Genomic DNA, 69224 nt, shown 5'->3' with positions numbered 1-69224 from the left:
CTGTCATGCCTTTTTGGCCACTTGTTTGATTCATGGCTAATCAGCTAACCAGTTAATAACCTGTTCATACTGGTGGCTACTCGGTAAAAAGAATTTGCATAATTTGGAATGCCAAAATTGGCATCCGTACCCTGTGTTTTTCAGAGATACCAAATGTTTTGGGGTTTGGCCATGACAACTTCTTCTTGGGCCTTAAAAATGTCTGACATCACAATTAAGCACATTTTAGGAAAAGATAAACATTAGCTGTATTATTTTGTACTTATAATTATTATTTGATTTTAATAATACTTAATGGGCGTCAATGCAGGTGAATAGAGTAAAACAATAAAAAAAAAAAACATATTTGTATAAAATATATATTCCTATGAATAAGATTGCTGTTCCATAGTGCTGACAAACACTCATTATAATTGATTACTGATTAAATGCAGGAACTGCTAATTCATATACAGTGCATCCTGAAAGTATTCACAGCGCTTCACTTTTTCCACATTTTGTTATGTTACAGTCTTATTCCAAAATGGATTAAATTCATTATTTTCCTCAAAATTCTACAAACAATACCCCATAATAACAACGTGAAAGAAGTTTGTTTGAAATCTTTGCAAATTTAGAAAAAATAAAAAACGAAAAAAAAAAAAAAAAATCACATGTACATAAGTATTCACAGCCTTTGCCATGACACTCAAAATTGAGCTCAGGTGCATCCTGTTTCCACTGATCATCCTTGAGATGTTTCTACAACTTGATTGGAGTCCACCTGTGGTAAATTCAGTTGATTGGACATGATTTGGAAAGGCACACACCTGTCTATATAAGGTCCCACAGTTAACAGTGCATGTCAGAGCACAAACCAAGCCATGAAGTCCAAGGAATTGTCTGTAGACCTCCGAGACAGGATTGTATCGAGGCACAGATCTGGGGAAGGGTACAGAAAAATTTCTGCAGCATTGAAGGTCCCAATGAGCACAGTGGCCTCCATCATCCGTAAATGGAAGAAGTTTGGAACCACCAGGACTCTTCCTAGAGCTGGCTGCCTGGTCAAACTGAGCGATCGGGGGAGAAGGGCTTTAGTCAGGGAGGTGACCAACAACCCGATGGTCACTCTGACAGAGCTCCAGCATTTCTCTGTGGAGAGAGAAGAACCTTCCAGAAGAACAACCATCTCTGCAGCACTCCACCAATCAGGCCTGTATGGTAGAGTGGCCAGACAGAAGCCACTCCTCAGTAAAAGGCACATGACAGCCCGCCTGGAGTTTGCCAAAAGGCACCTGAAGGACTCTCAGACCATGAGAAACAAAGATTGAACTCTTTGGCTTGAATGGCAAGCATCATGTCTGGAGGAAACCAGGCACCGCTCATCACCTGGCCAATACCATCCCTACAGTGAAGCATGGTGGTGGCAGCATCATGCTGCGGGGATGTTTTTCAGCGGCAGGAACTGGGAGACTAGTCAGGGTCGAGGGAAAGATGAATGCAGCAATGTACAGAGACATCCTTGATGAAAACCTGCTCCAAAGCGCTCTGGACCTCAGACTGGGGTGAAGGTTCATCTTCCAACAGGACAACGACCCTAAGCACACAGCCAAGATAACAAAGGAGTGGCTACGCGACAACTCTGTGAATGTCCTTGAGTGGCCCAGCCAGAGCCCAGACTTGAACCCGATTGAACATCTCTGGAGAATTCTGAAAATGGCTGTGCACCGACGTTCCCCATCCAACCTGATGGAGCTTGAGAGGTCCTGCAAAGAAGAATGGGAGAAACTGCCCAAAAATAGGTGTGCCAAGCTTGTAGCATCATACTCAAAAAGACTTGAGGCTGTAATTGGTGCCAAAGGTGCTTCAACAAAGTATTGAGCAAAGGCTGTGAATACTTATGTGATTTTTTTTTTCATTTTATTTTATTTTTTTAAATTTACAAAGATTTCAAACAAACTTCTTTCACGTTGTCATTATGGGGTATTGTTTGTAGAATTTTGAGGAAAATAATGAATTTAATCCATTTTGGAATAAGGCTGTAACATAACAAAATGTGGAAAAAGTGAAGCGCTGTGAATACTTTTCGGATGCATTGTATATACATGAGTGCATTAAAAACAAACACCATATCAACATATTTTATATACATCATTTTTAACATATTCTTTAAAGCATTGTTGCAGACTGTGTATTTAAGAAGAAAATTTGCTTAAACTTAAAAAATAAATAAATTTGATTTACTTAAATTTTACTAAAACTTGAGTTTTGAATGGAAAAAAAAGACATTCCTTCATTTTCATAGTCACTGGGTTCTTGACAGAGGACATCAAATAAAATAGGAATAAAATATTTTGTATACACTATATTGACATTTATCAAAATGAAATAATAAATAAATAAATAAAGAGAGAGAAAGAGAGAGAGAGAGAGAGAATTTGTCATCATTGTTATAATCACATTTTAGCTTTTAAAAATGTACAAATTCTATATTTTCTTAATTATATTAATATATAATATACATTTCTTAAAGTATTTTGCATTGAGTGTACATAAACTGTTTTGACAAGTGCTAAAATAATCCTCTCTTTGAGAAAAACGGCAGTTCAGACTGAGTGAGCGTCTAATTCAGTTGAGCTCACCTTAACAAGAAATTGCTCAGTTCTTTATTGCATTCGTGTTATGTCTGATTAGAATTAATGATTCTTTTTCATTTTTGATCAAGAACTGACTGTAAAAAACAGAAAGGATATTAAAGGAGACAATGGGCCTCATTCACTAATAATTGCGTACAGCTTTATTAAAAGGAGAGAGTTTGTTTTTGTGAGTAAAAGATGGATCGAAGTGAACAAAAAAGTGAGAGAGGGTAGTTTTCTCCCCATTATACACCGCGACAAAATACGTTTTTGATTTGATTTGGCTATAGCTTTCCAATATAAATATCTAAAACTCCTTTAAAACAACGTACATTTTCTTTAGCAGAAGAAAAAATTGTTATCTGAGAATGTTGAATATAATATTACAAATACAAATATTCACCTGAGAAGCAGCGTATAAGATGTTTAGATGTGCTTTTAGAAAATAGATCTTGAATATAAGCATATTTTGTCTTTACTGCACTCACAGAAGTATAACCAAGTGAAAAAATACACTTATACACAAAATACACTTGTACACAAAATACACATATTTAAGATACATTCTCTTAAAGCAAGTCTAAATATCTCATATGATGCTTCTCAAGTATATGTATCTTGTTTTAAGGATTTTTAGACCATTTTAAATGGAAAACAAGACAAAAACACTTGATAACAAGAGGATTTTTATGCAGTGAATTTCTTTACTGAATTAAACTTAATAAAAAGTATTTTTTTTCCCTTTAATTCAGTGAATGTCATTTAGATGTATTTTTAAAGATGATTATGTCCTTTATTGTTAGTAAGCACGTTTAATACAACCTTTTAACTTGGGGCACAAGCTGAATAATCAGTTAAGAACTAATGATTAATTGTTGCAATAATCGCCCGAATAGTCGAATAATCGTTCTAATAATCATTAGATTAATCGATTATTAAAATAATCATTAGTTGCAGCCCCATCTCCATATATGGGCTTTCAGCACCACCGCACTTGTACAGTTGCAAGTGTGCAGAGAAAGATGCAGCAGAAGCAAAAGGCCACAAAACATCACATTATAAAACTGCGCAGTGCAGCACTCCAATTTAGAATGATTTTATAATATGTACCACTGTAAATGTTGGATGGAATAAAGGCGTGCTTGGAGTGCTGCTTGTGCAGGACCATTTATCTGTGTCTCATCGTTTAGTCCAGGCTGTGCGTGTGGTCCATAATGCAGTGCTGGACGTGGGAAGAACTCAGTGGTGGTCTGCACCTTCGCTTGATTGCGAACAGGACACTGTACCAGCACTTTATAAGAGTTAGAATTAGGGCAGGATATTGCTACAGATTTACTGATTCAATTCCGATTCACAAGCTCTTGATTCGCTTCTATATCGATTCATATGGGTTTATTTCAGTTATAATGTCCCTTTTGCTTATATATGAAATAAATTATTTTCCAGCTAATGCTGTCAATTATACAGGGGACCTTCTACTAATTATACTTTTTTCATCATTTCATATTTTGGCTTTTTAAAAATGAATAAATCCATGTATTCAATCAATAAATACCATATTATATTTCACATATTATTTTTTTGTTACATGTTTATTGTTCAATTGCATAATTTTTATTATGAACAAGTATTTACATTGATTTGTTGACCATGTGCTAAAACTGGTACTGTCTCTTTAACAAAATCAGCATTTCTGTAAAGAGCGTCTGTAAATGAGAGCATGTTAACGAGAAAAACTCAAACTGACAGTAAAGAACAGAAAGGGTATTAAAAGAGACTTTATTCAATGACACATGGGTCGCATGGATCTTGTCTTTGGACATGCATTACACGGAACAACTTTTACTTTCAACAAGCAGTGAAAGGATGTCATCACACATATATACATTTTAGCCATATAGCATGAAAGTTTGTTGCAAATACGAGTGATTTTCTCAATGTAGTGGAGGGTTGTGCGTGGAGTAAAAGATCGATCTTGGGATTTGAAGCCCTGCACACACGTGAAGTGACTTCCAAAGTGGCACGAGCGACAGCGACCTCCGGCAAATAGATGTGGCCATGGCGAGTGACACGACAATCAATTCAGCTGTTCTCAGTATTATGTCCGAAAGAGGCGATTCTCAGTTCAGTGTACTGGTGACTCACGAACAGCTGTGATTGACTAAGTGTACTGTTGAATCGAGAGCTGCTGTGATCGACTCAATGTACTGCTGACTCGAGAACTGCTGTGATCGACTCAATGTACTGTTGACTCGAGAGCTGCTGTGATCGACTCAATGTACTGTTGACTCGAGAACTGCTGTGATCGACTCAATGTACTGTTGACTCGAGAACTGCTGTGATCGACTCAATGTACTGATGACGCGAGAGCTGCTGTGATCGACTCAATGTACTGTTGACTCGAGAACTGCTGTGATCGACTCAATGTACTGTTGACGCGAGAGCTGCTGTGATCGACTCAATGTACTGTTGACTCGAGAACTGCTGTGATCGACTCAATGTACTGTTGACTCGAGAGCTGCTGTGATCAACTCAATGTACTGTTGACACGAGAACTGCTGTGATCGACTCAATGTACTGTTGACACGAGAACTGCTGTGATCGACTCAATGTACTGTTGACGCGAGAGCTGCTGTGATCGACTCAATGTACTGTTGACGCGAGAGCTGCTGTGATCGACTCAATGTACTGTTGACTCGAGAGCTGCTGTGATCGACTCAATGTACTGTTGACTCGAGAACTGCTGTGATCGACTCAATGTACTGTTGACACGAGAACTGCTGTGATCGACTCAATGTACTGTTGACGCGAGAGCTGCTGTGATCGACTCAATGTACTGTTGACACGAGAACTGCTGTGATCGACTCAATGTACTGTTGACTCGAGAGCTGCTGTGATCGACTCAATGTACTGTTGACTCGAGAACTGCTGTGATCGACTCAATGTACTGTTGACACGAGAACTGCTGTGATCGACTCAATGTACTGTTGACGCGAGAGCTGCTGTGATCGACTCAATGTACTGTTGACACGAGAACTGCTGTGATCGACTCAATGTACTGTTGACGCGAGAGCTGCTGTGATCGACTCAATGTACTGTTGACGCGAGAGCTGCTGTGATCGACTCAATGTACTGTTGACACGAGAACTGCTGTGATCGACTCAATGTACTGTTGACGCGAGAGCTGCTGTCCTCGGATCAGTGTACTGTTGAATCGAGAACTGCTGTGATTGACTCAATGTACTGTTGACTCAAGAGCTGCTGTCCTCGGATCAGTGTACTGTTGAATCGAGAACTGCTGTGATCGACTCAATGTACTGTTGACTCAAGAGCTGCTGTCCTCGGATCAGTGTACTGTTGAATTGAGAACTGCTGCGATCGACTCAATGTACTCTTGACGCGAGAGCTGCTGTCCTCGGACCAGTGTACTGTTGAATTGAGAACTGCTGTGATCGACTCAATGTACTGTTGACGCGAGAGCTGCTGTGATCGACTCAATGTACTGTTGACGCAAGAGCTGCTGTGATCGACTCAATGTACTGTTGACGCAAGAGCTGCTGTGATCGACTCAATGTACTGTTGACGCAAGAGCTGCTGTGATCGACTCAATGTACTGTTGACTCGAGAACTGCTGTGATCGACTCAATGTACTGTTGACTCGAGAACTGCTGTGATCGACTCAATGTACTGTTGACGCGAGAGCTGCTGTGATCGACTCAATGTACTGTTGACTCGAGAACTGCTGTGATCGACTCAATGTACTGTTGACGCGAGAGCTGCTGTGATCGACTCAATGTACTGTTGACTCGAGAACTGCTGTGATCGACTCAATGTACTGTTGACGCGAGAGCTGCTGTGATCGACTCAATGTACTGTTGACTCGAGAGCTGCTGTGATCGACTCAATGTACTGTTGACACGAGAACTGCTGTGATCGACTCAATGTACTGTTGACGCGAGAGCTGCTGTGATCGACTCAATGTACTGTTGACGCGAGAGCTGCTGTGATCGACTCAATGTACTGTTGACTCGAGAGCTGCTGTGATCGACTCAATGTACTGTTGACTCGAGAACTGCTGTGATCGACTCAATGTACTGTTGACACGAGAACTGCTGTGATCGACTCAATGTACTGTTGACACGAGAGCTGCTGTCCTCGGATCAGTGTACTGTTGAATCGAGAACTGCTGTGATCGACTCAATGTACTGTTGACGCGAGAGCTGCTGTCCTCGGATCAGTGTACTGTTGAATCGAGAACTGCTGTGATTGACTCAATGTACTGTTGACTCAAGAGCTGCTGTCCTCGGATCAGTGTACTGTTGAACTGAGAACTGCTGTGATCGACTCAATGTACTGTTGACGCGAGAGCTGCTGTGATCGACTCAATGTACTGTTGACTCGAGAGCTGCTGTGATCGACTCAATGTACTGTTGACTCGAGAACTGCTGTGATCGACTCAATGTACTGTTGACGCGAGAGCTGCTGTGATCGACTCAATGTACTGTTGACGCAAGAGCTGCTGTGATCGACTCAATGTACTGTTGACTCGAGAACTGCTGTGATCGACTCAATGTACTGTTGACTCGAGAACTGCTGTGATCGACTCAATGTACTGTTGACGCGAGAGCTGCTGTGATCGACTCAATGTACTGTTGACTCAAGAGCTGCTGTCCTCGGATCAGTGTACTGTTGAACTGAGAACTGCTGTGATCGACTCAATGTACTGTTGACGCGAGAGCTGCTGTCCTCGGATCAGTGTACTGTTGAATTGAGAACTGCTGTGATCGACTCAATGTACTGTTGACTCAAGAGCTGCTGTCCTCGGATCAGTGTACTGTTGAATTGAGAACTGCTGCGATCGACTCAATGTACTCTTGACGCGAGAGCTGCTGTCCTCGGATCAGTGTACTGTTGACTCGAGAGCTGCTGTGATCGACTCAATGTACTGTTGACTCGAGAACTGCTGTGATCGACTCAATGTACTGTTGACACGAGAGCTGCTGTGATCGACTCAATGTACTGTTGACACGAGAGCTGCTGTGATCGACTCAATGTACTGTTGACACGAGAGCTGCTGTGATCGACTCAATGTACTGTTGACACGAGAGCTGCTGTCCTCGGATCAGTGTACTGTTGAATTGAGAACTGCTGTGATCGACTCAATGTACTGTTGACGCGAGAGCTGCTGTCCTCGGATCAGTGTACTGTTGAATTGAGAACTGCTGTGATCGACTCAATGTACTGTTGACTCAAGAGCTGCTGTCCTCGGATCAGTGTACTGTTGAATTGAGAACTGCTGTGATCGACTCAATGTTCTGTTGACGCGAGAGCTGCTGTGATCGACTCAATGTACTGTTGACGCAAGAGCTGCTGTGATCGACTCAATGTACTGTTGACGCGAGAGGTGCTGTCCTCGGATCAGTGTACTGTTGAATCGAGAACTGCTGTGATTGACTCAATGTACTGTTGACTCGAGAACTGCTGTCCTCGGATCAGTGTACTGTTGACTAGAGATCTGCTGTGAACGACTCGGTGTACTTTTGACTTGAGAGTTGTAGACTGGATCATCTTCATACATTGATAAAACGGTAATACAATCAAGTCAAATCAAATCAAATACATATTTCCAGTATGTTTTATTTGTTACACTCTCTGTTGTTCAGCAAAATACACCTGAAACATATATTTCACCCCTTAATCACACACATGCTCAATGTCAGCAGCTCATCGGTTCTCAGTATGTCAGACACCTCCGAAAGAGGCGATTCTCAGTTCAGTGTGCTGTTGACTCGAGAACTGTTATGAGCAACTCATTGTACTGTTGACTCAAGAGCTGTTGCGACCCGAGCGTTCAGTCCGATTTGTGAACTAGTTGGAGCAGTTAATTGCAAAGAAGAGTTGGCAAAAGCAGATATCACAGTTCTAGGATCATATTACTCCTGGTTATCGGTAATTTTGATTCGGAGTGTCAGGCACAACCGAGAGACAGGTTAAGATAGAGTAACTTGTGGATCAGTGTTGACTCGAGACGTGAACTGTTTCAAACTATTCAGTCCGATTTGGTGAACTAGTTCAACTCGTTCACTAAAAAGAACCGGTTCAAAAGAACGATTCATTCACAAACTGGACATCACTACCAGCTGGATCATCAAATGGCTTAGAGTATGTAGTTTCAGTTGTTCTTTAATTTTTTCGTAAGTTTGGAATATATTTTAGTGCAAACTTGATTGATGAATCATGATTTCTTCGTGAAACCGTTCATATTCTGATTTCATGCACAAATACGTGCGTACGCATGCTTAGTGAACGAGGCCCATTACTCATTGAACATGGTGCGTGGATCTCATCTTTGATGGACACACATTACACTGAGCAGGTCAAACCAAATTTTTACACTCATAATGTGTAATGAAATCCAACAGTCATGTTACACTGCTCTGTACAGTCTTATGAGTTAAAAGGGAGAATGTTGTGAAAACTGTGGGGTGTGGTAAAGTTTGACCAAAATCAGAGTTGACCTCATTAAATGCAATGTAAATGTAACTGGCATATCACGGTTCTAAAGTGAACTAAAGTGATGGTCACATTCCATGCAGCCAATCTAAGGTAAATTTGCTTTCGAGTGCATGCTCATGCGACATTACATGCAGTTAAGGGATGTCGGTAGTGGAACTTCTTCACAACTACACAACTCAATCACTGGTGAGTCATTTACTGGCCAGTGGCTAATTAAAAACATTTTTGCACCCAACATCACCATGGATTGTATTACGTTTGCGTATTCAGAATATTTCAGAATGGACTGTATGTGTTTTCAGCATGGATTGCTTGTGAACCAGTTACAATATGATTCAAGCTTTTCAAAGGAACTGTTATTGAAGGAAGGGACAGTTATAACACTATTGGACCCGAATGCAAAACCATTAATTCACGAATATTTCAAATGTCATGATTGTTTGATAGTCAAGGTGCTGTTGTGCTTGAGTAAACAGTTTGATGCATTCAGAAATGTGTTGGGTGTATGTTATGTGTAAACCTTGAAAGTTTGTTTTATAATGTTGTGGAGCTTGTGAGTTTAAAATATGGCTGTGTTGGAAGGGCTGCATGATGTTAGCCAATCATAACAGTGGGCATTTATGTTGAAGTCTTAAAGAGCTATAGAGAGCTTTTCAGACAGAGGGCAAAAGACAAGGTGGAAAATTATTATATATTACTACATTTGCACAGTAAAGTGCAAAACACTTTACTAACATTATAAGTGAGCCTCAGGGAAGATAATACATTTAAAAAAAAAGTTTGTTATGGCCCCTTTAAGGACCTTGTGCAAACCCTTTCTGAGGTACAGTGCTGTGAAAAGTATTTGCCCCCTTTCTGATTTCTTCTATTTTTGTGTATTTTTCATACTAAATTGTTTTAGATCTTCAAACGAGATATAACATAAATCAAAGGCAATCGGAGTAAACACAAAATACAGTTTTCAAATATATATTTATTTTATTGAAGCAAAAATGTTATCCAACACCTCTATTACCCATGTGAAAAATGAACTGCCCCCATAAACTTTATAGTTGGTTGTGCCACCTTTAGCAGCAACAACTGCAACCGAACACTTCCGATAACTGGAGATCAGTCTTTCACAACACTGTGGTGGAATTTAAGTCCACTCTTCTTTGCAGAACTGCTTTAGTTCAGCCACATTGGAGGGTTTTCGAGCATGAACTGCCCATTTAAGGTCCTGCCACAGCATCTCAATCGGGTTTAAGTCAGGACTTTGACTAGGCCACTCCAAAACTTTAATTTAGCTTCTTTTGTGCCATTCAGAGGTGCACTTACTCCTATGCTTTGGATCATTGTCTTGCTGCATAATCCAGTTGCACTTGAGCTTCAACTCACGGACTGATGACCAGACGTTCTCCTTTGCTTGACCGTAGGTATGATGTTCTTTTTGTGGAATTCTGTGTTTGATTTACACCAGATGTAACGGGACCCCTGTCTTCCAAACAGTTCCACTTTTGACTCATCAGTCCACAGAACATTCTCCTGAAAGGTTTGAGGATCATCAAGGTGTGTTGTGGCAAAATTCAGATGATCCTTAATGTTCTTCAGGGTTAGCAGTGTTTGCCTCGCCACTCTTCCATGGATGGCATTTTTGGCCAGTGTCTTTCTGATAGTGGAGTCATGAACAGTGACCTTTATTGATGAGAGAGAGGCCTGCAGTTCCTTGGATGTTGTCTTTGGCTTTTTTGTGACTTCCTGGATGAATTATCGCTGTGCTCTTGGAGGAATTTTGGAAGGTCGGCCACTTCTGGGAAGGTTCACTACTGTGCCAAGTTTTCTCCATTTGGAGATAACGGCTCTCATGTGGTTCTTTGGAATCCCAGAGCTTTTGAAATAGCTTTGTAACCCTTCCCAGACTGATGTATTTCAAACACCTTTTTCCTCATCATTTCTGGTATTTCTTTCGACCTTGGCATAGTGTGCTACTGGCTGACACCTTTTAGCCAACTTCATGCTGCTGAAAAAGTTCTATTTAGGTGTTGATGTTATTGAACAGGGCTGGCAGTAATCAGGTCTGTGTGTGTCTAGTCCAGCTGAACCCCATTATGAATGCAGTTTCATAGATTTGGGGATTTATTAACTAAGGGCAAATACTTTTTCACACATGCCCAGTTGGTATTGGATAACTTTTTGCTTCAATAAATAACATTATCATTTCAAAACTGCATTTTACTCAGATTGCCTTTGTTTTATGTTAGATTTTTTATTAGAATTTTTTAAACAATTTAGTATGAGATATACACAAAAACAACACTGTACTATGTATTAATTAACTTTAAATTGCCTATTAGCAACATAATTCCACAATATGATTGACTGTATCATTAGTTCTGTTTTAAGTCACCATTTAAAATTCATTAGAGGATCATTCGAGTGTCCTACACAAAGCTCCTAGGCAATAAATATCAGGAGTACCATGGAATGTTTGGTGTTATCTAATTAAAAAGTAATGAAATACTGTAATCTAACTATTTTAGTACAAAAAGTAGTGTAGGGCATTACATTTCAAATTCTTGTAATCAGATTACATGTACTGACTTTCAATTAAGTTAATTACTTTTAAGCACATTACTTGGGTTACTCATATTTTTGAAATAATAAGCATTAATTATGTTAATATGTACATCTGTTTGCATTTTGTGACAACTTGGGTTACACATACAATATTTATAAAATAAGATTATTTATGTAAAATGCATTTAAAGCGTGAATTATGTTGATTTGTAAATCAGTTTTCGTTTTGTGACAGCTGAAGGGAATAGGAAGGAAATATAGACATTATTTTTAATTTGTAAAGAACAACAGAAGCTTTTGTGTAAAGTTTTTTAGAAAGTAACATTAAAGTAATTAGTAACGTGCGTACTTTTTCAATGAAGTAATCAAATCAGTAATCTGATTACAATTTTAGAGAAGTTATTATTGGTTGTAATTTGCAGTGAATGACTATTTTTTGATAACAACCAACTTGACTTCACTGTCTGAGGCGCTGAAGGCAATTCATTACACCTTCTTAACACTTCCTCATTCATGCCGGGGTTGTAACTGAACGTGTGACTAATGCTCTCATAGCAACATGTCATCCTGCACCTACAATCATTTTACACATTGCCATTTAGTTTACTTAGTTAATATAGAGATGGAATACAGTTTTAGTGGTGTTGAAATGATGGATCTGCTAATTCTAAATTAGTTATTTACATTATGTGGGTGCAGGACATTCCTTTTTGAATGAGCAGGCACTTAACAATTATCAATGAAATAACCATGGTAAAAGATAAATGTAATGTACAGCAGCAAACTCTGAAAACATGCTAATGATTTCTGCCAAATGAGGTTTCAGTGTTGTGAGGACAACACAAATAAGCCAAATAAGCAGTGATCTGGTTTTCAACACCCAACAAAAGCATCTATAAATCACACCCAGCTGGAGAACAGAAATAAGTTCCAGTTTAAAAGCCAGATTAAGATGAATTGAGGAAAACTTGAATCTGATGGGTCCAGTTTGGGAACTATGTGAAAAAAGGCTAAGTTCCATAACCTTAATGGACGAACAAAGCTCATTGTTGTGCTCTGTGATGGCATGCATTTCATAGGGTTACCACAGGCTGAAATTTACTGGTCTGATTGAGTTGGATGAGTCGAGTCCCTCTTTCTGTTGTCAACACTACCTGTTGTAGGCTCAGGCATTTGTAGCAAAAGGGGACACGTCACAGAGGTTTACCATTACATCAATAATCTGTGTTATTTAAAAAAAGCAGAAGTTTTGGAGAATGTTGTTAGATTAATAACAAAAATGGACTGCAAGAAAGCAGGCTAACTGAAAGCTGATATCTTTGGAAAGAACAATTCTAAAAGTTTAGACAATGCCTAGAAACCGCCCTTTACCTCCCCTTACCCTTCTAAAAGAACATTACAGGTAGGGGTAAAGGACATTTAGATATATTTGATGGGGGTTAGAGCAACAAAAAATCCCTGCGGGCCAATTCTGGGTCAGCTTTTGAATGTTCTGCTTGGTGCTAGTATTCAGGCTTGAAGATGAAAACCAATTACAGGAAAATTGCTTTTCTGTTCTCCTCCGAGCCCCGGTGAGCCCAACCAGCACAAAGAGCAAAAAAAGACCACCAAGAATAATTTTCTATTTTACCAGCTGACAAGCTTCTCAAGCACTGACAGCTCAAAACAAAATAGGAACAATGGGGGAATAACCTCAGAACAGAGGAAGAGCCTTGATAACATGTTCTAATAACTCTTCTACTTTCTCAGAGTATTACACTGCTGAGCAGAACTGTCTGTGGAAATTAGAGCTACTTGTAAAGACAGTCATAGATTAATGTCATCAAACAAGCTCTGAAATAAATTAATATCATTCACAAGATCAGAAGGATGACTGTCGTAGGTGTTGCAGAAGAACTCGCAAGATAATGGGAGAGTCTGTAAAATTAGCCTGTAGTGATCGAATGATGAAGTACTCTTGCAGGTTGAGTTACTCCGCCAACTGCATATGCATGTGAGCTTTCATTTAAAATCGAACAATTTCCTCTCTAAAAATGTCGCCGTCCTCAACACACACACACACACACTGAGCACTTTATTAGGAACACCTACTTATTCATGTGATTATCAAATCAGCCAATCATGTGGCAGCAGTGCAATGCATAAAATCATACAGATGTGAGTCATTAGCTTCAGTTAATGTTCACATCAACCATCAGAATGTGGGAAAAAATGTGATCTCAGTGATTTGGACCGTGGCATGATTGTTGGTGCCAGACGGGCTGGTTTGAGTATTCCTTTAGTACAGTTCTGTGGACGGAAACACCTTGTTGATGAGAGAGGTCAACAGAGAATGGCCAGATTGGCTCGAACTGACAAAGTCTACTGCAACTCAGATAACCATTCTGTACAATTGTGGTGAGAAGAATATAATCTCAGAACGTATTTCAGAATATATATAGTATATCCCTCTGAAGGTGTCTCATCAGCATCATGTGAATATAACAGAGCCTAATGATACATTATTATCCTTAACACCAACTTGATGACTAGTCGATTAAACAACCGACCGACTAGACGATTATGAAAATGATTAGTTTTGCCAAACCCAATATATATATACATATATACATACAGTATATATACACCGATCAGCCACAACATTAAAACCACATGTCTAATATTGTGTAGGTCCCCCTTGTGCCACCAAAACAGTGCCAACCCACATCTCAGAGTAGCATTCAGTGATGATATTTTTCTCACCACTTTGTACAGAGTGTTTATCTGAGTTACGGTAGACTTTGTCAGTTCGAACCAGTCTTGCCATTCTCTGTTGACCTCTCTCATCAACAAAGTGTTTCCGTCCATGTGGGACTGAAATATTTAATCTTGTCCTAAAATGTCAAAAGTCTGGTCTTAACTTTACTGCTTCTAGTTTTTGTGTGATATTGCAAAACGTTTTCTTTCTGTGATTACATGGCCATCTTCTTATTTTGTATGAAATAAAGTTGGTAGTTTTATAGGTCACAAAGACTGATCCATGAACAGTCACCATTTTGCCCCTTAAGCAATGCACTTGACCCCAAGCTGCACCTTGTAATATCTGTATGATGTTGCTTTTGATAAATGTTTCTACTAAATATTTTTAAGCAAAGTTTTTGTCTCTCAAAGCACTATTATCTATTACATCCAGCCATATCTGGTTTTCATAGTTCGTTCATGGACTTCTTCCTTTAAAGCTTCTGACAGTGGAAGTTGGGAGTTCTACCCACATGCTTTCTGTAGCGTGAGGAGCTGTCATCTTTTATCTCCCTCCTCTTTAGTTCTGCTATGTGGACCAGTCCCCAACCTTGTGATATCCGTTAGCTATCAGACAGGGTATAGACCTTATTCACAGCAGCGCCATCTTTGATTTTGGGAATGAGAGTGAGGCTGTGAGGGATAGACTTACAGTCTCTTCAATGGCACGAACGGTATATCTCAAGTCAAGTCAAGTCAACCTTTATTTATAGAGCACATTTAAAAACAACAGAAGTTGACCCAAAGTGCTTTACCTATCAAACAAACAAAAAAAAAAAAACTAAAAAAAATATAAAAACAGATTGATTTAAAATTAAATATAAAACATAATAAATAAAAACATTTAAATACAACATCATGTATTAGTCCAATTCAACCTATTCAATGATTTATTCAAAAGCCACAGAACAAAAATATGTTTTTAAAGAAGATTTAAAAATGGCTAATGATGAAGCTGACCTCACATTGGAAAGGGAGACTATTCCATAGATTAGGACCTATCACAGAAAAGGCACGGTCACCCTTAGATCTATAGCGGCAACGTGGAACCCTCAATAGAAGTTGATCAGAAGACCTGAGCACTCTGGTTGGAGAGTAAGGGTGTAGAAGGTCACTGATATATTGGGGCATGACACCAGATAGCACCTTGTAGACAAAAATCAGAATTTTAAAATCGACCCTGAATTTTACCGGAAGCCAGTGTAGAGACGCTAAAACCGGGCAAATGTGATCCCTCTTTCTTGACCCTGTTAAAAGCCTAGCTGCCGCGTTTTGAACAAGCTGTAGGCGGTATAACGCAGTTTGGGGCAGACCAATGTACAATGAGTTACAATAGTCTAACCTTGATGAAATAAGTGAGCGGATCATAATTTCCAAGTCTTTATGGGAAAGAAAGTGTTTTATTTTAGTGATAGATCTCAGGTCGAAAAAGCTACCCTTGACAACAGCACTGATCTGCTTATTGAAAAGTAATGATGAGTCTAAAATCACTCCAAGACTCCTCACATGATCTTGTACATTCAACCAGGCCAGGTAAGTAGGACATAGAGGAACCTAAAATCAGAACTTCGGTTTTGCTTTCATTTAATTGTAAGACACTGTTTGCCAGCCAATGTTTAATATCTTTGAAGCAATTTAGAGCATTCTCAGATGAACAATTCTTGTCTACACTCACTGGGAAATAAAATTGGGAATCGTCAGCATAACAGTGATAAGATATGCTGTACTTATTAAAAACAGAGCTCAGAGGAATCATATACAGTGAAAATAACAAGGGTCCTAAGACTGACCCTTGAGGGACACCACACTGTAACTGAGCCGAAGTAGAAGAAAAATGACCTAAATTCACAGAGATCATCCTTTCTTTTAGATAGGAGGAAAACCACTGGAGGCTCATCCCCTGGATGCCAACCATACATTCTAGATGATTGAGGAGAATATTATGGTCGATATATATATGGTCTAATATAACTATATATATATATATATATATATATATATATATATATATATATATATATATATATATATATATATATAACTAATATAAGACGATAGGTGAACCTGAATCCATGGAGAGTAAAATATCATTAGTGACCTTCTACAATGCAGATTCAGTGCTGTGCAAGTGTCTGAAACCAGACTGAAATGTATCTAAAATGTTAAATGTATTTAGATAGGAGTAGAGCTGCGAATAAACAACTCTCTCCAAAATCTTGGAAATAAAAGGCAGTTTGGAGATTGGTCTGTAATTGTTGTTCCAAAAAAGGTTTTTTTAACAAAGGATGTAGAATTGCATGTTTAAAACTACTTCACTGTTTAAAGGTATAAAGCTGTTAAAAGCTCCTAGATCACATCTGATTTTCCACAACTCATGTTGTCTGGAGTTTTTTGTCTACTGAATGTTCTTAGAAAGATATTTTTTCAATGTTTTGTCTGCGGAACGATCCAAAAACACTTTAAACTGCAGTACAGTCCATTGAAGAGACTGTACGTCTATCCCTCACAGCCTTGTTGTCATTCTCATTAAAAATAAAAGATGGCACTGCTGTGAATAAGGTCTAAAGTACCCAATTGTTATACTAAAATGGTTAAAAATTAGATGCTTTCCACTTTCCATAATTTAAGACTCTATGAGCTTTATTTTCATGACCGTGCTATTTCTAAGGGCAATTTTTATTTTATTTTTAAGCGCAAAGTGGGCGTGGGTGGGAATGTTTGCGCTATCTGTGGGTCTATGTGCATAAACTGTGGGTGTACTGTATGTTAATCAAGTGGTGCAAAGCGCAATTTTCTATTTTCCATGAAGACATTTGAGAGGCACCTTTATTCTCAGTGCAAAGTCTAAAATCAGTTCTTGCATTTGTGATACAGAGATTCCACCAGTAGGTGGTAATAAAGTTCATGTCCAAACAAATGTCCCTGACAATCACTGTTGTAGCCGTTTTAGGAAACAAAAATCACTGTTAATACTAGCAACAATTTGTGTGTCAGTATAGATCAATTTGATTAATGATACTTACATTCTGTATAATTGAACTGAGCCTACATTCAAGTCCTGGCGACATATTTTCCATGCATATACAGTTGCAATCCAAATTATTCAACCCCCCCCCCCCCCCCCAAAACATTAAGGATTTACAAAGGTAAGCTTTTCTGATGACCCAGAATTTTTAAACTTTACATCTATATCAGTTGAGTGACACATTCAAAGTCATAGTGTGAATATATAACCTAATATTTCTAAATAGCAGGATTTTTTATAAATACAGCCATGTCATAATTATTCAACCCGTACTGCATGTAGCTGTTTCTTAAATATGTAAGGCTACACAGATAATTGTTTTAAAACAAAATTAAGTCATCAATCTGCAATGGCACTTATTTAAGTTTGAAAATTTAAGTTAAGCGTTGTAAGCAAAAATGTATTTCTATGCAAAAAATGCAATTAAAAATAAGCTGTCTCAAAAGCTAATAGAGGAGATTATTTCATTACACAAGAAAGGTCATGGCTAAAAGTACCTTTCCAAGGCACTTCAGTTTCCAACAGACAAAGTTGGCAGCACCATTCATACATTTTTTAAATATGGTACAACAGCAACCTTCTTGCGTGTGGAAGAAAGCAAAACTTCACCAAGGGAAATGTTGACTTGAATATTCAAGAAGTAATTAGGAAAGACCTGTGGAGTCCTGGAAGAAGGTTTTATAGACGTATGACACTAAACTGAAAATGAGTTTTAGACCCATGGGTCAGCAGTACATCTGGAGTAAGATGACAAGGTGATGACAAGAATGACACCATCCCCACAGTCAATCATGGAGGTGGGTCAGTCCTGTTATGGGGGTGTTTTGCGGCTGCAGGAAACGGCTATCCTGACTATGTGAGTGACACCATGGATTCTTTCAGGTATCAGACCATTTTGGCATGAAAAATGTGATGACTTCAGAGTGTAAATTGAAGCTCGGTGATCACTGGACTTTCCAGCAAGACAATAACACCAAGGATACATCCAAGTTGTCCAAAATCTGGTTCAGGGATAGGTCGTGGAATGTCCAGTGGCAGTGGCAGCACAGAAACCAAAGAATGTCAATGAGCTGGAAGCTTTTGCTCCAGTGTAAAAATGTATAAAAATTCTAATAGAGAGGTGTCCGAAGCCTGAGAACACTTACCTGAAACATTTATTTGCTGTTATTAAGGATAAAGGATGCTCCACATATGATTGACTTTGGGGGTTGAATATTTGTGACATGACATTTGTGGAGAGAATTAGTTATTTTTTATTTTAAAATTTGGATAAACTGAACTCTTTGCTCTCAAAATCACTCAAATGTGTATTAAAATGTACTTTGACTGTTTACTGAGGTTTTAGTTGATGTGTTTTAATTCACATCACCAGAATGTATCGCTGGTCAGGGGGGTTGAATCATTTTGATTGCAACTGTAAAAGGAGCGCTTCATTAGAAATATGCAAGGCATTCAACAAAGACGCAGTTAAGGCACAAAAGAACGTAAGTCCATATTTTTCTTCTAATTCATTGCATATATCCCATTTACACTACCAAATTCTTATGAATTTGCTGTCTTTGGTTATATCGCTGGTGCTTGACAGGGAATTGACTATATAACAGGACGCTGGTGGTGCAATAACTGGAGAAGAACAACAGAATCTCAATTTCACCAAACCCACTTACGTCTAGACTTAGTGGTTGCACAAAAATACCAAAACTTAATGGCCATGCATGCCCACTGATTTTGTACATATGATATATCGCATAGGCTAGCACTGCGCTTGGCGATCTTAAAATAGGGCCCTATACAGTATATACATTTTAAATAGATAACACATTTGAAAATTAGGAACTATGTTTCAGTGTCAAGAGTATTTTGATCATTTAAAGAATTGTATTATTGGCTAGTATGTCTAAATACTAAACTTATCCTGAACAGTGACACCTTTATACAGCTAGCTTTAGTTCTTGCCTGGCATCAAAACAATTGGCATTTTATAAATTATTTGCATATTTTGGCACATCACAGTGATGGTGTTGGTCATTTTATAGTCTATTTATTTTTAGAAAGCAATTGGTTTTTTAATATTTACCTAGTATAAATACATGAATCACTTCGTGCCATCTATTACTTTATTAACTATGGTGAAACAGAGGTCCCACAGCTAACTTGAAATAAGAATATTTTGACTGAGATGATAATTCATGACATCAGCTGATGTAACATATTTAATGAGGTTTTTAGAAGAAAAGCTATATACAGTATATTTATTAGGAACTGTAAAGAAATGAGTAATGTGTCATTTTACCAATTTCACAGGACAGGCTGGTACCACACAGGCATACACTCACTAGGGGGTTGCTACCACCTTGTGGCAGTATTATGTCACCAATGTCCATACAGTGTCAGAAATCAACTTTACAAATACAGGGCAATATTTGCACCTTATTGAGGGCAATTTGTTTCTAACTATATAAAAAATATACTGTGAGTCATCCTTTTGGGTTAAATACTTTAATTTAAGAGAGAAAAAAAATGCATAACTCTTCCTAGAATAGAATATTAAAACCTGTATCAGATGTTGCATATTAAAAAAAATGAGGAATTCATAATGAGGGCATTATTTGCAACATGGGGCAAAAATGCCCCTTAATTTCTGACGGTGGTCCCTACTATATTGATTTCTATATCTATCTTATTAATTACATAGGATTTTCGTTTACTGTACACACCAGGGTTATTATAGTTTTGCATTTTTAATTTAGTTTTTATTTCTATTTTATATTCAATTTGTCATTTCAATTTAGTTTAGTTTTCACACTTTGTTAGTTTTAGATTTCTCAGTGTTATCTAGTTTCAGTTCAGTTTTCAGGCTGAGTTTTAGTATTTTATAAGCATTTACTGGTTTTATTTTAAATGTCTAACACCACTATCTAGTTTAAATAAGGTAGATTATACATGTTAAAGATGGATAAAGTGGGACAGTTAAGCTTGACCCCTATTGTATCCATATGTATTTCCTTATATGGTTAAAAATCATTACTAAACTAATCTTTGAGAAGTAAACAATTCACGTTTTGAGGTTTAAAATGGATTTTACATCAGGAAGTGTGGCAGAGCTCATTTTATGACCACCGGTGGGAACAGCAATGGTAAAGCAAATGACAGAAATTCGAGGCAAATCTTTTTAGTGATAAAAACAAAAAAGTAAAAGTTGACTAAATGTTTGTAAATGTTGATTTATGAGGCAAATGTGTGTTAGAATATATATATATATATATATATATATATATATATATATATATATATTTTTTTTTAGAATAATTTTTCATCTGTCCCATTTTACCAACAATGCCTGAAAAGAGTGTCTCCAAAGGTTCTTTTCCCCAGTATTGAGTATTTCATAATTTTTGCTTTCGACTAATGTAGGAGACATCCTAAGCTTTCTATAAAGGTATAATGTCAGGTTACGTGGCATTTGGATCATAGTTAGAACGGATTAAAAAAAAAGAAATAAAATTTCCAAAAGTGTCCCACTTTGCCTGAATTTATGTTTCTGGTCTTAAAAACCTTATCGAAAGTCTAAAATGCTTAAAAATTCAAACTTATTTAAATAATTTCTGTGTTGCAAAAGCTTCTCAAGTGACTACCTCATGAAGGTTTCTGAGTGTGCAGGGCAAGGTTAGTTACTTAATCCAAAAGTTGAGTAGTTTGGATTTGTTTCTTGAACATTCTTTTACTTCCATTTCATAGTTTGACCTTCACTATTATTCAAAAATATGGGGGAAAAAATAAAGTAATAATACTAAAGATCCAACATCACATCTATCATTGAGCTCATCTTCCAATCAGAAAAATATGATTGCAAAAATGTACAGTACATCTACATTTCACATTTACCACACAAAAAATGGCTTTTTTTTAACGGTGCTGGTGTCATTGCTTTATTTGCACACATCCATTGATTCCAGTTTGTTTTAAGAGACCAAAGTAGAAAAAAAGTTATATGTGCCACTAGTGTCTCTTCAAGCTTTCAAGTGTTACGTGCAACCACAGACATTTACCATATGCAACAATAGTGATGAGAGAGCAATCCAGGTCACAGAGTAAGTTGATTCACTGTCTTCACCATCAAATTAAATAATACTGTTATACTAAAAAAAACAAAACATAAAAGTTAATAACATTTCAGTGATATTGCAGGAGATGTTGGTTTGTTTAGACAATATGTACAGCACCACAATGGATGAACAATGTAAAAAATTTCGTAGCAAAATATCTGTACATTAAAAAAAAGACTTTTTTCTTTCATCCAATGAAATATCTTTTGTTTTTCCACAGCTCACAAACGTCACATGAGATAAAACCAGTGGGAGAGGAAATCTGTTTATAATGAGACGTACGTGCAATGTCATACTGGCTGTGAATGTTTAGTAGTAAACATTTTTTCTCAACACTTCATGGGACGTTTCAGTCCACAGAGATTCAATGTCCAAATCTCCCTTGTGCTCTTCATCCATGTTTTTTTAAAAATTAAAGTTCTTTTTGTTTTAAGATGATCAAAGTTCAAATGTTAAAAAATAAAATAAAATAAAAAGTGCATTTTGTAAATAGTCCAAAGTCCCTCAGAAAAAGCTGCTCAGCTTGGAGTTTGGTAGTAATCAAAATGACATAAATGGGCCAATCCAAGGCTATGTTTCTGCTCTTCCTGTATCTGTTCTGTCCTTGTATTTAATACACAATCTCTCAAAGCTGAACAGTGTGAAACACAAAAGACAGCACCAAGATACATCACACCACATCTTCCTGCACAACGTCCATTTGTAGAGTCCACAACCAACAACAGTGTAGGTCCAGAATTTGAGATCTTTTGAGCAGTTTAGTCCATTACAACCAGGGTGAACTGATCCCAGGCGTGCCACTTCATAAAGCAGAAATGTCCCCTAGATAACACTAAGGTTCATCTTCCATAGTCCTAATTTAATGAAGATGTTTTGTGCTATTTGTGTTCTTTTTTTCATTGATGGAACTGGCCCACCCTCTGTCCTCAATGCGAGACATGCTTGACTAGCAGGTGGTGATCTCCATGTTGAGCAGCTGAAGGTGTTGTGATTCCAAGTTCCTCCTCCCACTCCTCCTCAGGGCGTCGGCCCGTCGGAAGGGTTGACTGCGCAGGTCTGAAGACAAACAGGTACACAGTTAGACACTGAACACATCTACAGTCTGGGCCTGTTGGTATGGAAGGAAGATGGGTATAAAACAGGATGGTGTCTGGATGTTTGCTTAGTTTCGGTTAAAGGGATAGTTCACCCGAAAATAAAAAAATACTCTCATCATTTGCTCACCCTCATGACTTCTGCAGAACACAAATTAAGATTTTTAGAAGAATTTTTTAGCTATGTAGGTCCATTCAATGCAAATGTTGAAGCTCCAAAATCCACAAAAGTGCAACATAAAAGTACTCCAGATTAACATTTAAGTCCTTTTTTTTTTTTTTTTTTTACTACAAATTCTCCTCACTGCTCAGTCAATCTCCACTTTCACATTCTCCTTCTGTTTTTGGTGATTCACATTCTTCATGCACATCGCCCCCTACTGGGGAGGGAGAATTTGTGATTAAAAAATGACTTAAACATTGATCTGTTTCTCACCCACACCTATTATATCATGTCTGAACACATGGATTTAACCACGAGAGTCGTATGGATTACATTTATGCTCCCTTTATGTGGATTTTGGAGCTACAAAATGTTGGCACCCATTCACTTGCATTGTATGGAACTACAGAGCTGAAATATTCTTCTAAATATCTTAATTTGTGTTCTGCAGAAGAAAGAAAGTCAAACACAACTGGGATGGTAAATCATTAGAGATTTTTCATTTTTGGGTGAACTACTGCTTTAAGTCTAGACATTTATGATATGTTGATGGGGGTTTCCAGAACACAAATTGTACTTAAAGGGATAAATCAGGCAAAAATGTAAATTATGTCATCATTTACTTCCCTCATGTTGTTCCAAACTAAAATTACTTTTTTTTTCACCTGGTGGAACATAAAACAAAATGTGATGTTCAATCACATCCTTCAAATTCACTTTCATTTTATGGAAAAAAGATACAATGAAAGCAAATGGTGACTGAGACTAATACACTGCCTAACAGCTCCTTCTGTGTCCCATGTAAGGAAGAATGCCATTCCGGTTGGAACAATATGAGGGATAGTAAATTAGTTTTTGGTTGATTATCCCTTTAAAACTGTAAAAGAACACCACAATGATTGGGAACTGTTCAAGAAGTTTTTTTTTTTTTTATGTGTGAGTAGTTGTCTAAGAAACCAGCCAATAAAGAACAATACAATTTTCCATTATAAAAGGACATTGGAAATACATTTAATTTAATACCATGCAGAATGAATGAAGTACTGAAAGGAAGGCATGCATTTTTATGCAGAGAATTCACATGTCTTCATACCATGTTGAAAGCCCTATATGCAAGTGAAAAGTAATAGATAATATAAGAGACAGATAAAGAAAAGGATGGAGGGAATGACTAGGGGACGAGTGAAGAAGAGACGGACTTAAAGGCACCTTTCTGAGGGGAGAGAATTTAGTTTAGTAATGGAAGTCCTCGGAGAGGGCGGGGTCACAGAAGAACCGCGAGCCACGTTTGGCTGATCGCGCTGTAAAGGGGACGGTCTTCAGCACTGCAGCAAAATAATAGCCAATCACAACACAGAAATACCAAAAAAGCTAGAAGCACTAGAGACAGTATAGAATCAGACAGAAACTTCCAGCCTCTAAGCTCCACTAAGACTAAAACAGCATACTGTCTACTGGTGCTATTTAGGAAACAGGACCAATACACACTTAGCGAAACGGATTCATTTGTCCAAAGTAAAATCAAATGAATCTCTGTTGAGTTTTTGTTCAGAAGCTTTCTTACCCGTAATGATGTCCTCAATGGCTCCATCTTTGCCTTCGTAGACGTGGCGGCTGTCTTTGCCTTGCTTCTTCCTTAATTCAGATAAGAGCTCCTGCTGCTGCCGCTTACCCTTGTGAGATGGTGACTGGTGTTTGTGTGAGCAAGTTGGAAAGGAAAAAAAATTATGAATTTGTGTAGGAAAGTGTTTAGGAATGATGCAAAAAGAAAATGAAACATTCATTTTGAAGCCATCTAAATGCTAGGGAACTCCAAAACAACCACAAAATACTAACAGTAACATTTTCTATGAAGCCCATATTTATAACGCATTGTAAAGGCATCATAAATCTAAACTCAGCCAAAAAAGAAATGTGCCTTTTTCAGGACACTGTACTTTAAAGATAATTTTGTAAAAATCAAATAACTTTACAGATCTTTATTGTTAAGTGTTTAAACAATGTTTTCCATGCATGTTCAATGAACCATAAACAATTAATGAACATGCACCTGTGGAACGGTCATTAAGACACTAACAGCTTACAGACGGTAGGCAATTAAGATCACAGTTATAAAAACTTAGGACACTAAAGAGACCTTTCTACTGACTCTGAAAAACACCAAAAGAAAGATGCCCAGGGTCCCTGCTCATCTGTGTGAACGTGCCTTAGGCATGCTGCATGGAGGCATGAGGTCTGCAGATGTGACCAGGGCAATAAATTGCAATGTCCGTACTGTGGGACGCCTAAGACAGCACTACAGGGAGACAGGAAGGACAGCTGATTGTCCCCACAGTGGCAGACTGTGTGTAACAACACCTGCACAGGACCGGTACATCTGAATATCACACCTGCGGGACAGGTACAGGATGGCAACAACAACAACTGCCCGAGTTACACCAGGACTGCACAATCCCTCCATCAGTGCTCAGACTGTCCGCAATAGGCTGAGAGAGGCTGGACTGAGGGCTTGTAGGCCTGTTGTAAAGCAGGTCCTTACCAGACATCACCGGCAACAATGTCACCTATGGGCACAAACCCACCTTCACTGGACCAGACAGGACTGGCAAAAAGTGCTCTTCACTGATGAGTCACGGTTTTGTCTCACCAGGGGTGATGGTTGGACTCACGTTTATTGTCGAAGGAATGAGCGTTACACCGAGGCCTGTACTCTGGAACGGGATCGATTTGGAGGTGGAGGTTCCGTCATGGTCTGGGGCGGTGTGTCACAGCATCATCGGACTGAACTTGTTGTCATTGTAGGCAATCTCAACGCTGTGCGTTACAGGGAAGATATCCTCCTCCCTCATGTGGTACCCTTCCTGCAGGCTCATCCTGACATGACCCTCCAGCATGACAATGCCACCGGCCATACTGCTCGTTCTGTGCGTGATTTCCTGCAAGACAGGAATGTCAGTGTTCTGCCATGGCCAGCGAAGAGCCCGGATCTCAATCCCATTGAACACGTCTGGGACCTGTTGTATCGGAGGGTGAGGGCTAGGGCCATTCCCCCCAGAAATGTCCGGGAACTTGCAGGTGCCTTGGTGGAAGATTGGGGTAACATCTCACAGCAAGAACTGGCAAATCTGGTGCAGTCCATGAGCAGGAGATGCACTGCAGTACTTAATGCAGCTGGTGGCCACACCAGACACTGACTGTTACTTTAGATTTTGACCCCTGCTTTGTTCAGGGACACATTATTCCATTTCTGTTAGTCACATGTCTGTGAAACTTGTTCAGTTTAAGTCTTAGTGTGCTTTCACACTGGCAGTTTAGTTCAAAACACAGCATGGTTTGCATGAAAAACTGGTAATGTGAAAGCTGTCATGAGGACCGGGGAGCGCACCGTGGTACCGAACCCAAGACTACCTGTAGGAGGTGGTCTGAGTTCAGTTGCAATGGACCTGTAGCGTGATTCACATGAATGTGAAAGCAACTCGGACTCGGGTGTGCACTCATTCAGGAAGTAAAGTAACCTGCACATGCGTTTTAGCCGATGACGACATCATTAGTTTCGACAACACACGAGGATCCACACATTCCTGAAATTCCCAAAAAAGTAATGACACCACAATGACATACAAGTACAATCAACACTATACTGTCTGTCTATCTGTCTATACACCTTATAAATACTATATATAAATACTATTATAGGTTATAAATATAGAGTATAATAGGAGATGACAGTGGCGATAACTTCACCTTGGACATGAGCGTGAGTAAGTGTAAACAAAGATGCAAATGAATTCCTTGCAATCAGCTGTCTCCTCAAAAAACGGCGTTTGCGAGCAGCAGCAAGCCGCCTTCCCCTGGACATAGATGAGTTACGCTGTCCATAATGGCACCAAAATAACAAAAAAACAAAAGTATGATGAGTCGCGTTGTGTTCACCACGCGTGCTTGTGATGACGTAAGATGAACACAAATGGACTAGGGTTCGATAGAATCAAGCGAGTGTGAAACCAGACCAAAACTGCGGGGGGCACTGGGAACAATTGCACTCGGAATCGGACCGCAGCAAACGTGCCCAGTGTGAAAGCCCCCTTAGCTGTTGAATCTTTTTGTTCATACAAATATTTACACATGTTAAGTTTGCTGAAAATAAAAGCAGTTTTTTGCTGACTTTATTATAATGCATTTGTAATGTCCCATAATATGCCTTATAATGTAAAATGTTATAAATTCTCATAAATCATTGTAACCACAATTCTAATACATTATACTTACCTATACACAGTTTTACCACACAGACGATAATGCATTATAACATAACCAAGATCAAAGTTATAACCTATTATATACACTCACCAGCCACTTTATTAGGTTCACCTGTACACCTACATATTCATGCGATTATCAAATCAGCCAATCATGTGGCAGCAGTGCAATGTAAAGAAAATCATGCAGATGTGGGTCAGGAGCTTCAGTTAATGTTCACATCAACCATCAGAATGGGGAAAAAAATGTGATCTCAGTGATTTGGACCGTGGTATGATTGTTGGTGCCAGACGGGCTGGTTTGAGTATTTCTGTAACTGCTGATCTCCTGGGATTTCCATGCACCACAGTATCTAGAGTTTATTCAGAATGGTGCCAAAAACTCACTGAGATCACATTTTTCCCCATTCTGATGGTTGATGTGAACTTCTGACAAGTATCTGTATGATTTTATGCATTGCACTGCTGACACACAATTGGTTGATTAGATAATCGCATGAATAAGGAGATGTAAAGTGGTCCTTTTTGTTTTTATTAGCATTTTGCATACTGTTCCAACTTTTTTGCAATTGGGGTTGTATATCAGGTATGCTTTTAATGACAAAAGCAATGCCTTCTTATAAAGATCCATTAGATATTATTTAGTGGTTATGGAGACATTACAAGTCAAGCTTGTAAAACTGAAGTTATAGATGAACATAATGCAAAGGAACACACATTCAAAGTAAATTTGGAAACGAAAAACACTTGTAAAAGCTACAAGGTTTATTTAATGACACTACTAACGTAACTACGTTTTTTAAGTGATAGTAGTAGCTCAGTTGTTTTCCAAACAGTTGAGTCTAGCTTTTCCAGTAACAAGAAATCATTTTTCTGCTGTACCACAACAAAACACTGTACTGCACTCAAGGCTTTACAACTGAGCGAGCGGAGGCAACAATCAAACAGAATCTCCTAAAATGTCTTCTCTTTATCAAGTCTCACTGATTTTAGCAAATTTGTACATTCTGACGATTCAGAATTCAATGAACCAGTTAAAAGAATAAAACTAATTGAGTCGTAACAAAGTTCATAATCATAAGACTTGAATTTACGTGTAGCTTGAGAGTTAATTAGCACTTGCCCCAACACTGCATTTACAGCAAACATCTACAATACTTCTTAAATGTTTCCTACAGTGCATTCTACCTGCTGATTTTCATGCTCTTCCATCATGGCCTCCTGCTCCAGAAGTTTCTCCATCAACAGCTGCTCCTGCCTCTTCTTCTGCTCGTTCTCTTCATCCGCTTGCTGAGAATGAAATAGAGGAATTAGATCTGGGCAGCGTGTGAACCAGAGGGTGTTCCATAGTGCACTGGCAGTATAAAAGACTCACCCTATAGGACTTGATGAAGCGAACAAACACAGGGAAGAACATAGAGGGTGGCATGGTCTTGGCGCTCTCCCCGAAGAACTTTACAGCTTCGTCAAAGGCATCCTGTAATTACATGCAAGTCATATGACCAAACAGCCAAACAATATTTTTGATCAGATTAATCAATTACAATTCAGTTATTACACTGTAATAAGACTCAATGCTGATAATACATGGATGGCTGTAATGGAGTTTGAACCAACAACCAGCTCAGATCTTTAACCACCACAACACTACACATTATAAAAAGTTTCTTATTTACCTGTGCAATCCTAGCATCATCCAGGAGTTTCTTCAGCCTGGCCTCATTATGGTGGATGAAGTCTTTGAGTAGAGTATTGTGGCCATGCATGCTGTACTCTCTTCTGGTCAGATCCATTCCTCTCTGTAGCTCCTTCACATCCAGGAGAACATTCTCCAGAGAGACTGCAACATAGGATTAATGAGATCAACCTTTAAAAAACATATTTGTATGCATATTAATGGACAATAAACTGATAATGAAACCTAAAGGGATAGTTTACCCAAAACTGAAAATTCTGTCCTGCTTTACAACCCCGATTTCAAAAAAGTTGGGGCAGTATGCAAAATGCCACTAAAAACAAAAAGGAGTGATTTGTACATGTACTTTGAGTTGTTATACAGGTGAGGCAATCGTTTATATATAGGCCATTTCAAGAAGGTAAACAAAATGAATTTGAACGGTCCAAACGTATTTCCGGATCCTTTCAACAAAGTCTCTTTTTCAAGGTAAGTCAGTCCACTCGGCGGCCGTTTTTGGAATGATCTTGGCCAGCTATTTTTCTATGTAAACAAGCATCATGACAGTGCAGCTCCTATCAACTTGAATGGAGAAAGACCGAAATCTCCAAAACGGTTGGTCAAGATTACGATAAAAGAACATATTTCAAATAAGCTGTAAAACTTTATTGGTCCGAGGCGCACGTGGCGCCGGCTTCACTCGAGCGGCCCGGCAGCGACGTGTGATCCAATACTCGGCGTCGCATCTAACTGGCGCCACTTGTCAAAGCAGATTTATAAATCACTCCTTTTTGTTTTTAGTGGCATTTTGCACACTGTCCCAACTGTTCTGGAATTGGTGTTGTACTACTGCTTATGTTTTTCCAAACCTGTGTGACTTTCTTCTGTGGAACACAAAAGGAGATGCTAAGCAAAATGACTGCCTCAGTCACATATTTAATTTTATTTTTCCATACAATGAAAAGTGAATTGAGACTAAGGCTGTCATCCTGCCTAACATCTCCTTTACTGTTCCACAGAAAAGAAAGCAAGCTATATGGTATTGCAGCAACATGAGGGTAAGTAAAAGACAGAAGTTTTCTTTTGTAGTGAACAATCTCTTTAACATATCTATTAATAGGTGTAAATAAACAATGTCCTGTTATAGGAATAGTTCACCCAAAAATGAACATTCTCTCATTATTTACTGACCCTCATGATATCCCAGGTGTGTTTGACTTTCTTTCTTCACCAGAACACATTTGAAGAAAAATAGAAAAATATCTCAGCAGGTCCTTAAAATGCAAGTGAATGGTGATCAGACATTTGAAGCTCCAAAAAAAAAAAAAAAAAAAAAAAAAAAACCACAGACAGTCAGCATAAACATCATCCATACGACTCCAGCGGTTAAATTAATGTCTTCTAAAGCAAAACGATCACTCTTGGTGTGCAGAAATATCAGCATTTAAGTACCTTTTAACTATAAACCAACGCTTCCTGTAAGCTTCACGAGAGGGTGGAGATCATGCGGTCTGTCGTGTGATGTATTTGCATTGGCATGTTACAGACATAATCTCACGTTCTTCTCTCGATTGAGACATCCAGGATAAGCACACAAACTCACCATTGTGAGAAAAGAAACAGATAAATATAGATCAAAACCAAAACCAACAAAGCTTCTGTACAGCATTCCTCCTTCTCACTTGTAAACAGCACTGCTCTTCCGACTGTGACGCACGGTCTAAGGTGATTACATCACATGCGCATACCGCTGCTGACCGGAAGCTGACCGGAATTGATCTTTCGCGATCACGTCGCTTTAGAATACATTAATTTAACTGCTGGTGTCGTATGGATGACGTTTATGCTGACTGTCTGTGATTTTTGGAGCTTCAAAAGTCAGATCGCCATCCACTTGCATTTTAAGGACCTACTGAGCTGAGATATTTTTCTATTTTTCTTCAAATGTGTTCTGCAGAAGAAAGAAAGTCATACATACCTGGGATATCATGAGGGTGAGTAAATAATGAGAGAATTTTCATTTTTAGGTGAACTATCCCTTTAATGTGAACAAAAAAAGAAAGAGATGTAAATACAATATTTGAATGTATTTACAAATAGAACTACCCTATGTAATACGTACAGCAAATATACAAAATATGTTTTGAAGGTTTTGATGTAGCTTTAGAGGCACGCTCACCTGCAGCAGCTTTCTCAATATAGTGCAGCTCATTGTAGAAAACACTAACAACAGGATATTTCTCCTTCACCACATTGGCTATGTAGTGCAACAGTGTCTGCTTTCTGTCTGTGGACTTGGTCTCCAACAGCTGAAGGCATAACATTTATGAAATTTATAAAAATGATTAAACTGAATAAATGTCTCAGGAAAAAAGGGTCTAAAAAGCAGCTTTGCAGAGAGTTATGAAAGATGAGTTACCAGATCCAAGCTCTGAAGCTTGAATCCATAAACTGCTCCCCTTTTACTGCTGTTCATATAGTTCCCCAGGGCCAAAATGATCTAAGATGAGAGAAGACACAGGAAGGAACAGATTAATTACAAGACTAAGATGGCAAGAGACTCTCTGACATTCATGTTAAATTGTCTTACCTCTAGGATTTTCTTCAACTTCTGAGATGATTTTATGGATACAGATGCTGCAATGATTGCATGAAGTTGCTGTGAAATAAAAATGTGAACAGAATAAATGCACAAAAATAAAGCAAATGCATGAAAGACATATAATTCATACATACACTGGTGGCCAAAAGTTTGGAATAATGTACAGATTTTGCTGTTTCGGAAGGAAATTGGTACTTTAATTCACCAAAGTGGCATTCAACTGATCACAAAGTATAGTCAGGACATTACTGATGTAAAAAACAGCACCATCACTATTTGAAAAAAGTCATTTTTGATCAAATCTAGACAGCAGCCATCACTCCAACACCTTATCCTTGAGTAATCATGCTAAATTGATCATTTGGTACTAGAAAATCACTTGCCATTATATCAAACACAGTTGAAAGATATTTGGTTCGTTAAATGAAGCTTAACATTGTCTTTGTGTTTGTTTTTGAGTTGCCACAGTGTGCAATAGACTGGCATGTCTTAAGGTCAATATTAGGTCAAAAATGGCAACAAAAAAAAGAAACAGCTTCAGTCAATCATTGTTTTGAGGAATGAAGGCTATACAATGCTTGAAATTGTCAAAAAAACTGAAGATTTCATACAAAGGTGTACACTACAGTCTTCAAAGACAAAGGACAACTGACTCTAACAAGGACAGAAAGAGATGTGGAAGACCAGATGTACAACTAAACAAGAGGATAAGTACATCAGAGTCTCTAGTTTGAGAAATAGACGCCTCACATGTCCTCAGCTGACAGCTTCATTGAATTCTACCCGCTCAACACCAGTTTCATGTACAACAGTAAAGAGAAGACTCAGGGGTGCAGGCCTTATGGGAAGAATTGCAAAGAAAAAGCCACTTTTGAAACAGAAAAACAAAAAGAAAAGGTTAGAGTGGGCAAAGAAACACAGACATTGGACAACAGATAATTGGAAAAGAGTGTTCTGGATCTTAACCCCATTGAGCTTTTGTGGGATCAGCTAGACTGTAAGGTGCGTGAGAAGTGCCCGAAAAGACAGGAAGTGTGGGGTGAAATGTCACCTGAGTATCTGGACAAACTGACAGCTAGAATGCCAAGGATTTTTTGATGAGGAATCTTTAATAAATTCAAAAAAAAAAAATCAAATTGTAATAGTATTTTTTCACATTATTAATGTCCTGACTATACATTGTGATCAGTTGAATTCCACTTTGGTGAATAAAAGTACCAATTTCTTTCCATAAGAGCAAAATCTGTACATTATTTCAAACTTTTGGCCGCCAGTGTAAGTGGAAATTATTTGATCATTATTCTCAAATCGATAAAGATATCCAGAACAGTGTTATATTACTCAATTTCGCTAACTATTCCTCAACTCCATAATACAACAATCTAACCGGTGTGAGCATCTGCAGGCTGTCGCTGAAGTTGCCCATGAAGGCCATAATGGTCATCCGCTGTGGCAGCCTCTCGATCTTGCTGAAGAGCATCATGAAGCGGTCTTCATCAGTGAGCCCGTCCATCGGCCGCCGTTCCCGCTCATACTGGCGGAGCACCTTTACTTCACCCTCAGTAGGCATGAACCGCATCAAACACTCCACAAAATCTACTGGCATTGTACGCAGGTCAAACCTGAGGAGGGGGAGACAGACCAGTCTATCGAGCGCTACTCAGATGTGCTTTTCCAACAGAATTTTTATTCACATTTTTAGTCTAATTTCTTAATTTAGTTCATTAAAATATGGTTCTTTATTTTGTCGTATGCCGGAAAAAATAGCTTTATATGTGTTCATGTAATTCATCGTAAAATACTGTATTTAATTTATTGCTGTAAACATCATCTCAGGGAGAATATGTTGTGGTTAACTGTGCTTCTTTATCTTAAGCCTAAAGGCAAAGTGGGAACTTACGTCTGGATTGCTTTGCAGATCTCTTCTGGACTTTTCCCTGCCTTGCGGAGTGTGATGGCGAGGTTTTTTGCCCTGTTGGCTTCCAGCAGTGACATTTTATTCGGGCCCTTCTGAGGAGCCTTCTGCTTTTGCATCGTTAAGTCAACAGCAGGACCCTGGGCTTTGGTCTTAAACATTTCTTCAAACTCGTCCACGTTCAGATCCTACAAATCAAAAGTCCTCTTTAAGTTCTAATCCACAGCACCTCTTGAAACCCTGCTGGGTTTTTGAAAATGTGGACAGAGTCTTCCCAAACATGAATCACATTAAAATCAACATGAGATCAAATTCGACTCTATATACTTTCTAAATTCCAGTTCCTGGTCTTATTGTGTATGAATCATCAGTGCACATTATTCCAAACAAAATCATGTTTGCACACTGAAAACTCTAATAAGTTGACTGTCCTCAATTAATTGAGTAAACTCGTTCCCTCAATTGAATTGAGTAATGGCGTCTCCAAAACTTTCTCATGATTTACTCACCCTCATGCCATCCCAGATGTGTATGACTTTCTTTCTTCTTCAGAACACAAATTAAGATTTTTTAAAGAATATTTCAACTCTGTAGGTCCATACAATGCAAGTGAATGGGTGCCAACATTTTGATGCTCCAAAAAGCACAAAGCAGCTGTAACAGGACTGGACGTTTTTGGAATAAGGAAGCGGGGTTCAGGTAACATTATACTCTTTACTCAGTACAATAAACACTCAATGGACTTGTATCAACACTCTAACGCGGGCACTGCTGTGTAACGCTCTCTCTCTCTCCTCCTCTGGCATTGGCTCCTCTTTTATCGCTCTGGAGAGAAAGTCAGCAACAGCCATCTGCGCCCTTGGTCTGTGGACCACCTCAAACTTAAAAGGCTGTAGAGCCAGATACCAACGGGTGATCCATGCATTAGCATCCTTCATGCAGTGGAGCCACTGGAGTGGTGCGTGGTCAGAACAGAGGGTGAAAGCTCGCCCCAACAGATAGAATTGGAGGGTGAGAATGGGCCATTTGATGGCCAGACATTCCTTTTCAATGATGCTGTACTTAGTCTCTCTCAGCTATAACTTGTGACTAATGTACAGCAGCTAATGTACAGCCACTCCTCTTCCTCCACGACCTGCGAGAACACCGCCCCCAGCCCCCTGTCCGAAGCGTCCGTTTGTAAAACAAATGGGAGAGAAATTAGATGCATGTAAATGTGGTCTGCTGCAAAGTGCAGCTTTCACCTGCGTAAACGCCTGTTGGCACTGCTCCGTCCACTGGACCAGGTCTGGAGCTCCCTTTCTAGTGAGATCAGTCAGTGGGCTGGTGACATCCAAATAATTAGGCACAAACCTTCTATAGTAGCCAGCCAGTCCCAGGAACTCTCACCTCCTTTTTGGTCTTGGGTAGGTTGCAATCGCTGCGGTCTTACCATTTTGGGGGCGCACCTGCCCGTGACCCAAGTGGAAACCCAGATACCGTACCTCCACCTGTCCAACTGTGCACTTCTTGGGGTTTGCCGTGAGTGCCGCCCATCGCAGCGACCTCAGAACAGCCCTCAGATTTTGCATGTGCTCCCAATCGTTACTGTATATAATGATGTCATCCAGATAGGCAGGGGCATAAGCAGAGTGTGGTCTGAAGACTCGGTCCATGAGGTGCGGAAATGTAGCCAGGGCCCTGTACAAACTGAACAAATGTGTCACGAATTGGTGTAAGCCAAATGGTGTGGAGAAGGCCATGTTTTCACGGGACATTGGTGTTAAGGGGATCTGCCAATACCCCTTTGTCAAATCCAGTGTCGAGTAAAAGCGAGCTGTGCCTAACCGATTGAGCAATTCATTAATACGAGGCACTGGGTATGCGTCAAATTTAGACAGTGCATTGACTTTCCTATAATCCACACAGAACCGTACTGACCCGTCGCTTTTAGGGACTAAAAAGACCGGGCTGGACCAATCACTGTGGGATTCTTCTATTACTCCCATATTGAGCATTGCATCCAATTCTTCTCAAACTATTTTTTTCTTGTGTTCAGGATGTCGGTAGGGACGACTACGTACCACTACCCCGGGCGTAGTCTCGATGTGGTGTTGTATGAGGTTTGAACGACCAGGTAAGAACATGTCTGCAAATTCTTTTTGCAACTTGGCAAACTCTGTGACTTGAGGCTGTGAGAAGTGGTCCCCACAAGTGACCGGAGTGACATGATTAGCTTTTAAGTTTACCTCCGGCCCAAGCTCCGCCCTCTCTGGAACCACCATCGCCAACATCACAGGAACCACCTCCCTCCATAATTTCAGGTGCGTCACCTCTATCTGTTCGTTTTACCTCATAATTGAGATCTCCTACTCAACGTGTGACCGCAAAGGGCCCTTGTCACTTGGCGAGTAATTTGGAGCTCGATGTTGGGAGTAATACAAGCACTTTGTCTCCCGGTGCAAATTCCCATAGCCAAGTTCCCCTGTTATACAGTCGGCTTTGGCGTTCTTGAGTTTGGAGCAAATTCTCCTATGTTAACTGACCCAAAGTGAGGAGTTTTGCTCTAAGATCAAGAATGTACTGAATTTCGTTTTTACTGTTTGAAGGTCCCTCCTCCCAAGCTTCCTGCATGACAGAGCACGCAGCGCGGTCAGCGCCCATACAGCAGCTCGAATGGGGATACCCTGTGGAGGCTTGCGGGACATTTGGACTGCAAATAACAGGGGTTTGAGCCACTTATCCCAATTCTTAGCGTCCTTGTGCACGAACTTACGAATCATATTTTTCAGGGTTTTATTAAATTGTTCCACCAACCGGTCTGCTTGTGGGTGATACACACTGGTGCAAATTGTTTTAAAACCCAATAATTCGTACAGTTCGTGTGGTGTACGTGACATAAAAGTAGTGCCCTGATCAGTGAGGATTTCTTTCAGAATCACCACTCAGGAGATAATTCTGAAGAGTGCCTCCATAACACTAAATGCTGAGATGTTGCGCAGAGGCACTGCTTCCGGATATCACGTTGCATAATCCACCAGAACTAACACAAAGTGATGTCCGAGTGCTGAAGCAAGAGTGAGAGAGAGAAACAAAGGGCTGCTACGCCCCGGGGATGCCGCCATATGGTCCTCAGCCAGTTGGACGGCCTCCTCCAGCGATGCCGGGCAGTGGCATTGGACGCACTATGCTGTTCCTGTCAATAGATGAAGAATGAACTGCTCCAGCACCACCAGATTGATGAGTTCCTCTGCGTCGCGCTCCTCCGCCAGCAGCCACTTCCGGCAGGCGTCACGGAGCTGTTGGGTGAATGCAAACGGGTGATGATGCTGTCGATGTTGTTCCGGGCTGCGGCTGACCCATTGCATGATGGCTTTCTTTAAGTCCTCATAGACCAGGAGGTTAGCTGCACAGAGATGTTGGGCCATGAGCTGGGCTTCCCCAGACAACAGCAGGAGGTGGGCTGCCCACTGAACCTTCGGCCATTTCCACACCTCCGCCTTCTGCTCAAACAGTTCGAGGAATGCATCAGGTTCATCTTGTGGGCCCATTTTCATGAGGGTGATCGGAGGCATGGAGGTTGATCAGAGGTTCGGGGTCGTGGTTGGGACTTCCCCCTGGTGTAGCAAGCTCCGGTGCATCTGCCGGTCCTCCGCTTGAGCTCGGAGAATCGCCTGGAAACGCTGATCTTGCTCTCAACGTAACTCAAGCAGAGCCTGGTGTTGAGCCTGGTGCATGCTGGCAAGGGATTGGATTACTTCAGCCAATGGCAAGGACTCCATGACAGCATGCTAACTTCCTCGGATTCCCGGGTTACGGCACCACTGTAACAGGACTGGATGTTGTTGGAATGAGGAAGTGGGGTTCAGGTAACATTAAACTCTTTATTCAGTACAATAAACACTCAATGATCTGGTATCAACACTCTTAACGCAAGCACTGCTGTGTAGCTCTCTCTCTCTCCTCCTCTGGCGTCGGCTCCTCTTTTATCACTCTTCCATGATCACTACAACAAAAGACAGCTGTTAGTTATAATCATCACCCAGGGGTGAAGCCATACCGCTTTCCCTCTCCCCAGATGAACGCTCAACCACGCCCCCACCCCCACAGCAGCATAAAAGTAATCCATATGACTGCTTTAACCCATATCTTCAGAAGTGATATGATAGGTCTGGTTGAGAAACAAATCTTTAAGTCTTTTTTTGCTAGAAATTCTCCTCCCTGCCCAGTGGGGGCAATATGACTGAAGAATGTGAATAACCAAAAACACAAAGAAGAAAGTGAAAGTTAAAGTGAAGTATGGTGCTGCGTCCGAAACCGCATACTGTCACAGTATGTACTGTTTTTGATGAAGGACACATGTATCTGCCACCAAAACAGTACATTCTTTTAGGTTTGCGAGTAGTATGAATAGATTTCGGACATATTTCATCCAGGGACACGGGTATTAACCCAAATATATGACGCAAGAACAACAACCATGAAAACTATCTGCTCTGGTTTTGTTAAACAAGCACCACTAAAGCACAAAGAACAATTATCTTGGTATACGTAGCATATACAGTTGAGAAGAGCCGTCTGACTCACGATTCACTGCCGTTCTTTTAAATCCAGCGTTTTGAACGTGATGCCGCATCAGCTCCCGAGGGATTATGGGATCGTTAAGTGTCCAGTCGAGCCGCACTTCAGAATCTCGCCAGAAATAGTAGGTCATCCAGGTATTTCTCACTTAATGCTTCATGAATGCTGTGGATTCGGACATACTACTCCACTGGCATACTGTTTTTGGCATACTATATAGTAGAGAAGTAGGGGTATTCAGACGCAGCATAGGTCTCTACAGTAATAGGCGTTTCTCAATCTGTGGGTGTTTAAAAACCGGGATGGGCATTTCTGAACTATCCAATAAAAGTAGGGAATCTCAGTGTAGTAGGCAAATTGTGTAAAGCGGCTGAAAAGCACCCATCCCAGTTTGAAAACACCCACTGATTGGAAAACACCCATTTTTGTTCTGCAGAAACACAAGTCTCGTTAAAGTGTAGATTGACTGAGCAGGGAGGAGAATTTACAGTAAAAAAAGAATTTAAATATTGATCTGTTTCTGACCCACACCTATCATATCGATTCAGGAGGTATGGATTAAGTTTATGCTGACTTTGTGATTTTTGGAGCTACAAAAGCACCTATTCACTTGTATTGGGAGAACCAAAAGAGCTGAGAAATTCTTTTAAAAATCTTCATTTGAGTTCAGCAGAAGAAAGAAAGTCATATACATCTGGGATGACATGAGGGTGAGTAAATGATGAGAGAATTTTCATTTTTAGGTGATCTATTCCTTTAAGTTCACTTAACTTGGTGTTCATATAGAATGAACGTAACTATTTAAGTTACGGTAACAAGATGCAAGTAGACTTAACTCAGATTTGCTATTTAGGGCCCAAGCATTGAAAGTGCAGAGACCCTATTGTTCTTCTAAGGATTATTATACATTTTTCCCCAAGGGTTTTGGTACTTCTGGGGTACTTAACATGCGTGAAAACTCTTGAAATTTTGCACACACATCGTCAGCAATAAGAGCTGGACAAAGTTGCTGGAGGTGGGGGGCTCTGTAACGCCCCATTGAAAATGGGTCAAAACGGTCATAGCACCACCAACTGGCAGCAGGAAGTATGGCACTTTTAACAGACTTTGAAATAGCCCTCTTATGTTCACATTAATTGCTTCAAAATTCTTTAGAATAATGTCAAGACACTGCTGATGTAAAATTGTAAAGGAATATTTGATCTCTTAAATACTGTTGCCATGGCAACGTATTAATTGTTATTATTCCTTTCTTCCTATATTTAGGTGTTCTTGAGGCACTTGGCATGCTTAATTTCATGAAATTTTGCACACACATCAGAGTTGTTGGCCATTAGGGCAGGGCAAATGTTGCGAGGGGGGCCTCTGTAGCACCCTCTTTAAAATGGGTGTGTAAGACAGACTTTGTAGCACCCCCATTTTCACCTACAGTCACCAAACTTGGTACATATATCATTCTTACCAAGCCAGACATCTTTCATAATAATAGTCATTAGGTCTGCCCAACAGGATTATTTGAATATTGCAGTCTCTGAACTTTTAAATACTCCTCCTAGGTGATTCATGAGACTGTCACCACATTTAGATGACATTATGCCAAGACATTGAAGATGCAAAATTGCAAACAGATTTTGATATATCGAACGGTGTTGCCATGGCGAGGCATTAAATGAATGGCAACAAATGGAAAACAGGAAGTGTCTCATATCTTCTGTGTGCAATGTGTGATTTAGATCAAAATTGAGATGTATGTTTAGCCTTGGGGGCTAATCACATGGATTTGACTATTTTGGGTCACGGTCATAGCACCACCACCTGGCAGCAGGATGTGTGTCCACCTTGCATTGTTGTCTGAAAGCCACTGGGTGGAAATGCACCAGTTGTGCTTGAGCCCGTCATTGCTGCTTGCACCTAAATTTAAATACTGTTGTTTCTACCTAATTATTATAGCAGAATTTACTCAAATTCAGATTATACAATAACACAGCTCATAGAAAGAAGATTGTAACCAATTCTAGGTCAATCGTTACATAAACTTATAAACACTTAAATAAGTTCAAGGAACTTAGATATTTGAGTTACGAGTACAAAACTTGATTATTCTAGTAATTTGCAACTTGTTTTTTTTTCAGTAACGACAACATTAGGGTTTACAGTGTCTCTGTAATCTTTTATTAAAATTATATTAAAATCTTTTTTGGCTGATGTCACGAATCCCTTTCACTTTTCAATCCCTCCCCTGCAACCCCCTGGCTCCATTCTGGTATGTAACAGACACTTTTTACGATCAAATCAATTGTTGATGAAAAAAAATGAAGTTCCGTCCCTTTTTTTGTTGAATAACCTGATTCACACAGAATTATGTCTGATGAGGTAAAATGGTTTGTGAACTGTGTTTCACGTTGATTTTTAGGTTACAAACTGTCTGTTTGCATTTGCCTTTGCTTATGCCATCTTAGAGCCAGCAATTAAAGGATGTACTTTAAAAATGTACAGTTGAAACAAAACGGAGCGATAAATAAATGAAAAACAACATCTGACATCTTCCTCATATGTAGCAGTAAATGAAACAGGAACGTGATCATGAAGACGACGAGCATGGCGGTGAAATACATGCAGAAGTGTCATGGATAACATATTTCACACTATGTTCTCTGCTGCAGACAATTACCTCTAGGATCCTCTCGTCATCAATTTCATTGAAGACAGTGCCGTTGATCTGATTGGGCTTCAGCGCCACCCAATTGAACACTGGCATGCGGAACTTGGTTTTGATTGGCTTTTTAATTTTCACGGCTGCAAAGGAAGAAAAGAGGCCTGTGACTACCAAAACATCTATATGACTTCAAATGACTACAAATACAGGAATACTGGATAAGATGTTAATCAAAAGACTCACAACACACAATATGACAAGATCATGACAGTAAGTAAATAATGGTCATGACAAATATCAGGAAACCTACAGAAGAGCTTGATTGGTCCATCTTTGAGGGCAGGAGAGAAAGGGAGAAGATAAAAACTAATGTTTAGAGATTTATATAAAAAATTTAAAGAGTTATAAAAGCACAAAAGTTAAGAGAGAGAGAAAGGCAGAAAATGCTTCTAAGCACTATGCATTGATAAAAAATCCGCTGAAGAGTGGAAATAATTATTGGGGAGTCAGAAAAAAGAAAGAAAAAGTCATACAAATTCATAATGGCCACATAGACACTGCAACTAAACACAGTTGTCACTCTAAAAAGCTAAACTCCATTCTGTGCACACAGAGTTTGGTTATTTACGGAAATGACAACCACATTCTACAACCAAATTAACACCTGAAAAATTCAGGTAGCCTTAATCAAAATTACATAATGGGCCCTATTTTTAGACTGCTATGTCTTAATCGCAGTACTATACGATACATCATACGTGCAAAGTCTGTGAGCATGGCCATGAAGTTTTGGTATTTTTGTGCAAGCATGCACTAAGTCTAAGGCGTTAGGGGGTTGGCGATACAGTGCACGCGAAGCGTGAATGGGTTTGGTCAAGTGTACTTTAGTTCTAAGGACTTTCTTATTCTTATGAACGCATGGAAAAGGTTGTCCTCATCAGAACTTATTAGATGTAGACTGCTTTAAATTGTAAAGAATTCTGTGTGCTGTGAAATTCCTGATATCTTATTGTTTTGTGTATATCTCAAACTAAATTCTTTAAAAAATTCAAACAAATTCTAACATAAAACAAAGGCAGTCTGAGTAAACACAAAATACAGTTTTTAAATGATGTTATTTATTGAAGCAAAAAAGTTATCCAATACCAACTGGGCCTGTGTGAAAAAGTTACTAAATCCCCAAACCTATGAAACTGCATTCATAATGGAGTTCAGCTGGACTAGACACACACAGACCTGATTACTGCCAGCCCTGTTCAATAACATCAACACCTAAACAGAACTTTTTCAGCAGCATGAAGTTGGCTAAAAGATCTCACCCAGTAGCACACTATGCCAAGGTCGAAAGAAATACCAGAAATGATGAGGAAAAAGGTGTTTGAAATACATCAGTCTGGGAAGGCTTACAAAGCTATTTCAAAAGCTCTGGGACTCCAAAGAACCACATGAGAGCCATTATCACTCATCCAGAAGTCATAAAAAAGCCAAGGACAACATCCAAGGAACCGCAGGCCTCTCTCGCATCAATAAAGGTCACTGTTCATGACTCCACTATCAGAAAGACACTGGCCAAAAATGCCATCCATGGAAGAGTGGTGAGGCGAAACCCACTGCTAATCCCGGAGAACATTAAGGATCGTCTGAATTTTGCCAAAACACCCCTTGATGATCCTCAAACCTTTTGGGAGAATGTTCTGTGGACTGATGAGTCGAAAGTGGAACTGTTTGGAAGACAGGGGTCCCGTTACATCTGGTGTAAATCAAACACAGAATTCCACAAAAAGAACATCATACCTACGGTCAAGCATGATGGTGGTAGTGTGATGGTGTGGGGATGCTTTGTTGCCTCAGGGTGACTTGCAATAATTGAGGGAAACATGAATTCTCTACCAGAAAATCCTAAAGGTGAACGTCTGGTCATCAGTCCGTGAGTTGAAGCTCAAGTGCAACTGGATTATGCAGCAAGACAATGATCCAAAGCATAGGAGTAAGTCCACCTCTGAATGGCTCAAAAGAAGCTAAATTAAAGTTTTGGAGTGGCCTAGTCAAAGTCCTGACTTAAACCCGATTGAGATGCTGTGCAGGAACTTAAACGGGCAGTTCATGTTCGAAAACCCTCCAATGTGTCTGAACTAAAGCAGTTCTGCAAAGAAGAGTGGACTTAAATTCCACCACAGTGTTGTGAAAGACTGATCTCCAGTTATCGGAAGTGTTCGGTTGCAGTTGTTGCTGCTAAAGGTGGCACAACCAACTATAAAGTTTAAGGGGGCAGTTAGTTTTTCATATGGGTGTTGGATAACTTTTTTGCTTAAAAAAAATTATATATTTGAAAACTGTATTTTGTGTTTATTCACATTTTTTGCCTATGTTTTATGTTATATCTCGTTTGAAGGTCTAAAACAATTTAGTATGAAAAATACATAAAAATAGAACAAATACTTTTAAGTATAATGAATCATTGATCTACTGACACACAAATCATGGCTAGAATTAAAAACTGACCGATAGCTCTTTGATATCATCTGCTTGTGGAATTTCTAACTGCAAATGCAGGAACTAATTTTAGACTTTGCGCCGAGAATAGATGTGGTTATTAAACGTCTTAGTGCAATGACCTATCTCTCCGAAAAATAGCAAATTGCACTTTGCGCCACTTTATTAATATACAATACACCCACAGTTTGTGCGCATACACCCACAGCTTGCGCAAACACTCCCACCCACACCCACTTGCACGTAAATTACGCTTAAAATTAGCGCTCTTATGAAAATTGGATAAGACACGAAAATGTTCACGAAAGTAGAGCCCTAAGTGTTCATAGTGTGTTCCGAACCAAACAGAACAAACTGGTAGCTAATATTTCTTCTCAAAAATTGCAAAAACAGGTTAAAAGGAATGTTCCGGGTTCAATACAAGTTAAGGTCAACCGACAGGATTTGTGGCATAATGTGGATTACCACAGAAAATAATTTTAACTCCCTCGCTAATTTTAAAAAGCAAAAATAGTTGATTGAGCTTAACTTATACTGAAACTGCATTTGCATGTGGTTGTCACTCCCAACACTTTGCAGTGTGTTTGTGGCCAATGACACACCCACACTGAATCCCCCATGTACACACACACACACATACAGTATATACCTGTCAAACCAGAGTTGAATATGACAGTGGGCGTGCCGCTGCCTGGGAGGGGAGGAGCACAGGGAGGTGGTGGTGGGGGTAAGGGAGCAGAGATCTCGATTGAATGCCCAGGAGGGGGAGGAGGGGGAGGTGGAGGAGGAGGAGGGGGAGGTGGCGGAGGTGCGAGAGCTGCCGAAGATCCGTTAGGAACTAGAGGAGAGGAGAAATGAGTCAGCCATAAAGACCAAAAATAATTAAATTGTTCCATGAAGACAATACGTTTGGGCACTTCTGTATTCACGCATCCAAAAAGGAAAATTCTGTCATACTCTCATGTCGTTTCAAACCCTAATGACATTTTCTCTTATATGGAACACTAAAGGAAAACAAATTTAATGAACATCTCAGTCAGCTGATCGTGACACAAGAACTTGCCATTTTTAGTGCTGGTAACACGTTACAATTAGCTTCTGTTTGTTACCATTAGTTTATTAGGTATCATGAAACAACAAACACTATTTTATTACTGCATAATTAATCTTGGTTAAATGTTACAACTATGAAAGTGCAATTGTTCATTGTTAGTTCATGTATGCATAAACTAATGTTAGCATGTGCAACTTTGTTTTAAAAATGAGTAAGTATATGTTGACCAACAGAGCTGAAATATTCTTCTAAAATCTTTATTTGTGTTCTGCACAAGAAAGAAAGTCATACACATCTGGGATGGCATGAGGGTGAGTAAATGATTAAAGAGTTTTCATTTTTGGGTGAACTATCCCTTTAAGCACGTGCCAAATAATACAGATCATGGACCGACACTTGCGTGTTTTTTACCTACAAGCCCATGTCTTTAAATACTAAGCTACATCACCACAATCAAATGTGATTAAGACTGTCACACTACGTGAAACCTATAAGATTAATAACTTTAATAACTAGCTTTAAAAAGTAATCATTTTCATCAAGCTTCCATTAAATGTCTGCCGGGAGCCATCAGATGCGTTGACAGCGATACTCACAAGAGGAACCTGGCATCGGTGGTGGTGGAGGGGGAGGAGGAGGAGGAGGTGTGGCCATTGCCCGAAGGGTGCCAGTGTGGGAAATGCTGCCAGAGCTGTATACTGCACTGGCACAGGCTCCGGCCATGGCATCAGGGCAGGGAGAAAGAGTCATGGGCTGAGGAGGTGACGGCAACGGGGACACGTCTCCTTCCCCATCTCCCTCACCCCTCACCTGGATCTGAAGACTGCCTCTGCGCTCTAGCTCATGAATCTTCTTCTCAAGCGTGGACTGCCTCTGAATGGTCTCATCTTTCTCACGAACCATCCGTCGGAGCGTATGAACCTGTGAGCTGGTGTCACGGTACACGGTCTGAATTACACAAAACACACAGTCCAGCAGGTTAATATGATCAAAACACAAGTTCTAATGGTTTTATTCTAGTCTAATTGTGAATTGTTAACAATGATGAGCCTGTCGCGATTATTACATAACCGTGATCGCGGTTAGTTTATTTGAGATAATGCCGATTATTGGGCATTCTAATTCAAATAATGTTTTAATGCCCAAATAAGGGAATTTTAAGCTAATATACTGTATAAATGCCATGAACGACGTGTTTGTGTGTCATTCCGTTGAACTCTGAGTCCGAACGTCACTGTGCCACACCGCGGACGTCAACCAGCTCCTGTCCAGAAGAGCGCCCCGTCAGCAGAGACTCACGCCAAACTCCCATGAAAATATTAACGAAGAAGTAAAACCTTTGATAGTGAATGCAAAGCGCTCCAGTTTCACTTTAAACAATCGTGTAATGGAAAATGTTCCTGGTTCAAATCATACACGCTGTGACACAGAGGAGGAGACGCACGCTTTCTCTGTTTCCGTGGAGTGATGAAATGATGTAATGAAATCTCAAAGGTTTTGCTTCATGACAAAATAAGGGCTCAAGGGTTTAATAGGAGCATTAAAATAACATGTGAAAGTGAAGAAATTAGGACAGAAATATTTTACTTTTGCAAAATATAATAAAATATTATACAGTATATATTACAGTATATAAACCGATCAGCCACAACATTAAAACCACCTTCCTAATATTGTGTAGGTCCCCCTTGTGCCACCAAAACAGCTCGAACCCGGTGAGGCATGGAGTCCACAAGACCTCTAAAAGGTCTCCTGTGGTATCTGGCACCAAGACGTTAGCAGCAGATCCTTTAAGTCCTGTTAGTTGTGAGGTGAGGCCTCCATGGATCGGATTGTTGGTCCAGCACATCCCATAGATGCTCAATCGGATTGAGATCGGAATTTGGAGGCCAGGGCAACACCTTGAACTTTGTCATGTTCCTCAAACCATTCCTGAACAATTTTTACAGTGTGGCATGGTGCATTATCCTGCTGAAAGAGGCCACTGCCATCAGGTAATACCACTGCCATGAAGGGGTGCATGTGGTCTGCAACAATCTTTAGGTAAGTGGTACGTGTCAAAGTAACATCCACATGAATGCCAGGACCCAAAGTTTCCCAGCAGAACATTGCCCAGAGCATTACACTCCCTCCGCCAGCCTGCCTTCTTCCCATGGTGCATCCTGCTGCCAAGACCTGCCATTTGGAGATGCTCTGACCCAGTTGCCTAGCCATCACAATTTGGCCCTTGTCAAAGTATCCAGATCCTTACGCTTGCCCATTTTTCCTGCTTCCAACACATGAAATTCAGGAACTCTGTTCAGTTGCCCCTAATATACCCCACCCCTTGACAGGTGCCATGGAAATGATATAATTAATGTTATTCACTTCACCTGTCAGTGGTTTTAATGTTGTGGCTGATCAGTGTATATAGGCCAATATATAGGGTAAGATGGGGTATGGAAGTATTTAACAATAACCCCACAAGTTAATAATGATTACATTTAATAATAATTACATATATATACATATTATGTATTACGGATGTGTTTTTCAAAAACTATTTGAAATGTGGACTCATCAGACCAAAAAACACGGTTCCGCTGTTCTACTTTCCATCTAAGATGAGACCGAGCCCAGAGAAGTCGGCAGTGCTTCTGGACAGTGTTGATGTACGGCATCTCCTTTACATAGTAAAGTCTTAACTGGCATCTGTGGATGCAGCAAAAATGTGGATGCAGATAAAAAGCACACCTTAGAAATATGACAGTTTATATGACAATTAATCTCGAAAGCCCTTAAAGAGACAATCAATCATCATAATCGCAATTATTTGTCTGACAATTAATCATCAGCCAAATTTCATAATCGTGACAGTCCTGAACAATGATGTGTAGGTTGGCAAGTCGCTATAAAGTGTTTGATAAGTGATAGATCTTCAATGTAGTGTCAGGGTTTTGAGAGGTGTTGTACTGACCCGTACGGTGTCCAACTCTTTGTTCTTCTGCATCAACTGCTTCTCAAGCTCCACGATTTTAGACATGGCCTCATTCTCTGTTTCCAAAAGCTTATCAGTCATCTATGAATGTAGAGATTGATATAATGAGAAATGATTGAGAAAAGAAAGACAGGGGAAACTCCTGCAGCATTCAGATTCTCCAATTCTGGAGTTTTATTAGACACTGATGTGACCTCTCATATGAGTGTAAAAGATTGTGAAAGTTTTTCAAAAGTATCATTCATTTCTTGGGGGGGGGGGGGGGACTTCAGTTAGGACTAAAATAACTGAATGCACCTTTAAAGAAAAAACTGAATTTACGGTCATGTTCTCAAATTACTTGGAGGAGGAGTCTGTTTTAGGAAAGACAAAGTGAGAGTGTGGCATCTGTGCTTTTGCTTACGTGCGAGAGACTCTCCTCCAGTTCTTCTACACGTTCCAGGGCAGCGTTTTTGGTCTCTGCGTCCTCTAGAAGCGTTCCCACGTCAAACAGATTATCCAAGTAAGCCTGGATCTGCACTTTGAGTTTATCACTCTCAGTGTGCTTCAGTCTCTGTGCACATGAAAACAAACACACATTTGTCAGATGACATGAGTTTTTGAGTAAGTGTGAAGAACATACTGTACTGTAGATGCTTTGAACACTTTGAAAGGTACAATGGAACCAGAGTCCAAAATTAAGTAAAAGTGATAAAACAATTGACTAAATAAACAACCAGCTTTATATGGAACTGCAACATAATACATGGTTTAATCAAACCTTAAGAATGATAATCTGACAAACAAACTATATACTAAAGAACACACTTGCACGTCTTCTAATGACTTTTCCTTCCATGAAACATTTACTATAAGATTATCTAGTATATGCTCCTAAGCTACTATAAGCATATAATACATATATATTTTTCTTTAATTATTATTATTATTTTTGATCTAGTATGCCTCAAGGCGGCACATTTATGGCCGGAACATTTTCATAATTCAAGTCAATTTTGGACCCCGGTAAGACGACTTCTTTTTTTCATACCTCTAGATAGTCATCCAAAGCGAGCTTGGTGAAGTCATACTGAAGATGAACTCGGAAGTTCATGTCCTCTACTGAGTGCACCACAATATTGATGAACTGCATGCACGCCACCTGAATCACATACAGGAAAATGATGATGAGAGGTGACATCAGTAGTGGAGACAGAGCACACTCAGGAAGCCATGTCAGTTTAAAAGGCACTCCAGAGGAGAGGGGGAGAACGCTCTAATATAGACCCACCATGAAATCAATATTGTTGTCTTCGTTTTTGAAGTGTTCCATCAATTTTTCAAACCTTTGGGATTCCGAGCAGACCTGAAAAAATCAAAGACAGTAAAGGCATTTTATTAAAACACAAGCAATACAGTGCATTTTGGATTGGATTGGACTTTTAGAAATCAGAAAACAGAATCTTTTTTATTTCAATTATAAAGTGAATAAATTTGTTTTATTAATGACGTTAAAAATAATGTGTCAACACATTAACTTTGACAGCACTAAAAATAATTACAATTATTATAAAATCTATAAATGCAAAAATGATCGAAAACAGGATATGCTTTCTTTACCTCTTTAAAATGGTCAAAAGCAGCAAGGATAATCTCGTGTCCTCCTCTGACCAGACACACAGCGGCCAGCAGCTCCAGGACGAGTGCTTTGGTCCTGCACAACAAAGTCAAAAGGACACTATCTCAAGAAACCAAACCTGCACAAAATTCTTAGTGCTACAAGCTCTGATAAAACATTCCAAAGAAAAGTTAAGGATTCCAAGTACAACTCTTAACCAATCAAGAAATCTCCAAGGGGCAGGTCAAATGGTCCTACTGGTTTATGGCTGACAAATTACAGGAGGTATTATCCCACATATAAAAGGAGCTATTCATAAAAGTTTTGTTTATGGCTTTGAAAGGTTCTGTATCACAGTCTCAAAAGAGTTATCTCCTATTGACCTTAATCAGCTCAGGTGACAGACAATTCATCTATTTATAGCTAAAGTTACCCCAGAACAGTCCTTCCAAAAAAAGGGCTTTGATCAAATGCAACAGCTAAGGGTTTGGATGAAAGCCTTGACCGATAAGAGAGCTCCAATCAACCATCTGAGAGGTTTAAACACAGAAACTGGAGAAATGTTTGAGGGCAATGATGAAGTCCTCACATAGAAACTAGTTAACATAGATATCTGTTTGGGGTCTCAGAAACCCCAGTACCATTTTAATAGCTGGAAAAATATGCTTGAACTATCCTAATCTTATTAGAACTGCTTATACACCAATTGTCAACTTGACAGCTTTTCAAGCGAACTCCTAGAATGGAAACCAGTCACATTTCTAAAATTTGGACTTTGTGGTAAACAGCAAGATGAAGCATCAATGAAAAGTAACAAATGTAACAAAACAAAAAAGTAACAAAAAGGTTACTTTGAAATCACTTTTACACATACATCATTGGGATCTCTGGGGTGCCAAACATAAAACCAATCAAGTCCATCTCAGCAGAACATGAGGGTTATGAGAAAGAGAGAGTGTGTGTGTGTGTGTGTGTGTATGTGTGTTTGTGTAGTTACCTGGGGTTTTTGTTGTTAAGGCTCAGAGCAATTTCATTGACAGCATGGGGATGGGACATGACCATGTTGAAGCCATACTAAAGACAGAAGTGTGTGAGATAACAGAGAAACACACACAAAAAGGATTTGAATAAATTAGAAAAACCTGCAGAATAAAAATTAAGGATACTCTGAGGGAAAACTTTTATTCCTATACACTTTCAGACAAAAGTTTGGACACACCTTACTATTCTCCACATTTCAGAAAAATGACAGTCACCAAAATATATATTTATATTTGTCTACATAACTAATTTCAAGAATTTAAAGGGGTCATGACAAGCCTTTTTTAACTATTTTAATATATTTCTTGAGGTTCACTTATAATATTATGTTATGTTTTTTAGCACAGAAATTAGTCATATATTTGTGAAACATGATCATTTTCCTCCCTCATTCTGACCCTCTGTCAGAAACGCTCTGTTTTGTTGCTGCTTCTCCTTTAAGACTTGACAGTAAATGCCCACTGTTCTGATTGGCTCTCTGCTCTTGACTGACCTGCTCTCTCACTGCTCACCGCTACTGGGCGGGGCTACGGAAGTGAAAAGGTAAACTAGGCGTTGATGTGTTGTTGTGGAGGCGGTCAGATGCAAATGTCTACCACAGTGTGACATTCACAATATGAATATATACTTCTTGCAGTTAGGAGGAAGTTTTGAGTTCTGAAACTTACAGTATGTTTTTATAGTACAATGACCTCTTATTTTTTTAAAAGACCAAGGAACATTTTATTCCTGATGTCATGAAACCCTTTTAGGAATAAGAGTTTAGAACAGAAGGTATTTAAAGGGATGTTTCACCCAAAAATGAAAATTCACTCATTATTTACTCACCCTCAAAATATTCCAGGTGTGTATGACTTTCTTTCTTCAGCAGAACACATTTGAAGAAAAATAGAAGAATATCTCAGCTCAGCAGGTCCTTAAAATGCAAGTGAATGGTGATCTGACATTTGAAGCTCCAAAAAAGAAAAAAACAAAAACAAAAATCACTCCAGCGGTTAAATTAATGTCTTCTTAAGTGACATGATCGCTTTTGGTGCGAAAAAAGAGAGCAATATTTAAGTACTTTTTAACCATAAACCAACGCTTCCGGTAAGCTTCACGAGAGGGTAGAGTTCAAGCAGTCTCTTGTGTGACGTATTCACGTTGCCATGTTACAGACATAATCTCACGTTCTTCTCTCGGTTGAGACATCCAGAATAAGCACACAAACGCACTATTGTGAGTAAAGAAACAGATAAATACAGATCTAAACCAAAACCAACAAAGCTTCTGTACAGCGTTCCTCCTTCTCACTTGTAAACAGCGCTGCTCTTCCAACTGTGTCGCACATGCCAAGGCAATTACATCACATGCGCATACTGCTGCTGACCGGAAGCGATGATTTAGAGTTAAAGAAGTACTTAAATATTGACAGTTTTCGTACCAAAAGTGATCGTGTCGCTTTAGAAGACAATAATTTATCCGCTGGAGTCATATGGATGAAGTTTATGCTGACTATCTGTGATTTTTTGAGCTTCAAAAATCGTATCACCATTCACTTGCATTTTAAGGACCTACTCAGCTATTTTTCTTTAAATGTGTTCTGGTGAAGAAAGAAAATCATACACACTTGGGATGTCATGATGGTGAGAAAATAATGAGAATTTTCATTTTTGGGTGAACTATCCCTTTAAGATAATAAGAAACATAAATTCAGTGTGTCCAAACTTGACTGGGTGGTGTAAATAATCTGCTTACCTGGTAGTTCATAATGGCTCTAAGACACATTACGCAGACATGAACATCATCCTTTTTACACACCAGACGGGAATTCTTCAGAGTTCTGCGACTAGGCAAAGTATTCGACCTAAACAAATATCTCAATATTAAGGGGTGTCTTGTGAAAATACAGTACCTTGCGATTTTCATAATGAACATGTGATTTTGTTTGTATGTGTGTTCTTACCTTAAGGAGTGCCGTGTGGATCGTGGTATGCTGCTGCCGCTGACTGGTGAGGGTAGATTACTATCGCCATGGAGATCTTCTATAGACCTGCTCCAGGGGGTCTCCACAGACACCTCACCTGTGGTGCTCTCCATTACATCTCCATCAAACCTGAGAGTAATAAGAGAGTTTAAAAGCATAAACAATACACACCTGCACCTCGATTTTAGGATTTCAATCTTCAAATCTCCACTGACCCTACTGTATGAGATGTGCACATTTAATATATTCCACTCCGTTGCATAGATAGTGTTTTGTTTCAAACTATAACTAATTAGAATATTGTCATTTTCTATAATAAACACTAATAAAGTTTTATAAAATAATCAAAACCACTTAAAGAATAATATACACAAACCATATATTATCGTAACTGTCTATTTATTGGCAACATGTTTCATCTGTCCGAACCAATCACACTTTATTAACCAAAATTATTGAAAGTTTTATCAATCATTTCATAATTTCTATAGTTTAAAGTTACTTGATATCTAACACCACAAAAACCGATTACCGCAATAAATGTCATGTCAAAGAGATAATTCACCCAAAAAATTATAATTCTCTCATCATTTACACACCGTTATGCCATCCCAGATGTGTATGACTTTCTTTCATCTGCTGAACACAAATTAAGATTTTTAGAAGAATTTCTCAGCTGTTTTGGTCCATACAATGCAAGTGAATTGAAGCTCCAAAAAATCACATAAGTCAGCATAAAATTAACCATTAGACTCCAGTGGTTAAATCAATATCTTCAGAAGTAATATGATAGGTGTGGGTGAGAAACAGATCACTTTCACATTCTTGTTCTTGTGTTTTGGTGATTCACATTCTTCATGCATATCGCCCCCTACTGGGCAAGTAGATGAATTTCAAGCAACAACAAAAAAAAAAAAAAAAACTTAAATATTGATCTGTTTCTCATCCACACCTATCATATCACTTCTGAAGATATGAATTAAAACACTTGAGTTGTATGAATTACTTTTATGATGCCTTTATGTGCTTTTTGGAGCATCAAAATTTTGGCACCCATTCACTTGCATTGTGAGGACCTACAGACCTGAGATATTCTTCTAAAAATCTTCATTTGTGTCCTGCAGATGAAAGAAAGTCATACACATCTGGGATTGCATGAGGGTGAGTAAATGATGAGAGAATTTTTATTTTTGGGTGAACTATTTCTTTATCTTGGTCATTATTATTGGAATTAATGACCTCCAGATGATGTTTCTTAGTCATTAACTTGTGACTCGAGTCTTTTGAATCCATTCACCGAAAAGATTTGTTTAGTAATTCATTTAGTGACCCCGTCTGTATATCACATCTTTACGCCAGTAGGTGGCAACAAATGAATGTCTTTTTTGTGTTTTAAGTGAGTCATTAAACCACATAAATCCTGCTGTTCCTCGCTCGTTCACGAACAAGGTGACGGATATGTCCCACTCATTCCTGTCTGAGGTTAAATGACCGACTGGTTTAATGAAGAGCCGTATTCCTCCAGCGGGTTGAACCAAGGACATAGTCAGTCTTTACAGGTAAGAAAAGTGACTAAAGCAGTCTCACACTATTGCTGTGCTGCCAGTGTTTAAACTGTTTAAGAGAGCTAAAAATGGGCAATCACAGATTTGCGTGTTGATTGCGGAGTCACAAATTATTAGAAGGTTAAGATTAAATTTAGAGGGGCTGAAGCGCCCCTAAATAGGGTCTAGCAATGCCTATGGTCATCATTAACTCGTTCAGATTCTGTCAGTCCTTTTGTGCTTCACGGAAGAATGTCATATGGGTTCTGGACAACAGGAGGTGGAGTAAATAATGACAAAATCTTCTCTTTTGATGAACTATTTCTTTGTTTCTTCAGGTTGAGCACAAATGGAAAAAATTGAAAAGATCTTCACACTGCTCTTTGACTTATAATGAAAGGGATTAGTGACTGTCAACCTCCAAAAAAAGAAATATATATATTTTTTAAAACCCTCCATAAAACAAACGTAGAAGCCTCATGCCCTATATTCCAAGTCTTCTGAAGACATTCAATCACTTTCTGTGATGAACAGACTGCAATTTCAGTTGTTATTCACTCTCAAATCAAAGTATTGTTAAATGCCAAAAATCAAATATGGCAAGTATGGCGCAGGTTTGAAGTCTGGTCACGAGACATGCAAGAACCAATGATGTATTAACCAGTTACTGATATAACTGATGTCTAACCTGCGCCGTAGTCACCATTTTTATTTGGCTGCTGCCATTAGGAGTTTAGTGGTTTGATTTGAGAGCTTTTTTGTCCTGTCTCCTCTTTCTGGACATCACCAAGTTGTGCACGTGCACACACACGTGCGCACACGTGTCAATTTACAACACATAGGGACAGATTTCACAATACAGAAGCCCTGGCTAGTACTTCCCTGAGTGTTTTATTATATTTAACTGGCTAGGCCTATTGCGTCCGTAAAACTCGTTGCCCACTAACCCATTTTCAGGCACTTGTGAATTGTATAATTAATTCAAATCTTCTCTTTATGTCAAAAGTACTAGACCTTCTTGGTCAGAAATGGTGTTCATAGAAAGTTTTTGGGCTGCATGTTTTAGGTTTAAGTCCCCACAACAGTACCAAGACTGCACTTGTCAAGGTAGCAAATAACTTTCTATTGATACTATAGATCATATATTTTAGTAGATAGGACTTGTTTAGATCCTTCTGGTCATATCGCTACCACTTTGTGTGTGTAAATGAACAACTGCCTGATTAAACAATGAGAAAGTATGGCGTGCTGCAAGGCTCCTTCTTAGGCCCTTTGTTGTTCTCATTTTTACATGCTCCCTTTAAGTGATATTATTAGGAAAAATGGCATTCGCTTTCATTTGTTTACAGACCACAAAGAGCTGTATATTTCCTCAAGACCAGAAGAATGTTTCAAGTTGGTGGATCTCATTAAGGACTTTAATGGATGTCTAGTATTTTCCTTCTGCTAAATTATGATAAAATGGAAGTACAACACACATTTAATATGCATCTTCATAAACAGTGCCTGTTTTCATTTATGTAACATATTTTTCCAAATCACAGTAGAATTTTAATACGTACATATCTACCAAAATAAATGAACTATAATTTTTATTAATATGTTCATACTGTATATGGCGATATATATAAACTTCTCTATTGGGCTTCTAGAAATAAGCTGTTCTACTACAACCTTTGTCTGGATGGTTCCACTGTTATGTCACACTCTACAGTTAAAGAAGTGTCTTATTTTATGCCACTAGAGTAACCAAATGGAATTGGCAATTTGTTTTTTCTGTTTTCAAACTGTGGCGAACATGGGACCCCCCTGCCATTGGTCACAAAATCAGATAGTTCCACCGCACTGTCTCCTTAAATGAGCTGCAGCTAGTTCAAAACAAAATAAAATACGATGATCTCAGCACAATAATTATTTGTGAGGAGGAGGACTACGCACATCCAGCCCCCAATTGGGCTAATCAGCCGAGAAGAGGGATAAATGCGGTGGAACGCAGCAGTTCAGGAGAGAGAGAGCCACATGCAGCTGCCATATGTGTGTTTATGATGTGTGTCTTTTCTCGGGATAATGGAGTTAAAGGGATCTGTCAATAACCCTTTTTTTTTTTTTTTTAAAGTCCAGCGGCGATTAAAATTGAGCTGCGCCCAACTGATCGGGTAACTCGTCAATTTGTGGCATTGGATAAGCATCAAATTTGGACACCGCATTCACTTTCCGGTAGTCAACACAGAACTGGACCGAGCCGTCGCTCTTCGGCACCAATGTAACAAGGTTAAGGTTGGGAAAGAAGGAGGTGGGAACCAGCTGAACATTCAAAATAATATTTAATGAGAACTTAAACAAAAAGACACACAACATAAACACACACATGGCAGCTGCATGTGGCTCTCTCTCTCCCGAACTGCCGCGTTCTGCCGCATTTATCCCTCTGCTCAGCTGATTAGCCCAATTGGTGGCCGGGCATGTGTATTCACAACCAGGCCCCGCCCTCCTCCTCGTCACACTATTATACACTGTTTAACTGTTATGATCCGTATCATTTACAGAATGCTGTTACTTACACAAAAAGCTCTTTTTGGTCTAGCCACTAAGAGATCACCTATCACCTTATTACCCCTCACACCCATTAAAGGTGCAAAAGCTTTCGTCTGTTTGTAGTGCCAACTTAAGAACAACTAAATCCACAAGAGGAGGAAGTGCATTTTCGTACATGGTCACTAAGCTTTGGAATGGCCTTTGTAGGACCTAGGCACAGGACTTAGGCACACTCTCCAAGTCAAGACTTAAGACTCTTCTGTTAAGACAGGCATTAAGTTAAATCCCCATAGTCCGCTTTTAATCCTGACGCACTAATTCTATGTGGGGAACTATTGTTGGTTTCTTTTTTCCACTAAGATTTTTTTTTTTATTTCTTGTTTTTTTATATTAAATATCTGAGGAATTGAATTGATCAACCCCTCTTCTATTTCTAAGAAGTGAATGTTACGGACCCAGAAGAGAGGAGAAGCAATTTTTGTACAACAACTGTAGTTAGTTGTGACATCCCCTACCATTATCAAGGTTTATTGAAGCAGTAAATGGGCAACTAATGCAGCTTAATCCAAACATAAACACACACACACACACATATATATATTAGTTGAAGCCAGAAGTTTACATACACTTGTGGTCATTAAAACTAATTTTTTAACCACTCCACAGATTTCATATTAGCAAACTATAGTTTTGGCAAGTTGTTTAGGGCATCTACTTTGTGCATGACATGATACATTTTTTCAAAAATTGTTTACAGACAGATTATTTCACTTTTAATTGACTATATCACAATTCCAGTGGGTCAGATGTTTACATACACCAAGTTAACTGTGCCTTTAAGCAGCTTGGAAAATTCCAGAAAATGATGTCAAGCCTTTAGACAATTAGCTTCTGATAGGAGGTGTGCTGAATTGGAGGTGTACCTGTGGATGTATTTTAAGGCCAACCTTCAAACTCAGTGCCTCTTTGCTTGACATCATGGGAAAATCAAAGAAATCAGCCAAGACCTCAGAAAACATTTTTGGACCTCCACAAGTCTGGTTCATCCTTGGGAGCAATTTCCAAACACCTGAAGGTACCCCATCATCTGTACAAACAATAGTATGCAAGTATAAACACCATGAGACCACACTGCCATCATACCGCTCAGGAAGGAGACACATTCTGTCTCCTAAAGATGAACGTAGTTTGGTGCGACAAGTGCAAATCAATCCCAGAACAACAGCAAAGGACCTTGTGAAGATGCTGGAGGAAACAGGTAGACAGGTATCTATATCCACAGTAAAACAAGTCCTATATTGACATAACCTGAAAGGCTGCTCAGCAAGGAAGAAGCCACTGCTCCAAATCCGCCATAAAAAAGCCAGACTACAGTTTGCAAGTGCACATAGGGACAAAGATTTTACTTTTTGGAGAAATGTCCTCTGGTCTAATGAAACAAAAATTGTACTGTTTGGCCATAATGACCATTGTTATGTTTGGAGGAAAAAGGGCGAGGCTTGCAAGCTGAAGAACACCATCCCAACCGTGAAGCACGGTTTTTTGGGTGTTTTGCTGCAGGAGGGACTGGTGCACTTCACAAAATAGATGGCATCATGAGGAAGGAAAATTATGTGGATATATTGAAGCAACATCTCAAGACATCAGCCAGGAAGTTAAAGCTCGGTCGCAAATGGTTCTTCCAAATGGACAATAACCCCAAGCATACCTCCAAAGTTGTGGCAAAATGGCTTAAGGACAACAAAGTCAAGGTATCTGAGCGGCCATCACAAAGCCCTGACCTCAATCCGAGAAGGCCTACAAACCTGACTCCGTTACACCAGTTCTGTCTGGTGGAATGGGCCAAAATTCCAGCAACTTATTGTGAGAAACTTGTGGAAGGCTACACAAAATGTTTGACCCAAGTTAAACAATTTAAAGGCAATGCTACCAAATAATAACAAAGTGTATGTAAACTTTTGACTCACTGGGAATGTGATGAAAGAAATAAAAGCTGAAATAAATCATTCTCTCTACTATTATTCTGACATTTCACATTCTTAAAATAAAGTAGTGATCCTAACTGACCTAAGATGTCAGGAATTGAGAAAAACTGAGTTTAAATGTATTTGGCTAAGGTGTATGAACACTTCTGACTTCAACTGTATATATACCGATCAACCACAACATTAAAACCACCTGCCCTCGTGCCGCTAAAACATCAACCATCAGAATGGGGAAAAAATTTTGATCTCAGTTATTTCAACCGTGGCATGATTGTTGGTGCCAGATGGGCTGGTTTGAGTATTTCTGTAACTGCTGATCTCCTGGGATTTTCACACACAACAGTCTCTAGAATTTATTCCGAATGGTGCCTAAAACAAAAAACATCCAGTGAGCTGCAGTTCTGCAGATGGAAACACCTTGTTGATGAGAGAGGTCAACGGAGAATGGTCAGACTGGTTGGAACTGACAAAGTCTACAGTAACTCAGATAACCACTCTGTACAATTGTGGTGAGAAGAATATAATCTCAGAATGCTATTCTGAGATGCGGGTTGGCGCTGTTTTGGCGGCACGAGGGGGACCTACACAATATTAGGCAGGTGGTTTTAATGTTGTGGCTGATCGGTGTATATACAGTATATATATATATATATATATATATATATATATATATATATATATATATATATATATATATATAAGCAGAGGAGAGAAATGAAGATGGGCAAGGAAAACAACAACTTACGTGACAGCATACTGGGCAAAGGACAGGTACTCCACTAGTACATCAAGCCCCTTATTCTCCTCATTGAGAAACTCTCTCACCCACCTAAGCAAAGAACATAACATCTTAAAACAATAACTAGCTTTAAGGCATTTACCATATAGAGTAACTCACAGCAAAATGAAAAGCCTTATTACACAAATTAGTTTGATTCAAATTGGACATGTGACTTACCCGATGTGATTGGTCCGAAGAGATATCTCAAGTTCTCTGAGCACCTGAGTTGACTCCTGAACACGCCTTCTAAATTTCTGAGAAGAAAAAGAGAAAGATGTCTGTTTCTGATTGAATATGAGACACCGATAAGCACTTAATTTGTTCTTCAGTTGCATTGCTAATCATTTTGGCTGGGATGTTAAGTTTAAGAGGTTGGTGTCTCTTCATTTCCCATGCAGTAATGTATTTGAATTATTTACATTTCTTTTTCACTTCTGTTACTCTTACCATACTACATGTTGGGTGATATGAGCTCTCTCCCTCTCAAACTGAACACTCAAGTTAATTTAAGGCAAAAATTTGCTCAAAAATAGACAAGACAGAAAACTCTTTTACAAAACTGCCTAAGGCTACTAATTTGTCATTTAGACTTTTATTCAAAATGGCTTGAGGCATTCCTACAATGCAGTACATTATCATGTCCCATCACATGTCTTAAAGGATTAGTTCACCCAAAAATGAAAATTCAGCCATTGTTTACTCACCCCTGTGTTGTTATAACCCCATTTGACTTTCTTTCTTTTTCTTAACACAAAGGGAGAAATTGTGAAAGAATGTTGTGCTCAGTGATGTCATATAGTGGCAGTTTATGGTGACCACCTCTTCAAGCTTCAAAAGGAGGCAAAAGTATAATTCAGAAGTCTAATAAATTATTCCATGAGACTCATGAGTGTTATGAAAGCATATGATGATGTTTGGTGAGAAACAAACCGAAATTGAATGTTTTATTTAGTGAAACTGTTGACCAACCGTTGATCTCCTCTGCGCATTCATGAGACTGCACGAGACCAACAGTTCACGCAGCGACATGGGGCGTTCAATTGAAAACGTATTGTTTATCTAAAAACAGGTCCGCCACAGCGATAGTAACAACAGAACACAACACAGCTGCACACAAAACAGAGAACAGAACTTACTAAACATGTCTGAAGAATAGATGCAGTTCTGTGTCCAACCTTATTTATTTGACCAGAATACTCAATCAAACAGAGAGATAGAGGCGGCGGGAATGTCTGTCACCTCTTCTCCATTCTGAACCGGTGTGTATTCATGACAGACCTCCGACTGAAGAGAGCGATACCTCAGCGAAAACATTCAGTAGGTGAAATATTCTTGGCCAAAATCAATACGTTTTTAACCAGCTTGTGAGATGCTGGCTTCGACATGCTGTTATGAGAAGGTTTTTGGACCGGTGCCAGTTCACAGCGGGCGGGCTTACCCAGCGCAATGCTGAAAATAGAAACCAAGTGATCGACAGAATGTCCTGTCGCTTGCCATGGCTGGTTAGGACAAAAACTATCATTAACATAGAAAATATACCTTTTATCGCGTTGTGAGCCTGCAGCCTCCTCGGTTTCTGTTTGATTTCCAAGTACTCCGTTTAAAAAAATAAATAAGGCTGGGCATAGAAATGCATCAATTCTTCAGCTACAGACTGTTCTGTTCTCTGGTTTGTGTGCAGCTGTGTTGTGTTCTGTTGTCCTTATCACTGTGGCAGCTATGTTTTCGCTTGAACGCCCCATGTCGTGAGGGGGCTGCGTGAACTGTTGGTCTTGTGCAGTCTCATGAACGAGCAGAGAGCAACGGTCGGTCAACAGTTTCACTAAATAATTAATTCGATTTCAGTTTGTTTCAACAAACCTCATCGTATGCTTTCATAACAATCTCATGGAACAATTTATTACACTTCCGAAATATTCCTTTGTGTCCTTTTGAAGCTTGAAGAGGTCGTCACCGTAACATCACTGAGCACAAAATGTTTTCACAATATATTCCTTTGTGTTAAGAAAAAGAAAGAAAATAATATGGGGTTATAACAACACAGGGTGAACTAACCCTTTAATATATTGGATAAAATATTAAGTTCACACTTTTTAAAAGATGGAAATTATATTAATTAGTTTGACTGTATTTTATGACAATGTCACAATAACATGAACTTATTGCTAATTTTAACTCATTTCACTACTTTGGTTTGAGTGGATGTTGATATTTTTGCCATGTCCCTGCTATTTTTTCTTCTTTTTTTTCCCATTCTCTACCTGAAATGTGTTTCAATTTGTTAGTCATTTGTAATATCCATTTAACTAACAAAAGTCAATTTCTTATGACATCATTCCCCAGGAAGTGACATCATTTTTGGTGGAAAAACAAACATCAATCTGTAGTCTTAGAATTTACTATGGGTTTTTAGAATAGCAGTTTTCCCATTTATGAGTAACATTACTTTAAGGGATAGTTCACCCACAAATGAAAATTCTCTCATCATTTATTCACCCTCCTGGCATCCCAGATGTGTTTGACTTTCTTTCTTCTGCAGAACACAAATTAAGATTTTTAGAAGAATATTTCAGCTCTATTGGTCCTCACAATGCAAGTGAATGGGTGGCAAAATTCTGAAGCTTCAAAATCCACATAAATAAGCACAAAAGTAATCCATAAGACTCCAGTGGTTAAATCCATGTGTTCTGAAGTGATATGATAGGTGTGGGTGAGAAACAGACCAATATTTATGTCATTTTCTATCATACACTCTGCCCAGTAGGGGGCGATATGCACGAAGGATGTGAATAATCAAAAACAAAAGAAGAATGGGAAAGTGAAAGTTAAAGTGGAGATTGACTGAGCAGAGAAGATAATTTATAGTGAAAAAGGACTTAAATATTGATCTGTTTCTCACCCACACCTATCATATTGCTTCAGAACACATGGATTTAAACACTGGAGTCTTATGGATCACTTTTGTGCTTATTTATGTGGATTTTGAAGCTTCAAAATGTTGGTAACCATTCACTTACATTGTATGGACCTACACAGCTGAAATATTCTTCTAAAAATCTTCATATGTGTTTCTTCAGAAGAAAGTCATACACATCTGGGATGGCATGAGGGTGAGTAAATAATGAGAGGTTTTTCATTTTTGGGAGAATTATCCCTTTAAGAGACTTTCACATTTTGTTCTTCAAGTTAAATTATAACTCAAACATGAAGTGGAGGCTAATATGCAAATCAATATTGACTGATCAAACCAAAATAAGTTTGCAACAGTTTTTAATACCATTTCTTTGCTAATAATTATGCTCCCAAACACAGATGATCTCTCCCTGAAATCTTTCCTTATAGCTATTCAAAAAGTCCATTAGAAATTCCCAAAAGGAACATATGGCAAATTAGCCTTCCGGAGTGGCCAACAAATTGACGTCCAGACTGAACGGCTCTATTAGCAATGGACTTTATTAATCCTGTAGTGTTTTTTGGTATTAGTTGGTTTGCTTCACTCTAAAACATTCCAGCCTCATTGAAAATAAATAATAATAATACAGAAATTAGTATGATAATATCAAAAGTTCAAAAGTTGTCTAGTTTACACTCTATCACTGAGCAATGGCTAACTCTAGGTACAGCATAAAAAGAACTCCCAACTTACAATGCACCTAGCACAGGGACAGCAACGTTAAGTGCCTTGCTCAGGAGCATAATCGTGATCATGCTGGCAGGGTTTGAACCTACAACTTTTGGGTTACCAGTCCAGATCTGAGCAGATGAAAGGGCATTGAGATGGTGCGCATACATTTAGGAACTCACCTTCCTGGTGACGGCAGGGTCCAGAAAGCTTCTGAGCTTCTGGATATATGTATGAGGAGGATTCTTCACTTGGAACCGCTCCTGGAAGACACACAAATGATGCTTTAGTTGTATTATTTATATTTAACACTCCTCTTGAAGCAAGTTCAAACCCCTCCCCAACTTCAACATGAAACATTTACAGAGCGAACCTTCTTTTCTGTTCAGCTATATCCTCTGATGTGATTCCCAATCATTCAGCTCCACATAGAGCCTCACTTTCAGCCAATCCCTTCTAAACCACATTTCAGCCTTAAAATGTCTTGCAATCACTGAGATATGATTTATGATATGATTTAGACGGCAGGCTTTTCACACTCTTTCACCTTAAACATTTTCACAGTCAGCCATGCTCTCTTCTTTTACGTCAGTGTGGCCATGGTGACATGATGGGGTGGATGTAGAATGTATTAATAAAGAATCTATTTACTCAGTGGTGGCTGTTGATGGTAAAGGAACTTTCCTCTGCACTTCAAAGCCTTTATATCTGCATATATCTTAAAGTTGGATCTTGTTACATTTTTACAGGCTTACAGGAAATACACAATTATAAATGCAACAAAAAAATATAAATGGTGACTAAACGGGTTGCAGTCTATAAATGGGCCGCAGGTCGGCAAATAATAAAAATGCAATGAACCATTTATGGTCATTTGTTGTAGTTAGGACATCTAAATAAATAGGATTATCAACTTTTAAAAGGGAGAATACAGTGACTTCCATATCTTTTGATGTTGACGTCAAAGGCTGTACATCCAATAAAACCTTTGGAGCAAAGTCATCTGTCTCTTGGTAATATGTTTAATACTAATGCAAGGTTTTTTCTAATAAAGTGTTTCAAAAGTGACAGTTTCCCTATTCAGCCTATGTCATGTTAATAATTGGGCCTATAGACCAATCCTCATGTGCAGTAAGTGGCAGAAAGCCGGTAGACCATTGTGTTAGATTTGACAGATTAGATGATTAAACGAAAGTACGACACAAAACCATCGTAAATACAGACACATTCTTACCTATACAATTATTGTAATGACATGAGTTAATAACAAACATCTAATAATGTTCACCACAAATGTTGAAATGATCTCCTCAGTCCAGTCTGCTAGGTAGATGGCTTGAAGCCACAGCCATCTACAAGCCCTCGAAATCATTAGTCAACAACGGAATATGATAAAAGTTTACTTTTTGATCATGGTTTTTGCCACCACTTCTGCGTTTGACATAAGTGGTGACGTGGCCAAAGGATTGGTCTATACTGTTTATGCAGTTCATTGTAATGTTAATACATTTCAAGTCTGATTTAAATGACATTTATTACTAGAGGTAGACCGATATATCGGTTTTTCCGATTAATCAGTGCCGATAGTCGCTTTTTGGAACCATCGGCTATCTGCAAAAATCTATGCCCTTCCCTTCAGCACATACATCATATTTTCAACTTCATTTTGTGAATAATAAACATATTTCTCATTAAACCTCATCTGGTCAAAAAATAAAAAATTATATATATATATATATATATATATATATATATATACACACACACACATACATACATATATACATATATACATACATATATACACACACACACACACACACACACACACACACACACACATATATATTAGAGCATTGTATCAGGGCCAAGTCTCCCTCATTTCAAAATAAGAGTCCCCTGTGTTTTGGGCTTGTTTATAGTTAAAAGTCCCACAAAATGCCCCAAACATTCATTTTATTCCCTTCTGGTTATTATTGGGTTTTTGGTTGAATAATAAACTGTATCTTGGATTTTGTTGAAGGAATATTCTGGGTTCAATACAAGTTGAGCTCAGTCGACAGCATTTGTGGCATAATGTTGATTAACACAAACATTTATTTCGACTTGTTGCTCCTTTTCTTTAAAAAAAGCAAAAATCGAGGTTACAGTGAGGTACTTACAATGGAAGTGAATGGGGCCAAATTTGGAGGTTAAAATTCTCACTTTTTCAAAAGTATAGCCACAATACATAAACAATATGCATGTAAAAATTATTTTAATGCAATTAATTCACTTACTAACCTTTTCTGTGGAAAGTTATAGCCAATTTTACAACTTCGTTACCATGACGATGGAACAAACAAACCCTAAAATGACTGTAAAAAGGACGATTTAAACAACTTTACAGCTCAAATAATACATGAGTTTTAACAGAAAAATGTATGCAAGTGCTTTTATAACATTATAAGCTTCACATTTCTGTGTTTAAACCCTCCAAAAATTGGCCCCATTCACTTCTATTGTAAGTGCCTCACTGTAACCTCCATTCTTGCTATTTTTATTTTTTTTAAAGAAGAGGAGGGATGAGTCGAAATTATTTTTGTGGTAATCAACATTATGCCACAAATGCTGTTGACTGAGCTCATCTTGTATTGAACCCGGAACATTCCTTTAATATTGGACTCTTGTAGCCTCTGTGTCTGTGCCCGTCATAGTCTGGAATTAATTAGATTGTATTATTTTTTTTACATTCTATGAGAAAACTATCAGCTGATTAATCTGTTATTGGCCTTTCCCACCACCTTAGTTATCGGTATCGGCAAAATCCACCATCGGTCGACCTCTATTTATTACTTTTAGTCACTAAAGTTGGTACTGAATTGGGCGGCCACTAGAAATTATCATACAACAGCTCTGAGATTCCTGCAAATTGTTTTGTGTCTTTTAAGATAATCATCAGCCCTCTGGAATGACCATAGCAGGGGTTTTCATGAATAGTATGCAGGTTATAATGCTTCTGCAGAATGGGTGTAAACGGTCGATCTCACCTGATCACAGATCAGCTCCCATTTCTTTTCGTTGTCATATTGTCGAAGGAGCCTCACTTTATCTGGAGGAAGGTTCATAGAGTTCTTCAGCAGAAAGAGAGTGAGAGAGAGTTAACATTCTTCTTTCACTCCATCCATTGATCCACTTTATGAATGTCAAGTCATTCTGTACTGTACATACCATGCTGATCGAAAACACCCTTTAAGTGAATTCCTGAGACACCATTCATTTTTCTTCTTTAATGTTCTCAAAAATAAAGAAATCACCAGCAGGGTATAATTTTAACATTCGTCCCACCTCTGATCGAAGAAACAGCTCAAACATCTTCAAAAATGCCTAATAATAATTCTTTATACAGAACCACATCATCAGCATTTAATCTTCCTTCTATTCCCCATGAAATTTGATGTATGTCCTTTTTATATTCTTTGGTACTGTAACTGGTCACATTTCTTTCACCCAAAGTATTTCATGTCGACAAACCCTCTATAGCAGTTATTACCCATAATAACCAAGCTTGTTAGGTATAAATATTATGCAGTGTAATGGATTAATAGAACCATTATGGAGGATTTAATTAATGTGTAAAAAAAAGTGTCATGTGGAAAACCAGGGTTGGAAGACACCTGACTGAATCATACTGTTAGTTCCTGATGAACAAGGGTATTTCTTTCTTACTGCGTTATCTGGAGATAAAAAGACAGGCTCAAGTTCGATTAAATGATTAAAGGAATATGCCTAGAAAGAAAAATCCTCCTATCATTTATTCATCATGCCATCCCAGATTTGTATGATTTACTTTGTCTGCTGAACACAAATGAAGATTTTTAGAATAATATCTCAGCTTTGTGTCTCCTTTCATTTTTAAGTGAATGGTGACCAGAACTTTGAAGCTTCAGAAAGCATATAAAGACAGCATAAAAGTAATACATAAGGCTCCAATGATTAAATCCATGTCTTCAGAAGGGCTATGATAGATGTAGGTGAGAAACAGAACAATATTTAAGTTCTTTTTTACTGTAAATCTCCACTTTCACTTTCTTTTATTTTTTTGGCAATTCACATTGTTCTTTTATATCGCCACCAACTGGTCGGGGCTGGTCAAAGGTGGAGATTTATAGTAAAAAAAGGACTTAAATATTGTTCTGTTTATCACCCACATCTATCATATCTCTTCTGAAGACATGGATTTAATCAATGGAGCCTTATGTATTACTTTTATGCTGTCTTTATATGCTTTTTGGAGCTTCAAAGTTCTGGTCACCATTCACTTGCATTGCATGGACCTACAGAGCTGAAATATTCTTCTAAAAATCGTCATTTGTGTTCTACAGAAGAAAAAAGTCAGACACATCTGGGATGACATGAGGGTGAGTTTTCATTTTTGGGTGAACTATCCCTTTAATGGGAGAAAATCCTCTGATTCCAGTGGAAACCAAACAGCGTGAACTTGTGGAGAGACTTGGTCTGAAAAACCCAACACGACTGAGGCAGAATTTGTGATGCAAATCTGTGAAAACGAGGTAGCACTGAATGATTTGCATTCTCTCCCCCCGCAACATTTCTCCTCTCACATGCACAAACACAAATGCCCACACTTTGCATGAAGCGGACAGCCGTTATGCAGATTTGCACACTTTGTGAGTTGGATTCTCAATGCACTGAATTGATCATGACTGCTCTGAGGGAAGGTTCTAATGTAAGCAAATGACACGTGTCTGTTTGGAGGAGATAAGCAACTGATGACCCATTCAAAGCGCATTGATTAAAGAGCCTTGAGAACTTCCCAACCAAAGCTTATCAAGAGAATGTTGTTTTGAATCTGTCAGACTAATCAAAGTATTGTAGTTACACGAAATGGGTCTAATCAAAGTCACTGGTTGAATACAGACAAAAACAGAGACAAAGATTCACCTTATTGATCTCAGAGGGGGAAATTTGTTCCACCTTAAACTGCTCTAACAATTTTAATAGACTTTGCTGGGTTCTAATGAGAGAAAAATAAAAGCACAGAATCAAGAGAGATTAATCAAAACCCTTCAGCAAGACAAACTCTCAAAATGATGCATCTCAGGTCCCACTACAGACAACAGTCAGACAGGTTGTGCAATTACATCCAAGAAGACCATAGCGACACTGTAGTGCAACAGTGTCTAATGCATTTAAATACGTGGACTTTTCAGGCTGTTTAATCCAGCACCTAAAAGCAATCCCTATTTAAAAGCAAATGCAGTGAATACAGTGGCCTACAGAGCACGCAGCGCTGGCTGGATTAAGGACAGACTCCTTGAATCATGCATTAAAGAATGATCACCGCCATAAGAAAGAATACGTCCAAAATAGATCAAATAATAAAGGGGCCCGCGCGTCTTCAATTAGTAGCTATCATGCACGCGCAAACCGCATCAAAGCACCGCTCGCTGCCAACCCCACATCATAGAGGCGTGTGCTGGCGTGGCGTGGGCTGCCAGCTTCCATACTAGTTGTGCACATGATACAGTTCTGGGAATAGCAACAAAATACGAAAAGTGAAAATTACCAATGCAACTGCAAATCTCTCCTCCAGTTCGGCGGGGTCCGGCATGGGCAATTTAGGGGGTTTGTTGCCCCTCGCCCTGAAATCTGTGAGCTGAGCATCTATACTCTCTGCGTTCCCCATGTTTTGTCTGCTCCCGATGGTGATGCCCAGCGACGGTAAACCCTTTCGAAAAATGTAATGAACTCCAAAATGTAACCAAGAGACAAAAAGCAAGCGAAACGATTTTCACTGGCGACTAGACGCTCTCTCCATCGATGCAAACCCGCAAGCTCTGTATCAGAGGCGAGACTTCGACAATAGCATCCCTACATTGTAATTCCATATCTGTCGGGCCCTCCGTTCATTCCTCGGAGTCGGAGATGTGGAGCATCGTTCACTCAGCGGTTCAGAAGCACAGCGCATTTATCTGGATCATGCACAATAAATGCACCGCTGGAGGTTTGCGGCATGATAACGCGCATGGCTCGGGCAGGATGTGTGGATGATCACTGGCGGACTTCTACTAAACGCAAACACCCCCTCATTCAATCCCCGTCACAATGAAGCCTTTCAGCACCAATCGCCCGCCGGGGAGTGCCAAAAAGCCATGCCGAGCAGTCGAGGGGGAGGCAGTGTTTTGTTCTGTTGCATGCTGGTATTTGTAGTTTGGGATGGTAACGTCCCCTGACTTTTCTCAGAAACGAAATGTAGGCTATTTACCATTAACTATAGCCTAACGTTTTTATCCTCTGTATATACCGATCAAGATCTTTATTATTTCACATTTTAGAATAAAAGTGAAGTTCTCGGAAATATGAAATAGCTCAAATGGAAGTATTGGAATTATGTAGCCTAGTGACCAAAAAAGTTAAACAAATCCCCACTGTCTTGAGAACAGCTCTTATCATATTCTTATAAGCAACTTCATGCTGGGTACTTGTTGACTGCCTTTACTCCATCCTCCTGTCCTGGTCTATTAAAAACATATTTAAATTATATCTTTTGTTTTATAATAATAATCATAATAATAATACATTTTAGATTTGTCTACAAAACTAATTTCAATCATTTAAGAATACACCTTTATATAAAAAGGTTTTTAAGATTATAAGAAACATAAATCCAATCAAGTATGTCCAAACGTTGACTGGCAGTATATATGTATATTGTATATTTTATTGCTCACTGTGTTTACTTCCCACGAGCAGAACAAATTTGTGTGTAATTCCTTAATAAAATTATTCCTGTGAAAATCATCCGATTCAATTAATTAGGACAATTTACGTAAGAATGAGGTGGGGTTTTTTTCTGCGTATGTTTCATGAATAAGACCCAATTAAGAACAAATACAGAGAAATGACCACATATCACTTATGACAAGATGTACAGTATATACCAAGGCAAAGAGCTTCTAAAAAATAATTAAATAAATAAAAAAATAAATAAAATATTAATATAAAAAAACTAGTCAGGTGATTACATGATCCAAGTTATTTTTTATATATATATATATTTTTAATTATTATTATTATTTATTTATTTATTTTATCCACTTTTCTCC

At 39.0% G+C, this 69224-nt stretch overlaps 1 protein-coding gene across 3 annotated transcripts; it reads right to left on the bottom strand.

Moving 5' to 3' along the window:
* Positions 1 to 21386: 21386 nt before the first annotated feature.
* Positions 21387 to 68784, bottom strand: LOC127448857 (formin-like protein 2). Of its 3 annotated transcripts, XM_051711720.1 has the most exons (28): positions 67685 to 68784; positions 65145 to 65228; positions 62298 to 62378; positions 58671 to 58747; positions 58458 to 58541; positions 51628 to 51777; positions 51420 to 51528; positions 49639 to 49715; positions 48644 to 48737; positions 48315 to 48389; positions 48075 to 48185; positions 47448 to 47597; positions 47024 to 47125; positions 44664 to 45015; positions 43663 to 43851; positions 40831 to 40851; positions 40536 to 40660; positions 33290 to 33492; positions 32777 to 33011; positions 31378 to 31446; positions 31207 to 31287; positions 30967 to 31096; positions 28789 to 28952; positions 28488 to 28589; positions 28301 to 28402; positions 24418 to 24541; positions 24063 to 24178; positions 21387 to 22652 (listed from the first exon to the last, which is right to left on the bottom strand). In XM_051711720.1, the coding sequence occupies exons 1-27, from the start codon at positions 67802 to 67804 to the stop codon at positions 24087 to 24089; spliced, it is 3303 nt and encodes a 1100-aa protein (XP_051567680.1). In that variant the 5' UTR covers positions 67805 to 68784; the 3' UTR covers positions 21387 to 22652; positions 24063 to 24086. The 3 variants fall into 3 exon arrangements, with proteins under 3 accessions (XP_051567680.1, XP_051567678.1, XP_051567681.1); XM_051711718.1 differs by lacking the exon at positions 24063 to 24178; XM_051711721.1 differs by lacking the exon at positions 40831 to 40851.
* Positions 68785 to 69224: the final 440 nt, after the last annotated feature.

The sequence above is a fragment of the Myxocyprinus asiaticus genome, chromosome 12, assembly GCF_019703515.2.
Source record: "Myxocyprinus asiaticus isolate MX2 ecotype Aquarium Trade chromosome 12, UBuf_Myxa_2, whole genome shotgun sequence".
NCBI classification, from domain to species: Eukaryota; Metazoa; Chordata; class Actinopteri; order Cypriniformes; family Catostomidae; genus Myxocyprinus; species Myxocyprinus asiaticus.
This window is presented reverse-complemented; position numbering and strand designations above follow the sequence as displayed.

Excerpts from the sequence above, each read along its gene's own strand:
- LOC127448857 (XM_051711718.1), bottom strand. The coding sequence starts at position 67,804 with ATGGGGAACGCAGAGAGTATAGATGCTCAGCTCACAGATTTCAGGGCG. Across the intron at positions 48,390-48,643 it reads CTTTTGACCATTTTAAAGAG|GTCTGCTCGGAATCCCAAAG; the intron begins GTAAAGAAAGCA and ends TGATTTTTTCAG. Across the intron at positions 40,852-43,662 it reads ATTCAACTCTGGTTTGACAG|ATGGACCAATCAAGCTCTTC; the intron begins GTATATACTGTA and ends CTGCCCTCAAAG.